This window comes from Colius striatus, chromosome 13 (assembly GCF_028858725.1).
Source record: "Colius striatus isolate bColStr4 chromosome 13, bColStr4.1.hap1, whole genome shotgun sequence".
Lineage (NCBI taxonomy): Eukaryota > Metazoa > Chordata > Aves > Coliiformes > Coliidae > Colius > Colius striatus.
The window spans coordinates 1,255,271-1,321,434 of NC_084771.1; the positions used below are offsets into that span (position 1 = coordinate 1,255,271).

Genomic DNA, 66,164 nt, shown 5'->3' on the forward strand with positions numbered 1-66,164 from the left:
GTGTGTGCAATGTATGTGCTGTTTGTGTGCCTATAAGCTCTGTGTGTGTGTGCAATGTATGTGCTCTGTGTGTGTGCAATGTATGTGCTGTGTGCGTGCCTATAAGCTCTGTGTGTGTGTGCAATGTATGTGCTGTGTGTGTGTGCAATGTATGTGCTGTTTGTGTGCCTATAAGCTCTGTGTGTGTGTGCAATGTATGTGCTCTGTGTGTGTGCAATGTATGTGCTGTGTGCGTGCCTATAAGCTCTGTGTGTGTGTGCAATGTATGTGCTCTGTGTGTGTGCAATGTATGTGCTGTTTGTGTGCCTATAAGCTCTGTGTGTGTGTGCAATGTATGTGCTCTGTGTGTGCCTTTAAGCTCTGTTTGTATGTGCAATGTATGTGCTCTGTGTGTGTGCAATGTATGAGCTGTGTGTGTGCCTATAAGCTCTGTGTGTGTGTGCAATGTATGTGCTGTGTGTGTGTGCAATGTATGTGCTGTGTGCGTGCCTATAAGCTCTGTGTGTGTGTGCAATGTATGTGCTCTGTGTGTGTGCAATGTATGTGCTGTGTGCGTGCCTATAAGCTCTGTTTGTATGGGCAATGTATGTGCTCTGTGTGTGTGCAATGTATGTGCTGTGTGCGTGCCTATAAGCTCTGTTTGTATGGGCAATGTATGTGCTCTGTGTGTGTGCAATGTATGTGCTCTGTGTGTGTGTGCAATGTATGTGCTGTGTGTGTGTGCAATGTATGTGCTCTGTGTGTGTGCCTATAAGCTCTGTGTGTGTGTGCAATGTATGTGCTGTGTGTGTGTGCAATGTATGTGCTGTGTGTGTGCCTATAAGCTCTGTGTGTGTGTGCAATGTATGTGCTGTGTGTGTGTGCAATGTATGTGCTGTTTGTGTGCCTATAAGCTCTGTGTGTGTGTGCAATGTATGTGCTCTGTGTGTGTGCAATGTATGTGCTGTTTGTGTGCCTATAAGCTCTGTGTGTGTGCAATGTATGTGCTCTGTGTGTGCCTTTAAGCTCTGTTTGTATATGCAATGTATGTGCTCTGTGTGTGTGCAATGTATGAGCTGTGTGTGTGCCTTTAAGCTCTGTGTGTGTGTGCAATGTATGTGCTCTGTGTGTGTGCAATGTATGTGCTGTGTGCGTGCCTATAAGCTCTGTGTGTGTGCGCAATGTATGTGCTGTGTGTGTGTGCAATGTATGTGCTGTGTGCGTGCCTATAAGCTCTGTGTGTGTGTGCAATGTATGTGCTGTGTGTGTGTGCAATGTATGTGCTGTGTGCGTGCCTATAAGCTCTGTGTGTGTGTGCAATGTATGTGCTCTGTGTGTGTGCAATGTATGTGCTGTTTGTGTGCCTATAAGCTCTGTGTGTGTGTGCAATGTATGTGCTCTGTGTGTGTGCAATGTATGTGCTGTGTGTGTGCGCAATGTATGTGCTCTGTGTGTGTGCAATGTATGTGCTGTGTGTGTGCCTATAAGCTCTGTGTGTGTGTGCAATGTATGTGCTCTGTGTGTGTGCAATGTATGTGCTGTGTGTGTGCCTATAAGCTCTGTGTGTGTGTGCAATGTATGTGCTGTGTGTGTGCGCAATGTATGTGCTCTGTGTGTGTGCAATGTATGTGCTGTGTGCGTGCCTATAAGCTCTGTTTGTATGGGCAATGTATGTGCTCTGTGTGTGTGCAATGTATGTGCTGTGTGCGTGCCTATAAGCTCTGTTTGTATGGGCAATGTATGTGCTCTGTGTGTGTGCAATGTATGTGCTCTGTGTGTGTGTGCAATGTATGTGCTGTGTGTGTGTGCAATGTATGTGCTGTGTCCGTGCCTATAAGCTCTGTGTGTGTGTGCAATGTATGTGCTCTGTGTGTGTGCAATGTATGTGCTGTGTGCGTGCCTATAAGCTCTGTGTGTGTGTGCAATGTATGTGCTGTGTGCGTGCCTATAAGCTCTGTGTGTGTGCAATGTATGTGCTCTGTGTGTGTGCAATGTATGTGCTGTGTGCGTGCCTATAAGCTCTGTGTGTGTGTGCAATGTATGTGCTGTGTGTGTGTGCAATGTATGTGCTGTGTGTGTGCCTATAAGCTCTGTGTGTGTGTGCAATGTATGTGCTGTGTGTGTGTGCAATGTATGTGCTGTTTGTGTGCCTATAAGCTCTGTTTGTGTGTGCAATGTATGTGCTCTGTGTGTGTGCAATGTATGTGCTGTGTGTGTGCCTGTATGTGCTGTATGTGCCACGTGTGCGTGTTTCTGTCCGTGCCGTGGGAATGTGTATATCTGTGCACCTGTCTGTGCCGTGTGTGTGTGTGTGTGTGTGTGTGTGTGTGTGTGTGTGTGCACGCTGGGTAGTTTGCACGTGGAAGTACAAGAGCACGTCCTGCACAGGCGCGCACACCCGTGTACGCGTGCAGGCAGGTGTGTGCGTGTGTGCACGCCGCGTGCGTGTCCGTCCCTCCGGGTGCGCGTGGCTGAGCGCCCGTCCTCGACAGCGCGTGTGTCCGTGTGTCCGTCCGTGTGCACGCGCGTCAGTGCCTCTGCACCGTCCCCCCGCGCGTCCGCGGCTCGTGTCCGCCCACGGCGCCGCGCGGCCTCCGCCCGGCAGGGGGCGCTCACACACACACACGCGCCACCCCCGTGAGGCCGCGGCGGCGGCTCCTGGCCGCGGGGAGGGGGCGTGGCCAGAGACGGGCGGAGCAGCGGCCAGCTGCGGTGGGGGCGTGGCCAGACTCGAGGGGGCGTGGCCAACCTCGGAGGCGTGTTCCGACTCGGGGCGTGGTCAGGGATGGGGCGTGGCCAGACCCGGGGGCGTGGCCAGCCGCGATCGGTGCCCGCAGTGCCGGGTCGTTCCGCGCCCGCCGGGTCCCGCCGCTGCCGTTGCCGCCGCCGCCGCCGCCATGCGCAGCCGGAGCAACTCGGGCGTGCGGCTGGACGGCTACGCGCGCCTGGTGCAGCAGACCATCCTCCAGCACCAGGTGCGGGGCCTGCGCGGCGAACGGGCCGGAACCCTCGCTGGCCGCGGGCCCCGGTGCGCCCGTCCGGTCGCCGAGCCCCGGGGAGCCGCCTGGGCCTGTCGTTGAGGTAACTGGGATAGGGGGCCGCGGCCCCTCCGCCTGTCCCCCCCTCCGCAGGACGCGGTCACCGGCCTGCTCCCCGCCAGCGCCGACCACCGCGACGCCTGGGTCCGGGACAACGTCTACAGCATCCTGGCCGTCTGGGGGCTGGGCCTGGCCTACCGCAAGAACGCTGACCGCGATGAGGACAAGGCCAAGGCCTACGAGCTGGAGCAGGTAGGAGGGAGCGCCCGCGGCAGCCGTCCCGGCCTGGCCTGGGGCGCCCGGCAGCCGGTGCCGCCGCCGGCCCGTTCGCTCTCGGCGCGGCACAGCTCCGGCGCTGCAAGCCCCGGGAGGACGGGGCGGTCCGGGGGGGTGTCAGAGCTGCTGTTCCCGGGCCGTGCTGGAGCCCAGCCGGAGCGCCCCGTGCTGTGGCCGCGGGGTGATGCGAGGACACAGCCGCTCCTCCCGGGGCTGCGGAGCTGCGTGACCTCCCTCCCGCCCTCCCCCTGCGCAGCACAGCGCGGCAGCTTGGCCTCGGCGGCCGGCAGCGAAAGCTCTCGTCCCTCTGCCATCCCCCCCGGGGAGCAGGGCCGTGGAAATGTGAGCAGGGGCTCCGGTTACAGCCTCTGGAGCCCCGCAAAGGTCAGCAGCCAGCTGCTCCTGAGTCAGGGCTTCTCCTGGCTGCAGGGGGATTAACGGGGCTGTTTTCCTTGCTCCTGCAGAGCGTGGTGAAGCTGATGCGAGGGCTGCTCCAGTGCATGATGAGACAGGTAAGGGCTGGAGGGTGCTGCTGCCGGTCACAGTGGTCTCCTCAAAGCCCATCTCTGTCACAAAAGCTGTTGGTCCCAGCTGTGCCAGCTCTCCTCAGACTTTCCTGATGAGCAGAGGGGAGGCTCTGGCTCAGTGTTTGTCCCTGGTGACCTCTGGCAGACCCATGTGTTCACACACACACACACACACACACACGTGTGTGCTCCTGTGCATGTAATACTCTTGCAGGTCCGTGTCTCCACAGCGCACACACACACACACACACACACGTGGCACATACACCCAGGAAGTCCCAGTGCTGCAGGCTGGTGGCCAGCAGAGCCTTTGCCAGCCGCTCCCTGTCTTGTGGCCTTGGCTGTTGCTGGGACTCTGCAGCTTTACTCCCTCAGGGCATCTGGGGCAATCCTTTTCTCTCTACACAGTGCCTCTGGGACTGGGGGCCCTTCATGGCTGCAGCCCTGTGCTAGGTGGTATGTGAGTTTGTACTTGCTGCCTTGCTGCATGGAGGATCTCAACCCAGGGGCTCAAGGGTTTCTGACTTACCAGGCACAGCTGCAGGGACTGGGCTGATGGCATGGGACAGCCAGACCTCTCTGGAGACAGGGTTTGATGAACCTTCTTGCCCTTCTCAAGGTGGACAAGGTGGAGGCATTCAAGTACAGCCAGAGCACCAGGGACTGCCTCCATGCCAAGTACAACACCCACACCTGTGCCACTGTGGTGGGGGACCACGAATGGGGTCACCTACAGATGGATGCCACCTCCCTCTACCTGCTCATGCTGGCACAGATGACAGCTTCAGGTGACGCTGTTGGGGGGTTGCCATTGCAGCTCTGAGCATCCTGGGGCTCTCTATGGTCTCAGCCTGGATGCAGCTTACTCCATGCCAAGCTGCTGCAGTGGCCTCTCTCACCTCACTGTTCTCTTACACTCGCAGCACACCTGAGGTGTGTTTGGGCCCCTCAGTGTCTGTCTAAGAGCATCTGTCCACAGCCTCAGAGCTGCTGTAGTGGGGTGAGAGTGGGCATCAGAGCCAGCCAGGACATGGCTCCCGTGGGGCAGGGATGCAGTGAGGAGGAGGAGGGGTCTGGCCTGGCTTATTGCAGCCCCTTTCCTAGGAATGCACGTGGGCCTAGAGCAACTCATGAGTTCCTCCCCCTGCTTCAGGCCTCCACATAATTCACAGCCTGGATGAAGTCAACTTTGTCCAGAACCTCGTGTTCTACATTGAGGCAGCCTACAAAACAGCGGTGGGTATCCCATGCTGGGGAAAGGGGGCGTGCCCTGGGGGTGCAGGGGCTGGGCTGCAGCCTAGCAGCAGCTGTGCTTTCCTCCTGAGGCCTCGTGGGCAGAGTCCCACAGCACCTGCTGGGAACAGCAGCAGTGAGGGGAACCTGCAGGCTCTCTGTGCTGTGCTCCCTGCTCCCAACGTGCTGCTGTGTCTGTGCAGGACTTCGGGATCTGGGAACGCGGGGACAAGACGAACCAGGGCATCACCGAGCTGAATGCCAGCTCTGTTGGCATGGCCAAGGTGAGCTGGGGCAGGTGCTGGCTGCGTGCTGAGGAGCACAAGTGGCCTGTGCTGCTCTTCTACAGGGAAGGCTGGGTGTATTGAACTACTGAGGCTCAATGCCCCCTGCAGGGAGAGGTTCCTGGGGAGGAAGACCTTTCTCCTTCTGTGCTGGGATAAAGCTGTGCCACTCTTGCCTGAGTTTTGCCAGAAATTGTGTGTGGGGGGGGGGTGTGTGGCAGAAATGCCCAGGGCCCTCTGGATGTCTGCCTGCCTGTGGCTGTGTGCTCACATCCTGGCCAGGGGTGCCCTGCAGCCACAGAAGGGTTTACATCTGTTTACATTTGGGCAGTGCCTTACACAGAGGGAGTGGCACGGGGTGAGAGCTCTTACAGATGGGCAGCATGGTGGAGGACTTGCTGCTTTGCTGCCCGTAGGCTGCCCTGGAGGCACTGGATGAGCTGGATCTGTTTGGAGCAAAGGGGGGCCCGCAGTCGGTGATACGGGTGCTGTCGGATGAGGTGCAGCACTGCCAGGTGAGACCCTCACCTGCTGGGGCTGTGGTGGGAGTCAGGCCTGGCCTGGCAACTCACCCATTCCTGCTTCCTCTTTGCCCAGTCCATCCTGCACTCCATGCTGCCCAGGGCCTCCTCGTCCAAGGAGGTGGATGCCAGCGTGCTCTCTGTCATCTCCTACCCGGCGTTCGCTGTGGAGGACAACGAGCTGGTGGAAATCACCAAGCAGGAGATAATCACAAAGCTGCAGGTGAGCAGCTCTGCCCTGCTCTCACCCTTCCTGGGACACAGGGGCAGTCCAACAGTGTTGTAGCCCTTTTCTCCCCAAGTACCTGCTCAGGGAGGGGATGCTGGGGCTCGTCCTCTCCTAGTCTTCATCAGCTGTGGCAGAACTGTGCAGTTAAAGAGTGCAGACACTGTGCTGTGGCCCTGGGCTGCCATTGGGGTGGAATATTTTGCTGGAGGAGACCTGTCACACTTCTAAAGGTACAAATCACCTCGTGCTGCAGCTCAGCACCTCTGTCCCTCCCTTCCAGGGGCGCTACGGCTGCTGCCGCTTCCTCCGGGATGGATACAGGACCCCCAAGGAGGTGAGAGCTCCCCAGCCCTGCCCCCTGACAGAGCTCGAGTGCCAAGCAGCAGCTGCCCTGGGCTGCATTTGCAGCCCCCCCGAGGGGGTGGTAGGGAGCACTGGGAAGATGAGAGCCCTGAATAGTCCCAGGCAGTGCCATGGGTCTGGGCAAGGCTTCCCAAAAGGCCAGAGCCTATGGCAGAGGGGCTGGATCCCACCCACACCCATGGCAAATGGGCAAGGGTTGGCTCTGCCTGCATCTTAAGACCTGGTGCTGCTGTATACCTCTTTGGCTGGGGGAAGATGGCAGCACTGCCCATCAGCAGCGTGTGGCTGCGTCTCCAGAGCCAGGGAGGAGCAGCAGCATCTCCTGTCTGACTTTCTCAGCGCTCCTGAGCTTTGCTGGGATGCAAAGCCAAGTATTGCTTCAGGGGAGCTGTGAAGCGTGGGAAGAGCAGCATTGCTTGCAAAGGCACTGCAGCTAGATGCAGTCAAGGGGGAGTCTGGGAGCTTGTGGCTGGTGTGCAGGCACTACAGCTGCTCCCTCTGCCCCTGCTGTCTTGTCTGCCAAGGCCAGCTCTCTCCCTTCTCTGTAGCAGAGTTACTGCAGTTAGCAAGGGAGGGTCAAGCATAGGTCTGTTGGGGCACTCCACCACACACGTGGGGTGGGAGGATTCACAAAGGCAGCTCTCCATCCTGGCCTCTTCCCTCGAGGAGGGTCCCTGTGCTCTGTCCCTGTGTGACCAGCCCAAGCCTTTGCACCTGGCTGGGCAAGGCACTGAGGGACTGGGGCAGAGCAGGCAAGGCAAAGGGGATGCAGGTGTCCCCAGTGCAGCAAGGGAGATGTGCTGTTGTAAGAAGCTCTGAGATGCTCTCCCAGTGACTGAGTAGACTCCCTTTGCCCAGGAAGGGTGAGTCCCTTTGGCATCAGTGCAGGGGACTTGAGAGGGGATGTCACAGAATCACAGAGTGGTTTCAGGTGGAAGGGATCTTTCAGCCCATGGGGTGCAGCCTCTGTCCCAGCCCCATCACCCACCAGCCCATTGCCCTCAGTGCAACACCCACCCAGCTCTGAAACCCCTCCAGGGACGGTGACTCCAGCAGCTCCCTGGGCAGCCCCTTCCAATGCCTGACAGCCCTGGTAGCCAAGAGATTCCTCCTCAGATGCTGGTGCAACTTGAGGCCTTTTCCTCTTCTTCTATTGCTTGTTAGCAGGGAGAAGCCCGACCCCACCTCAGTGCAGCTGCCTTTCAGGTAGCTGTAGAGAGTGAGGAGGTCTCCCCCGAGCCTCTCTTCTCCAGGCTCAGCAGCCCCAGATCCCTCAGCCCTTCCTCACCTGAGACACAGCTTGGAGGCAAAACTGCTTTCCAGCTCTGCCTCTGCCATCATCTCCAGGGGAGGACTGGGAGGGCGTTTGGGGCTGGGGTCTCGAGGGGAGTAAGAGCCCCCTCAGTTTGGGGGATCCTGCCTTGCTGTCACACCCTCCTTGCAGGACCCCAACCGCCCCTACTATGAACCTGCTGAGCTGAAGCTGTTTGAGAACATTGAGTGTGAGTGGCCTCTCTTCTGGGCCTACCTGATCATCGATGGGATTTTCAGTGGAAACATGGAGCAGGTGAGGGAGGAGAGACCTGCCAGGGCAGTGGAAAGAGCCCCCTGGCAAGAGGGCTGTGCAGGGAAGGGTGCAGGGAGCCACGACCAGGGGCACATCCCCTCTCCTCTCTCCTCAGGTGCAGGAGTACCGGGAAGCCCTTGAGGGGGTTCTCATCAAGGGGAAGAACGGGGTGCGTCTGGTGCCAGAGCTCTACAGTGTCCCTCCAGAGAAGGTGGGTGGTGCTGAGCTGTGCTGGCAGCAGGAATACCTCATTTCCACTGCTTAGAACCCAAATTGGTAGTAAAGCAGCAGCTGTAGCACACAGAAGCCCCATGTGCAGAAGCCTGCCTCTGGAGCTGGTACAAAACCCTGTTGGATATATAAACTGCTTTTTCCTCCCCTCCTCCCCAGAGCATTTCTTGCCCACATACATGAGGCTGCTTTGCTGGCAGTGCCAACCTGCAGTGAGAGCCCTCAGAGTGCAGGATGTGCAGCCCTGGTTGTGCCCAGCTGCTGCTCAGCAGGGAGGGTGTTTGTGTGGGTCTGAGCTGAGAGCAGCAGCCTCCTGGTGTCCAGGGGTAGGGTGGCCCTTCTTGGGCAGAGGCTGAGCAGCTGATCTGTTGTGTGCTGTCAATGGTTGTCTGGGACAGCTGGGAGAAGAGGGGAGGAATGTCACCAGGATGTTTTGGATCCTCTCTGCCAAATGCTTTTGTAGGCTTCTGTTTGGAGCCTTAAACCACCGGACTTCAAAATGAAATGATGGTGCCTCCTTCAGCATCCTGTGTCCCTGGATCACTCCCTGACCTCCTAGCTTGCCTTCCAGGTGGAAGAGGAGTACAGGAACCCCCACACCGTGGACAGGGTACCCATGGGCAAGCTGCCACTCATGTGGGGACAGTCCCTCTACATCCTGGGCTGCCTGATGGCCGAGGTATGGTCAGCTCTGGTGCTGGGGAGGGCTTTGGGGCTCTGAGCTCTGAGAGGGCAAACGCTGCCACCCTGAGCCACCTCCCTTGGGAAAGTTGTCACCTCCATTCCCCAGGACATCCTAAAGGTGGGTTGTCTGTGGCATCACCCATTCTACCCTTCCAAATGAAATGTTCATCTCCTCCTGCCTCTTTTTCCTCAGGGGTTTCTAGCTCCAGGTGAAATAGATCCCCTCAACCGCCGCTTTGCCACAGTCCCGAAGCCCGATGTGGTGGTCCAAGGTGAGGGGAAGGGACTGATGCCAGTGCTCTGTGACTGCCAGGCCTGGGAGCTCTGCCTGTGCAGAATTCACTGGGGGGGCTCTGCTTGCTGGGTGGCTGCTGGTGCAGCTGGATCTCAGCCCTGGCAAGGTGAGTGTAGAATCACAGAGTCGCTTTGGCTGGAAGAGACCTTTAAGATCAATCGACTCCAGCCGTTGTAGGATGGGGTTAAAGTCCTGCTCCACCCTGCATTGCCTCAGCAAAACATCACCTGCTACAGCCTCCTCTGCAGAGAGGCTGAAAACTGTCCTGTCCTGCTGCTCAGTGGGGAAGACTTATGTGTAGAGTGTTAGGAGGGGCAAGACAGACCTCTGTAGTGGGAACTGGTTCCCAAAAGGACCTCAGACAGCTGCCTCTGTGTGCCATGGCACCTTGGATATGACCCCAAAGGCCAGGGGCAGTGCCTTGTGCCCCTGCTGTGCTGAACCTCCCCTCCCCCTGCAGTGTGCATCCTGGCAGAGACCGAGGGGATCAAGGCTGTGCTGAGGAAGGAGGACATCGACGTGGAAACTGTGGCTGATGTCTACCCCATCAGAGTGCAGCCTGCTCGGATCCTCAGCCACATCTATGCCCGTCTGGGTGAGCTGGGCTGTCTGTTCCTGCAGCAAAGGGGGTGCAGAAGGGTCTGTCTTATCCTCTGGCACTCCTGCTTAGAGGTGTTGTTTTCCAACCTGCTGCTCTCTGGCTGATGAGGGCTCTGCCACTCATTCCTGGGCTTGACAAAGCTACTCCTGCCCAAGGGGAACTGGAGTGGCAGGCAGTGCTGCCCAGGGTGATTCTGAAAGGGATAAAGCTTTGGTACTACAGTTGCCCCAGGGACAGGCAAAGGCTCTGATCCATACAGGTGTGGACAGGAGCCAGCTTTTGTTCCTGTACCCACATCTCAATGGGAGAGGCAAACCAGACCCGAGTCCTCTGTCAGTCCCTGGCTGAGGGAGCCTGTAGCTCAGGCAGGACTGTTGGAGGGTTGGAAGGACTGAATATGAGGGGAGGATGTGCTCAGAGCTCTACATGCTCGTTCCATGGTGTTGCAACCGCTCAGGTAACCCCTGGGATCTGCAGACCCAGCGTGGGCCAAAGGAGAAACCTGATCCACCATGGGCTGCACATGCTGGCTAATTTAAGCCACCAAAAGGCCAAATGTGACATGGGCAAAGGCGACAGGGGAGCAGCCTGGCAGCTCTCAGGGCTGACACAACCAAGGGCCAGTGCTGCTGCTGCACCACTCTGGGAGCAATACATGAGCAATGGGGACACTGACAGAGCTGTCAGCTTTGAGGGGGCACCTCTATGCATTGGGGAACCCATGGCCCTGCCCCAGCTTCTGATGTACCCAAAGAGCTGGAAGTGTGTTGTGTTGCAGGGGTCAGGACTGTGTGCTCCTGTTTCAGCAAGAGTCCCTGGGAAAGGCCTGGCTGTCTGTAGTTCCATGGGCAGAGCTGGAGGACAGAGCATCACTGTCCCTTAGAGCTATGCCAGCTTGACACAGGGTTTTGCAGTCTTCCAACCACAAAACAGCCTTCTCCTGATGGCTGGTAGCACAGAGGCCTGGCTGCTTGCCCCTGCATCTGCTGTGGTGGGGAGGTTTGCACTAACCCCCCTGTTCCTGCCCCCTCCAGGCCGCAACAAGCAGATGTGCCTGACAGGACGGCCCTACCGGCACATGGGCGTCCTGGGGACCTCCAAGCTCTACAAAATCAGGAAGAACATCTTTTCCTTTACCCCACAGGTGGGTGCCATTGTGGGTAGTTCCCACCTATCACACCATCTGGTACTGGGCAGGAGCTTTCTCCTCTGACTGAATGCTTAAGTCCTTCCCAGGGGTGTCCTTGCAGCCTCTGAACGGCCTGAGAGCGTGGAGCATCCCCAGCTCTGTGCCATGAAGCAGCAGAGCTAGTGGCCTGGCTGTGTGTGTGTTTCTGATGGTCAGTGCTGGGTGAAAGATCCAGGGTCACCCTGGGTCACTGTGACAAGGAGGCTGATGGCAGGACAAGGATTCCTGTGAGCCCTGTGTCCAGCATGGTGCAGGCATGAGCAGGATTGCAGGCATGGTACTGTGGGAAGTGTGTGTTCACTCAGGCTGGGCACAGCACTACTAGCTGGATGGGGCATGAGTGATGCTGCTGCTGCTGAGCTGTGGTGTTGCCTCCTCATAGCTGTTAGTGGCTGGTAGCTGCCCCAGGGGTTGAGAGTCTCTTGCCAGGCTGTACTGGCACCTACTGGGTAAGGTGGGATGAGCTGTTGGTGCAAAGGAGCATCTCCCTGGGTGCACTGTGTGGCTGGCCTGGCTGACTGCCGGTTGAGGACACCTGAGTAGCATTAAAGGGGCTTGGTGGCTGCAGAAAGGGCTGCTCACATCTGCTGTCCTCACAGTTCATAGACCAGCAGCAGTTCTACCTGGCTCTTGACAACAAGATGATTGTGGAGATGCTGAGGACAGACCTCTCGTACCTGTGCAGCCGCTGGCGGATGACGGGGCGGCCGACCATCACCTTCCCCGTGTCCCACACCATGCTGGGTACAGATCTGGGCTCCTGAGGCCTTTGGGCTGCAGCAGCGCTGGGGAGCAGCCTCTGAAGGAGGGAGGGAGTGGGCAGACATGGCACTGTGTCGGGACAGTGGGGCTGGAACAGCCAGGGGCATCCCATGCCTGCAGCTGCCCTGGCAGCCAGGGAGGCCGCGTGCCAAGCAGCACTCCTGCAGCTCAGGGCATGGTTGCTGGCACGTTGGTGTTCAGTCTCTGGGCAGCCAGGCTTGTTGGGAGACCTTTTGGGACCAAGAGCAAGAGAAAAACAATATAATCCCCCTGTGAAAGTGTTCTGGGGGCTCTCCCTGCACCGGGACCCCTCACCAGGACTAACCACCTGCTCGGGGCTTTCCTGGGCAATGGGGAGGGAAAAGCAGCAAACCAGAAGGAGCAAAGAGCTGTGCATCAGTGCAGAGCAAAACTGGCTTCTCTGGGAGCAGCTACAGCTTTCCCGTGAGCCTGGTGCAGCAGAAGGGACTGTGTTGTTGCTTTCAGGCCTATTTGGTACCTTGTGCACCTGACACACCCTCAGTGTCTTGAGCGTGCCCTTCGTTACGGTGTGTTCTGCCTGTGACAGCAGCACCCCTTCCACTGCCTCCCGTGAGAGCCAGGGGCAGAGCAAGGGGCTGCTTGGGTACTGCTGGCTGGTACCATTGGCTTCAGCCCAAGGTGACATCCCAGGAGGCTGGAGCGTGTCTTGGCCTGACTTTCCTGGAGCCCAGCCTGGACAGCCCTGAGTTTCCCTTTCTGAGTGGTGCTTTTGGTGCCACAGCCTGGCTGTGCACCCCAGAGCAGGGCTCTGGATGCTGCCCCTGTGCTTTGCTGTCTGAATGTCCACCTGGCCCCGTGTTGCCTTCTGGGAGCCTGTCTGAGCAAGAGAAGCCTGACTGCCCGTGTCTGTGTCCCCCAACAGATGAGACTGGCAGCAACGTGCACCCCACGGTGCTGGCAACGCTGCGGAAGCTGCAGGACGGCTACTTCGGCGGTGCAAGGTGGGCACAGCTTCCTGGGCATGGGAGGGGAGGGGGCTGGGGGCCTCCCAGAGCCTGGGCACAGGGGGGCACCTGCTGGACCCCAGCTTGGGCTGCTGGGGAACAAGCTGTGGAGGATACATGGGGGTGTGCTGGGCTGGAAGTGCACCCTGGGGCTACAATCCCAACGGAGGAGATGCAAGAGAGGACTCGTCTCCTTGTGCCACTAAACCCACGGCTGCAGGATCCCTGTGGTAGCTTTTGGGCAGCCCTTCCACACCTGCCTGTGGCTGGAGGGGTTGCAGGCAGCTGAAGCAGGCACCGAGGCACGTGTATGTGCCTGGGCAAGTGTGTCTCTACCTGCTGAAGGACCCTGCCCTGGATTCAGGGGGCAAAGCCAAGGGTGTTGGCTCCCCTTGCCTGTGTGTGACCTCCCTTCCTCTCGCCCAGGATCCAGACGGGTAAGTTGTCGGAGTTCCTGACAACGTCGTGCAGAACACACCTCAGCTTTATGGACCCTGGGCCAGAGGGTAAGGTCTTTGCCAGGAGCTACGAGCTCAGCATGGGCAGCTGTGAGGAGCTGCACGCCGAGGAGTGGCTGCATGGCTTGCAGGTAGCAGAGGATGGTAAGGGCCAACGGGCCAGTTGCTGCTGCCAGGTGGCAAATGCCAGACTCATGTAGACCCCAAATGGCCAGACTCCTGCCAGCCTCTGCCATGGTGTTCCTCACACACTTGTGTTTCCTCTGTGTTTCTGTTCCTGTCTGACCCTCCATCCATTAACCTTGTCTGGGTGACACTCTTGGTGACACCAGTGGGATGGGACTGGGTGACTCGATGTTGTAGCCCCCTCACTGGAGGGGTTTCCCTGCCAGATGGGGCTGTGGCTGGTGGGAGGGGATGTGGAGAATGACAAAGGACTCTGCAGTGAAGCTGCTCTGACATTTGTAGGCTGTTGTGTGGGGAAAAGAGGAAGGGTTATCAACCTGTCTGCTTGGGAGCTGGGGCTGAGGGCCTTCAGCACACAGGTGACAGTGCAGAAGGTGATGATAACCATGCCTGAGGCAGGGGGGAGGAGCCACCACGTCCCCAAGCAATCTCTTGAGTTTTTCCAAAGCCTTTGACTCTCCCTTGGCATAGCTGTTTCAGTGGGTGCAAGGTTGAGGCCTTGCTGCTGTGGACAGGGTGCCTGACACAATGGCAGGTTGCAAGTTTTGCTGCTCCCCTTCCAAGCAGGCCTAAGTTCATCCTCCTCTAGTGTTGGTCATCTTCCCAGCCTTCCCATCAGTCTGCTCTGCCTCTGCTGCTCCTGGAGCCAGTCTTTGCTCTGCTGTTGCTCTGAGGACTTCTTTCTCTTGCCCTCTCACTTTGCCTGCAGTCTTCTTGCAGGCTGCACCGGGGCTTCTCCAGGGTGTCTGGGGGAACAGACAGCAATGGGAGGCAGGATCTGCCTGGTGTCTCTACAGCAGCTAGGAGATGCTCAGTGTTAAGTCTTTCCTGTGGGTAGATGCTGGAGGCAGGCAGGTTGCTCTTCTGGAGCCTGATGTCTGGGGGCCTCCTCCAGCCGAGCCATGGGGGCATCCACAGCAGGCCTGGGAAGGGGAAGCTGTGCTCTGGGGCTTGGGTGCCGCCTGCAGCATCCCTCCCGGGGCAGACACACCACAGAGCTCATCTGCCAGCTGCAGTCTCAAGCCTTTGCTCTGGCCCACTGGCTGGAAGTGCATCAACAGCTCTGGGTTGGGTTGTGTTGTGTTACATCACCGTGGCATGGGGTATCCCCACCCCATCTCCCAGCTGCACGCAGCAGTTAGTGAGCTGTGGCTCTGGCGCTCCTCCTGTAGCATTGGGAGCTGCTGCAGGCTGGGTAAAGAGCAAGGCAAGGTGCTGTAACTCATCCTCTAACTCCTGACTAGGAATAAGCAGCAATTTCTAATGAGAAATGGCTGTTGCAACCCCCTGCTGCCTTGCTCCTGTGCTGCAGTCCTGCTTGGGTGAGGCCTGTGCTGCGCTGGGGCGCTCTGAAGCGGTTTCTGCTTGGACAGGCTGCCCCTGGCTGTGCCTGCCTTTCTTCCCTGGAGGGAAAGAGCACGAGGCTTTCATGGTGGGCTTTGAGCAGACTCTGCTGCCCTTGCACAGGCTTGGACCAGACGCCTGCTGCAGCCCCATCGCTTCCTTAGTGCAGGAGGGACTTGGGGAGCGTTGCTTTGGCCCCGGCTGGCAGCAGAGCAGTGCAACAACGGGGCTGCTGTGCCTTGGGAGCCTGGACACTGGCACCATCCATCTGACTACCAGCACTAGCTCCATGTTGGTGCTTTGTGCAGCCAGGGAAGCTTTGCCCTCATTGAGGCACGACTGGGGAGCTCTTGGGGGTTGGGGGCAGCCCCGTTGCAAAGCGACTGAGCCCTTTCCCCTCCTTCTGCCCTTCTCCATCCCCCCTTCTGCCCCCTCTTTCCAGCAGACACGTATGACGAGGTTGCTCAGTACCTGGACCACCTCCTGCAGCGCACGGTTCCTCAGTCCAACCTGCCTCCCACAGCCCAGCCCGGGGGGCTGAGCCGCTTCCGCGCTGCCGTCCACACCACCCGCGACCTCATTTCCCTGGCGACCAAGGCCAAGGACCTTCATGTGCAGAGTGAGTAACTCCAGCTCCTGCACCTTTGCTCAAGCCCAGAGGCGAGGCTGAGGTGCTTTTGGGAGCTGTACCAGCTGAGCCATGCTGGGCACTGCAGAGCAACCCAGGCAAAAGCACATTGTGCCCATCGTGTCAGTCCAGGCCTTGGAGTATCTGGAGTCCTGCGAGCCCTGGGGCTGTTTAGTCTGGAGGAGACTGAGGGGGGAGCTGATTAATAGCTACAAATATCTCACTGGTTGTTGTCTGGAGGTTGGGGCAGCATTTTGTTGTATCCTGTGACAGGACAAGGGGTGATGGGATGAAGCTGCAACACAAACAGTTCCATTGAAACACAAGGAGAAACTGTTGGAGTGTTTGAGTGAGGGAGCCCTGGCCCAGGCTGCCCAGGGAGGGTGTGGAGGCTCCTGCTCCGGAGGTTTCCAAACCCACCTGGACACGTTCCTGGATGACCTGATGTAGATGGGAGCTGCTTTGGCAGGGGGGTTGGACTGGATGAGCTCTAAAGGACCCTTCCAGCCCCCACCATGCTGTTTGATTCAGTGACCTCGGAGCTGGTGCCTGTGCAGTCCTCATGGAAACTGCTGAATGCAAAGGGAAGGCAGCACCCCTTGGCATTCTTCTAACAGGGTGGGCACAGGCTGCTTCTCCCACAGTGGACTTTCCTGCAGGAAGGGAGGAGGAGTGTCAGGTGTGAGGTGGTTTGGGGCACAGCACTGGTGTCTGGAGGTGAGGTGTGTCTGTACCAACCTTGGCTTTATTTCAGATGTCGGGATGTATGTCCCCAGCAAGATCTTCCAGGCGTCCCAGCAGTCAGTTAAGCTGCTGAGTTCACCTCACCAGCACGACGTGGAAGGCAAGGTGAGCCCTGTCCCTCCTTGACTGGCCAAGCAGCGCCCTCCTTTCAGCTGGAGCCAGAGGGCCCCTGCAGGGCTTGGCAAGGGGGAATACTCATGGGTCAATGGCCTTGGCTCCATAACCAGACCACGCTTGTGGGGTGCTGGCGGTGCTAACCAGGAGCGTGGGTCCCATCCTTTCCCTTCCCCAGAGCCACGCTCTCTATGCAGAGATGAACCTGCCCCACGATCAGGACGGCAACGTGGACTGCAAGGCGCTGGTGGACCAGCTGCGTGTCTGCCCCACGCTGCAGGAGCAGGCAGACATCCTCTACATGCTGCACATCCTCAAGTAGGCCAGGCTGCCCCTGCTGCTCCCAGAGCTGGCCCAGCCACAGGGCGAGCTGCTGGCTGTGACCCGGCGTGTGCTCGGCTGCAGGGGCCCGGAGTGGCACACGGGGCTGGACAGCGAGCCCGGCCCCACGGTGAAGGAGCTGCTGACCGAGCTGTACGTGCGCGTGGGCGACACGCGCCAGTGGGCCCTGATCCGCTACATCTCCGGCATCCTCAAGAAGAAGGTGGAAGCTCTGGATGAGGTGAGGGCTGTGGCTCCGTGCTCGGGCGGGCCGAGGTCTGCCCAGGGCTAGGCAAACCGTGGCTGCGTCAGCTCCGTCTCCCTCTGCTTCGTGCTGAGCCCGGAGCTGCCGCTAAAGCCTGAGTGACTCTTTGTCCCCAGGCCTGCACTGACCTCCTGTCTCACCAGAAGCACTTGACAGTGGGGCTGCCCCCGGAGCCCCGGGAGAAGACGATCTCTGCGTGAGTCGCGGCCCCTGTCTCTCCCCACGCCGCTGGGCCAGGCTGTGAGCCCGCTCTGCGCTCGAGTCCGGAGGCAGAAGCAGCCGTGGGGGGCTGTTCCCAGCTGCATCTCTCCTCTCTGGGCCGTACAGACCAGGAGGGGTGCGGGACTCGCTCTGCTGTTCGTTCCCTCCCCAGCCCGATCCCCTACGAGGAGCTCGTTCGCCTCATCGACGAAGCCAGCGAGAAGAACCTCAGCGTGGCCATCCTCACCCAGGTGAGGGGCCGGGGCGGCAGCGCCACCCCCGGGCCGGGTGCCTGCCCCGGCGAGCGGCGGTGGGGTGATGTGCCCCTTCCCCTCCAGGAGATCATGGTGTACTTGGCCATGTACATGCGGACGCAGCCCGCGCTCTTCGCTGAGATGTTCCGCATCCGCATCGGGCTCATCATCCAGGTGATGGCCACGGAGCTGGCGCACTCCCTGCGCTGCTCAGGTGTGTGTGTGGCGGGGACAGCAGCCCCCCTGCACTGGGTGCTGCACTGCTCAGGGTCCTGGCTGACAGGAGGGAGGCTGGGGTCTGCACCTGGGACTGTCCTCAGGCTGCACAGGCAGGTGATTGCAGCCTCTGCTCAGGCATGTGCTGGGCTGGCGTGGGGAACAGTCCTTGTAGGCAACACCTGGAGATGGTGTACGTGCTTGCAGGGTGAGTTCACAGAATCTCTAGGGCTGGAAGGGACCTGCAGAGCTCACCCAGTGCAACCCCCCTGCCAGAGCAGCACCTCCTAGAGCAGGGCACACAGGAACCAGCTGGCTTGGAATGTCTCCAGAGAAGGAGCCTCCACAGCCCATCTGGGCAGCCCCTGCCAGTGCTCCCTCACCTCAACAGGGAGCAAGTTTGTCCTTGTGTTGCTCTGGAACCTCTTCAGTTCCAGCTTGTTGCCCCTTGTCCTGTCACTGGCCATCCCTGAGCACAGCCTGGCTCCAGCCTCCTCACACCCACCCTTGATGCATCTGGAACCATTCCTGAGCTCACCCCTCAGGCTCCTCTTCTCCAAGCTGCAGAGCCCCAGCTCCCTCAGCCTTTCAGCACAAGGCAGATGCTCCACTCCAGCATCTCTGTGCCCTGTGCTGAACTCTCTCCCTGTCCTTCTGCAACTGAGGGACCCAGAGCTGGACACACTATTCCAGATGAGGCCTCTTGAGGGCAGAGCAGAGGAGGAGCAGAACCTCTCTGACCTGCTGCCCACAGCCCTTCTAACCCACCCCAGTGTGCCATGCCTTGCTAACTTAATGGGGGGTAGGATGGAAATGTCCCAGGAGGGCTGTGAAGCAAAGTACATCTCTTCTCTCCAGCTGGAGAAGCCACTGAGAACCTGATGAATCTCAGCCCGTCAGACATGAAGAGCCTCCTCTACCACATCCTCTCTGGCAAGGAGTTTGGAGTGGAAAAGAGTGGTGAGTGTCGGTGGGGTGGTGGGAATGTGTCTGGGCGATGCTGGGCCCTGGTGCAGAGCGTGGCCAGCTCTGGGTGTTCCCTCCTGTGGGGGCTGTTGCTGTGTTCCCACACATTCAGCACAGCTGCCTCTGCGCTGCTGGGATCCAGCCAGAAGCTGGGCTCTTCTGCAGGACAGTGCTGAGCCTGTTTCCAGGGATTAAGCCCAAATCCTGTGGTTACTGGAGCTTTGCTTAGTTAATGACTAGGCCCAGGCAGGCCTGAATGGAAGCAGTTCACAGAATCACTGGATAGTAGGGTTGGAAGGGACCTTCAGAGATCATCCAGCCCAACCCCATTGCAGAAGCAGCTCACACCTGATCAGCTCACACAGGAACGTGTCCAGGAGGGTCTTGAAGCCCTCCAGAGCAGGAGCCTCCACACCCTCCCTGGGCAGCCTGGGCCAGGGCTCCCTCACTCAAACACTCAAACAGTTTCTCCTTGTGTTTCAATGGAACTTTTGTGTTCCAGCTTCATCCCATCACCCCTTGTCCTGGCACTGAATACAACAGAAAGAAAGTGCTGCCCCAAGCTCCTGACACCCACCAGTGAGAGATTTGGAGCTATGAATGAGCTGCCCCCTCAGTCTCCTCTTCTCCAGCCTGAACAGCCCCAGGGCCCGCAGCCTTTCCTCACAAGGAAGATGCTCCAGTCCCCTGAGCATCTGGGTGGGCCTGCACTGGCCTCTCTGCAGCAGTTCCCTGTCCCTCTGCAGCTGGGGAGCCCACAACTGGGCACAGGACTCCAGCTGAGGCCTCAGCAGATGTGGCAGAGCAGAGGGGGAGCAGAAGCTCCCTGGCCCTGCTGCCCACACTCTGCTGGATGCCCCCAGGCTGCCATTGGCTTCTTGCCCACGAGGCCACGTTGCTGCTCATGGGCAGTTTCTTATCACCCAGCACTCCCAGGTCTGTCTCCTGGAGCTGCTCTCCAGCAGGTCACCCCCAGCTGTGCTGGATCTGTGTGGTGCTCCTGGATCCCTGGCACTGGTTGGGGTGGAGGGCAAGGCTGTGCAGAGGTACCAGTGCACGAGCAGTGATGAGGAACATCCAAGCTCTGAGCCATGGTACCAGTCCTGCCCTCTCTCCGTTCCCTGCAGTGCGATCGGTCGACTCGTCCGTCACCACCGCGATCTCCATCCGTGAGGTGGGGGCTGTCGGGGCCACCAAGCCCGAGCGAGCTGGCATTGTCAGTCTGAAGAGTGAGATCCAACAGGTGAGGGCTTCTGCACTGACAAACAGCTACAGGACCTGCAGGACTGATGGGGGAGCAAGAGAGAGGTTGCTCCTGGGCTTCAGAGAGCTTACAGCTGCTCCTCTTGCCCCCTCCTGCCCTGAGGGGAGAATTGGGGTAAATCTGTTAGAGTTGGGATGGGGGTTGCTCTGGCAGTGCAGTATGGGGGGAGCACAGGGGTGCTGGAGAAGGTGCAGGGGTTGGGGAGGGAGCACCACACCGTGGCCCAGGTGTGGCTGGTGTGCCAGGGGACTTCTTCCAGCAGCAGAAAGTCCATTTCCTCCTTCTCTTGCAGCAACTGGATAAACGTAGGCGGTCTCTGTCTGGGAGTAAGGTGAAGCCACCCTGGTGTTCCTGCAGCCTCAGCTTCTGTCCCTCGTGTCCCGGGGCAGCTTCTGAGCGTGCATGAGCTTCCTAAGCAGACATGCTGAGTGAGCTGCTGCAGCAATCAGCTTGGCTTCCCCTCTGGGCAGGCTCAGGGTTGCTCTGGTCAGGACAGGTGAAAGAGTCTGGCTCCCTGGGAAGAGGCTGGGCACGCTGTGGGGGCCCAGGTCTGGTACTGCCCCACAGCCTCTGGGGAGCTCCCCTTTCAGGGAGACCTGCTATGTGCCCAGTGGCAGGGAGCAAGGCTTCCCTAAGCCCTGGGTGTACTTCATCTGGGAGCCTCTATAGGTGCTGTGACCAAATAGTCCATTATACCCACAAAACCTTGCTGATGTGTGTCTGGGGGAATCCTGAGCTCCAGTGGGGGTCCTGTCCTCAAAGAGACAGGGCTGGCAGGGAGCAGCCTTATGCAGCAGCTTTATGGCCAACCTGCTGCAGCGTGAAGCCTGGCATTGCAGAGCGGTCGTGTATGTGGCAAGGAGGGTCATCCACAGGCACTGACCTTGCTGCTGGCCCTCCAGTCTGCCTGAGACTAAATCCTGGCCTAGGCCAACCAGCAAACAGAGCACTAGCAGCCCTGTTCCTGTGTGCCAGCCGGCACGAGCCCGCTGCCGCCACAGCGCTGGCACGCGGGGCCCCGCAGCCGCTCCTGGCACAGCCCTTCCCCTCTGATGCTAACGAGAGGCTTCCTGCAGCTCTCCTTTCAAAACCACCTCTTAGTCTCCAGCTAACTGCAGCCCCTGGCCCTGTGATCTGAGCTTGGCCCGTGCTGCTGCTGCTCTGCTTGCCCTGAGGGCCACCCTGCTCGGGCATCGCCTGACTTTAGTCTCTCCCTTCTCCCTTCAGCCCCTCAGTCTGCAGTCTGAGGACACCGACCTGAAGGCCTCTCTGGTAACCTGTGTTTGTTGGCTGCACACATGGGGTGTGTCCTGTTTGTGGCTGCAGAGAGGAGCTGTGCCCCGGGGGGGGGGGTGCTTCAGGGTGGGCTTTGCTGGGGTCGGTGGAGGGGGTGGCAGCTGTGCCCCAGGAACCAGGCTGGGTGAGCCTTGGACAGCTGCTGGCTGAGCTCTCACGGGGTTTGTAACTTCATGGCAGTCCCTGAGGTGCCTGTTTTGTCTGCTCAGTCCGCTGGGCACTCGGAGCAGCTGGACAAGGGCTCCTTTTGTGGAGGAGCAATGCTGGAAGAGCAGGGCAGTAAGGACAGCCGGCAGGGCCAGTGGCAGCGGAGACGGCGGCTGGACGGGGCCCTCAACCGTGTCCCTGTGGGCTTCTATCAGAAGGTCTGGAAGGTCCTGCAGAAGGTGAGCTGGATGTGCAGTGGCTCCTCTCCATGCATGACAGCCTGTGGTCCCAGCCATCAGCCTTTGCAGGGCCCTGATGTTGTGTAGACACGTGCTATGTGGATAAGGGCCTGCAAGTGGCCCTGAAAAGCTGGGGAAGGCCTGGACCTGCCTGTAAGCATGCAGGACCTACCTTGTACTGTGCTGACCCTGGCAGGACAGGGCTAGGTCTGGCTCAGGTGCTGTATGAATTAGCCAAGCAGGGGTGAGGCTGGAGCTGAAGCAGCTCTTTCTTGGCAGGGTAAGCCAGGGAGTGGAGTCCTCTGCTGTGTGTGGAAGGGCTCTGACTGATGGGAAAGAAGTGATGGCTGTGCAAAAGGGTCAGAGTTGAAGCTGGTGTCTTCTGCTCACATTTCCACCCCAGGCACGGGTGTCTAACTGCACACATGCTTTAGAATTGCACACCCAGATCCCCCCTGGGATTTCCTGATAAGAAACAGCAGGTCTGACCTCCCATTTCACATCTCATGATGCTGTGAAGCACCGTGGCTCTGCAGCTTCCCATTTGGTGAGAGTGGTTCTGCCACTGCTTCTGCTGGGAAGCAGTGATTGGAGCTTTGAAGGTAGCCAATACCAATATATATCCCTGCAGCCTGTTTTCAGCTCCAGCAGCTGGTGTACAGCACACAGCAGTGCTCAGGTGGGAGTTGGTGGGATGAAGCTATGTGTCTTAGCTTCTCCAGGCAGTAACTCTGGTCTCTCCTTGCTCTGCAGTGCCATGGCCTCTCCGTGGAGGGCTTCGTTCTCCCCTCTTCAACAACCAGAGAGGTAGGAGGCTTAGGTGAAGGGGAAACAGGGCAGGTGGCCTGGTGTTGGGTGCTGGGCTGCCCCAGGTGAGTGCCCAACATCGCTCAGGTCCTGTGCTGACGATGCAGTACCGTAGGTGTGTTTCTTTCTCCCTCCTCGTAGATGACCCCAGGGGAAATGAAGTTTGCCGTGCACGTGGAGTCAGTCCTCAACCGTGTGCCCCAGCCAGAGTACAGGCAGTTGCTGGTGGAGGCTATCTTAGTGCTCACCATGCTTGTGGACATGGAGGTGCAAACCATCGGCAGCATCATAGCCGTGGAAAAGATCCTGCACATGGCCAATGACCTCTTCTATGAGGAGCAGGTAGGGGCACTGTGCCTGCACCCAGGACTCCTGGCTGCATCCCCTACAGCTGCACAGGGTTCCCTCACCCGGAGGGTCCTACCTGTTGTGTCCGTTGTGCTCACGGGGCACAGCGAAGCCGTAGTGTGCTGCCCCTCCTGCTCACCACCCCCCTGCCACACAGGGTGCCTCGGGGGTGGGAGCTGGCCAAGAGGACGTTTGCCCTTATTCCTAACTCTGCCTTTCTCCTCCCTGTCCTACCTGCAGAAAGCCCTGGGCGCTGGGGACTGCATGCTGGAGAGGGACCCTGCGACGGGCGTCTGCAGCCTGCTGTACGACAGCGCGCCCAGCGGCCGCTTCGGCACCATGACCTACCTGTGCAAGGCCGTGGCCATGTACGTGTACGACTTCCTGCCCCCCGACGGCTGCTCCATGCAGTAGCCTCGCAGCAGCTCCGGCTGCAGCTCTCACGGGAGGGTTGTTTTGTAGAGCTTCTGAAGATGAGCAGTAGGGTAGTTTGCAGTCAGCACACGTGTGGCCAGCGGCCCCTCGAGCCCTGGCCTCAAGCTGGGGGAGCAAGCTCCCCGAGGAGCTGCAGAGGAGGCACACACAGCACAGCAGGCTGACCTGCACAGCACAGCAGGCTGACCTGCACAGCACAGCAGCTGACCTGCACAGCACAGCAGGCTGACCTGCACAGCACAGCAGGCTGACCTGCACAGCACAGCAACTGTCCTGCACAGCAGGCTGACCTGAACAGCACAGCAACTGTCCTGCACAGCACAGCAGGCTGACCTGCACAGCACAGCAGGCTGACCTGCACAGCACAGCAGGCTGACCTGCACAGCACAGCAGGCTGACCTGCACAGCAGGTGAGGGCAGGCAGGGAAAGGCTGAGCTTTGAAGCCTGCTTGGACTAGATGCTTCTGCCTGCACAGCTCCTCCTGGGCCTCACCCCCTGGAGAGGTCTGTGTTTGAGGGAGATGGGAAGGGGGCCCCCTCACCAGCCATGTGTGCTTGACACTGCAGCTCTCCCTGCCTCTAGCAGGTTTGAGGTTTTTAACCTGTTCTGTGCTGCTTTTTATTCCACATCTGCAGGGTTTGTACTAGTGTAGGCTGGAGCTCTTGTTCTCCCTGCTACTGCTGGAAAAGCCTTGTTAGAGGAATATCTCTCCCAGGATATCCAAAATCGCAGCAGCCTACCCCAGGCACAGCTGTGCTGCTTGGAAGCAGGCAGCTCATCATGCCCCACACAGGGATCTTGTGTGCAGAGCTGGGGAGGCTGTGCAAGCCAGGAGCATCCCAAGGTAACAGATCCTTGTTACAATCAAGCTGTGAGGACACAGCTTTGGCCTGGCTGGGAGATGCCAGTAGCCCCTCTGTCCTGTCTACTCTATCCCTATGCCCAAGTCACAGGTTCCTGAGTTCATAGGTGTGCCCTGTGAGGCTGCTTGGCTTGGCATTAGCTGTGCTGTCACTGATGTGCTCTTAACACTCATCCCTGCCTCTGTCCCTGCTCCCACTGAAGGGAGGTGGTGACTTGAGAGTGAGTCTCAGCTCTGCTCTGTTCTATAGGGACTGACAGGGATCAGGCACACACACCACAAAGTGGTGGTGGGAGTCGTAGAATAGTTGGAAGGGACCTTTAAAGGTCATTTAGTCAACCCTTCCTGCAATGAACAGGGACATCTTTCAAGTAGATCAGGTTGCTCAGAGCCCCATCCAACCTGACCTTGAATGTTTCCAGGGATGTGGCCTCTACCACCTCTCAGGGCAACCTGTGGCAGTGTCTCACCACCCTCATGGTAAAGAATTTATTCCTTAGACCTAGTTTGAATCTACCCTCTTTTAGTCTAAAGCCATTACCCTTGTCCTATTGCAACAAGCTCTGCTAAACAGTGCATCTTTTCCACAAGCCCCCTTTAAGTATTGAAAGGCTGCAGTACAGTCTCCCTGGAGCCTGCTGTTCTCCAGGCTGCTGACCCTCAACTCTCTCAGCCTTTCCTCCAGGCAGAGGGGTTCCAGCCCTCAGACTGTTCCCGTGGCCTCCTCTGGACATGTTCCAGCAGCTCCCTGTCCTCGCAGTGCTCCAGGGGATCTGACCAGTGTGGAGCAGAAGGGGAGAATCCCCCCAGTGGCCTGTCTGGCTGTGCTGCTGTAGCCCAAGGCAGGGCTGGCTTTTGGGGCTGCCAGTGCACTTTACCTGCTCATGTCCAGCTTTTCACCCACCCTTTATCCCCAAGTCCTCCACGGGGTTGCTCCCAAAACAGCCATCTCCCAGCTTGTAGTGATCCAGGGGGTTGCCATGAGTCAGGTGCAGGACCTGGCACTTGGCCTTGCATGTCATGAGGTTCACATGAGCCTGCTTATCAAGCTTGTCCTGGTCCCACCTGCCATCCCATCCCTAAGGTGTCAACCACGCCAGTCTGCTTGGTGTCACCATCTAACTCGCTCAGGGCACACGTCATGCTGCTCTGTCACTGGTTATATGAAACAGTACTGGTCCAAATACACACCCCTGAGGGACACCACTCGTTGCTGGTCTCCACCCAGACATGAGAGCTGTTGACTGCTACAGTCTGGATGCGACTATCCCCTGTTCACTGAACATCCATCCATCCATCCATCTCTCCACTCCATCCATCCACTTCATCCTTCTCCAATTGAGAGAGGAGGATGTGGGGCCATGACAAGGCCTTACAGAAGTCCAGGTGACAGCTATAGCTCTTTTGTCTCTGGATGTAGTCACTCAATCACAGAAGGCCAGTAGGTTGGTCAGGCAGGATTTGCTCTTGCTGAAGCCATACTGGCTGTCTCGAGTCACCTCCCAGTCCTCCACGGGCCTTAGCATGGCTCCTAGGAGGATCTGTTGCAGATGTTCCCAGGTAGGGAGCTGAGGCTGACCAGTCAGTAGCTCCCAGGGTCCTCCTCTTTCATGTGCCATGTTTCCCTTTTTCCAGTCACCAGGGACTTTGCCTGGCTGCCCTGACTTCTCAAATCTCACGGAGAGGGGCTTGGCAACTCCACCAGCCAGTTCTCAGGTCTCTGGGATACATCTCACCAAGTCCTGCAGACTGATGTATGTTCAGGTTCCTTGGGTGGTCACGAGCCTTATCTCTACAGGGGGAGGGAAGCTGCTCCCCTAGTCCCTGTCTTACAACCCCATCCACTCGAGAGGTATGGGAAGAGAGGTAGCCAGCAAAAACAGGCCGAAAAAGAGAAGAGGAGAACAGCTGTTGTCTCCTTATCTGTTGTTACCAGTTTGCTAGTGTTGTTCTTAGGGCTTGTGGTTTCTCTGACCTTCCTTTTCTGGCTGACGTGTCCATAGAAGCCCTTGCTACTCTGTGCCTCTTGCCAGGTTCAGCCACAACCGTGCCTTAGCCTTCGTGCCTTGGGCAAATTAATTTATTACCAGTCGAATTAGAGTAGGATGATGAGAAATAAAACTAACTATTGAAACACCTCCCCCCAGCCTCCCTTCTTCCCAGGCTTCATGCACAGGTTGTTTCCTTCTTCCCCCTCGCTGTGGGGGAGGTCTCCTCACCCCCTGCCTCAGCCTGGGGTCCCTCCCGTGGGACACCTTCCTCACACCCTTCTCCATCCCAGGCGCTGCGGTTCCTCCCGGGCTGCCCCGGCCGTGGGGTCTGTCTGTGAGCCGCAGTCCCGCAGGTTCAGGGGCTGCCCCGGCCGTGGGGTCTGTCCGTGAGCCGCAGTCCCGCAGGTTCAGGGGCTGCCCCGGCCGTGGGGTCCCTCCATGAGCCGCAGTCCCGTGGGGTCAGGGGCTGCCCCGGCCGTGGGGTCTGTCCGTGAGCCGCAGTCCCTGGGGTCAGGGGCTGCCCCGGCCGTGGGGTCTGTCTGTGAGCCGCAGTCCCTGGGGTCAGGGGCTGCCCCGGCCGTGGGGTCTGTCTGTGAGCCGCAGTCCCTGGGGTCAGGGGCTGCCCCGGCCGTGGGGTCTGTCTGTGAGCCGCAGTCCCTGGGGTCAGGGGCTGCCCCGGCCGTGGGGTCTGTCTGTGAGCCGCAGTCCCTGGGGTCAGGGGCTGCCCCGGCCGTGGGGTCTGTCTGTGAGCCGCAGTCCCGCAGGTTCAGGGGCTGCCCCGGCCGTGGGGTCTGTCTGTGAGCCGCAGTCCCTGGGGTCAGGGGCTGCCCCGGCCGTGGGGTCTGTCTGTGAGCCGCAGTCCCGCAGGTTCAGGGGCTGCCCCGGCCGTGGGGTCTGTCTGTGAGCCGCAGTCCCTGGGGTCAGGGGCTGCCCCGGCCGTGGGGTCTGTCTGTGAGCCGCAGTCCCGCAGGTTCAGGGGCTGCCCCGGCCGTGGGGTCTGTCTGTGAGCCGCAGTCCCGTGGGGTCAGGGGCTGCCCCGGCCGTGGGGTCTGTCCGTGAGCCGCAGTCCCGCGGGGTCCGGGGCTGCCCCGGCCGTGGGGTCTGTCTGTGAGCCGCAGTCCCGCGGGGTCCGGGGCTGCCCCGGGACTCGCGCGTTTAATAACGTGTCGGTCGGTGTATTTTAAGGACCGGCCGGCCGGGGCGAAGCGATCGCAGCGCGCCTGTGCGGCCGCGGCCGTGGCTCCTCCCGCGGCCTGCGCCGGGCCGGGCCTGCAGCTGCCCATGGCGGCGGGGCCCATGGCGGCGGGGCCGCTGCCGGTGTACGTGTACAGCCCGGAGTACGTGGCCCTCTGCGACTCCCTCTGCAAAGTGCCCAAGCGGGTCAGCGCCGGGCCGGGGGCCGGCGGGGCGGGGGCCGGGGGGTTGCGGGCTCGGCGGGACCCTGCCCCGCGTGGGGGGGGCGGCGGGGCCGCAGCGGCCGGGCCCGCGGGAGGCCGCGGGGAGCCCCGCGGAACGGGCCGGCCCTGGGCCGGGGCCGGGGCCGGGCGGGAGCAGCGCGGGGGCCCAGGCACGGCCCGGCCCGGCGGGGAGCGAGCGGGGCCGCGGACGTGGCGCTGTGCCCGGCCCGGCCCCGCCGGCCGCTCGACACCCGGCTCGGCTGTGCCCCAGGGGCTCTCACCCGTCTGCTTCTTTTGTAGGCCAGTATGGTTCATTCGTTGATCGAAGCGTATTCCTTACTTGACCAGATGAAGTAAGTGCTCCCGTTTATCTGTGAAGGGAATACTTTCTTCTCTGCCAAGGTTTGGGAGATACCGGCTAACCGCAGGTCTTACCCCGTCCCTGCGGCAGCAGCATTAAAGGAGCCCACACAGTGTGTATTTCTAGGATCTAGGCAATGCCTGGTAATTACGGTGGGTGTAATTTACGGGTCCCCTTCCCGGCCCAGGGCAGTGTCAGTTGCCTTGAGCATCCTCCGCAGAGTCCTCTGTCCCCCGCAGCTCTCGTGCCTCTGAGCAGAAGGGATGGTGTAGAAACCATCCTCCTTGGTTCTGCTCCGAGTCCACCGGCCGGGGCTGATGCTGAGAGGGGCTGTGTTGCTCTGTTCTGGTTGATATGGGAGACTTTTTGTGGGGCCTTAGGTGCCCCACAAAGGTGAGGTCTGAAATGGAAGAGTCCCCCCCCCCAACACGGGGGGATATGAAGGGGGAAAAATACCCCAAGCTTAGCTCAGCCTCTCTTATGTTGCAAGAAACTGCCCAAAGAAGGCTTCTGGTCTGAGGAGCCTAAAGCGATGTGTTCAGCTGAACCCTGGAGCCCCTTGTCCTGATCCTGATCTTGTCCCTTCCTCTTCTCTGCCCAGGATAGTCAAGCCCAAAGTGGCCTCCATGGAGGAGCTGGCGAGCTTCCACACGGATGCTTACCTGCAGCACCTGCAGAAGGTCAGCGAGGAGGGCGATGATGACCACCCCGAGTCTGTGGAGTATGGACTGGGTAAGGACATGGGCCTTCAGCAAGAGATCCACTGGCTGTCAGGTCCAGAACTGTCTTTCCTGGGGCTGAGGGCTGAGCTCAGGTGGGCTGCTGGGCTGTTTGGGGAGGGAAACACTCTTGGATGGGGTGTTGCTGAACCCCTCCAGCCAGCGGTTGCCTGTCAGGTTGGCGTTTGCCCCGTTGCTAGCAGAGGGTGCTGCCAGCCTCATGCTGCTGCTCCGTGTGCTCTGTCCCTGACATAGCATGAGCCTTTTGCTGCTCCTTTGAGGATCTCAGGCAGGACAGAAGGCTCTGACGTGCTGCTCAGCACAGGCTGCAGGGCAGGCTCTGCTCCAACACCACGAGCACCTCCTTCATTGACCTTGGTGTCTACAGGACTGTCGCTCTCTCATATCCTCACTGCCCTGCCCGGCTGCTCTGTAGTGTGCTTACCATCCTTTACCCTCTTTTAATACATTATCACAGAGACACCACCAGTCTTGGCCAGTGACAGGTCTGCCTTGGAGTGGTCTCTGTCTGACATGGGTCTGTCTGATGGTGTCTTCATAGAACCACTGAATGGTGGGGCTTGGAAGGGACCTTTACAGCTCATCCACTCAAACCCTCTGCCAAAGCAGCTCTCACCTAGATCAGGTCACACAGGAACATGTCCAGGTGGGTCTTGAAGACCTCCAAGGAAGGAGCCTCCACACCCTCCCTGGGCAGCCTGGGCCAGGGCTCACTGAAAACTGAAACAGTTTCCCCTTGTGTTTCAACGGAACTGTTTGGGTTCGAGCTTCATCCCATCACCCCTTGTCCTGGCACTGAATACAACAGAAGGTGCTGCCCCAAGCTCCTGACACCCACCAGTGAGAGATTTGGAACTATGAATGAGCTGCCCCCTCAGTCTCCTCTTCTCCAGCCTGAACAGCCCCAGGGCCCACAGCCTTTCCTCAGAAGGAAGATGCTCCAGTCCACTCACAGAAGCCACCCCTGCAGCATCCCTCTCTACAAAAAGCTTGCCATGCAAGCCAAGTACAATTCCTTTTCCTGCTTACAGCCCCTAAATCTGCCCTGTGTGTGTCCAAACGTGATACCCATTGGGAGGGGTTTGTGCCCTGTCTTTTTCATTGTGCCTGGAGCAGGAAGTTAGAGAGGCAGTTAAGTAACTGAAAAGAAAGAGAATGTGCTCTTCCTCCCCCAGAGGAAGAGTGACAGGTGGATTTTTGCCCCCAGGTTACGACTGTCCGGCCACTGAAGGAGTGTTTGAGTACGCGGCAGCCGTGGGAGGAGCCACCATCACCGCAGCCCAGTGCCTGCTGGAGGGCAAGTGCAAGGTAGCAATTAACTGGCCTGGAGGGTGGCATCATGCAAAGAAGTAAGGAAACAATCTCTTCCCTTGTGTTTTCTCACCTGGTGTCTGAACCGTGCCTCCTCCTAGCTCCCAGCTTCCCTGAGAACCCGCAGGGTTAGGCAGTCCAGCTGCTAAAAAGAGCGAGGTGTGAGAGGGGTGAGGGAAGGCAGGGAGTGGACAGGAAAGAAGCAGAGCACAGGGCAAAGGCCTCAGGGTAGTCCGGTTGCTTCCTGACCCTGGGGCTGTCATGGGCTGCAGCATGGGCCTGGGGCAGGTGTAATCAGAGGTCCTACCATCTCTGGGAGCTCTAGTGAGAGCTGACTGCAAAGTGGAGCATCTTCCTTCTGAGGAAAGGCTGCGGGCCCTGGGGCTGCACAGTCTGGAGAAGAGGAGACTGAGGGGGGAGCTCATTCGTAGTTCCAAATATCTCTGCTTTGCCACAGCTGCTGAGGCCTCAGCTGGAGTCCTGTGCCCAGTTGTGGGCTCCCCAGCTGCAGAGGGACAGGGAACTGCTACAGAGAGGCCAGTGCAGGGCCACCCAGATGCTCAGGGGACTGGAGCATCTTCCTTGTGAGGAAAGGCTGCGGGCCCTGGGGCTGTTCAGGCTGGAGAAGAGGAGACTGAGGGGCAGCTCATTCATAGCTCCAAACATATCACTGGTGGGTGTCAGGAGCTTGGGGCAGCACTTTCTCTCTGTTGTATCCAGTGGCAGGACAAGGGGTGATGGGATGAAGCTGCAACACAAACAGTTCCATTGAAACACAAGGAGAAACTGTTGGAGTGTTTGAGTGAGGGAGCCCTGGCCCAGGCTGCCCAGGGAGGGTGTGGAGGCTCCTGCTCTAGAGGTCTCCAAACCCACCTGGACACGTTCCTGTGGGAGCTGTTTTGGCAGGGGGTTGGACTAGATGATCTCTAAAGGTCTCTTCCAACCCCACCATGCTGTGATTCTCTGAAAGTCCGTAGTGAAGGGCTGTGGAGAAGCAGATGGTTGTGTAGCACCCAGCTTGGGAGAGAATGGGAATGTGGTTTGAAGAGTGCAGGACTTATGGTTGGTGGGTGGCTTAGAGCTGTGATGATCTCCCAGAACAACAGGAGAGGAAGTAAAAATGTCCCTGAATCCTGTGATTCTGTAGTGGTAAAATACTTTGCTTCCCTGTTTTCCTTCTATTTCAGCTTGTGTACCCCATCTCCCACAGCATGAGGCCTGTCTGCAAATGCAAACAGAGCAGCAGCCTTCCTTGTCCCCAGCTCTCTGGCCTTTGCAGGGCCCTTCTGTTTCCCTTGGGAACCCCAGAAATTAGCAGAAACCATGTATCTAACCCCAACAACTTGCACATGAGTGCAGAGGTTTCTCTTCTTGCTCCAGTGACTTTTCTGACCTGACAGAGGATTTCCCCTCTCCTGGTCAGAGCTGTGCTGAATGTGGGCTCAGCTATGGCTTGCTGAGAAAGGAGAGTCTAGCTTGGCTGAGCTGAGTCCTTTTGCTCTTCACAGGAGGGATGGCTTTGGAAAAGTTGTCTGTTCTCTTTTATGTGGTTTGCATGGTTTATAACGTGCCTGTAACAGAGTGAATCTTAGCAGCGTGGCTGCTGTGGAGCCGTGCTGTTAACACTCTTCTGGGAAGAAAGCAGTTTTAAAAAGGTATTAAGTACTCAATGATTCCAAAGGAGCCTTCAGAGTCACCTCAGTGAGATGACATGGGGTGCTGCAGGGCTGGCAGCAGCTGTGGTGGATGCCAGCCCAGCGTGAAAGTCCAGCCAGGCTGACACACAGCTGCAGGTGCCTGGTGCTAGGACCCGTGTCCTGGCAAAATACCTCTGCTTTTGTCAAACAAATCTTGCTGCCTGATGGCTTAGTTAGTTTCCAAGGTCATAAAGGTAGGAATGGTGACCACACTTGGGGCTTTTGAAGCTTGGGATGCCTTTGGGCAGAGAGTGAGATGCCAAGTTCCTGCCTTTTCTTGACCCAGCCCTGCCCTCCCTTCTGGCAGTGACAGTCTGAGCTCTGCTTTGTGGATCTGTGGCACAGGGAATGCCAAGTGCTGGCCCTGAGCTGCATCTCTGGTGCTGGCCAGCCTATGTCTGAGCTGGCCTCGTGCTCTGCTTGGCCTTCAGTTTGAAAGAGATGATGTGTTACAGCACAGAGGGAGTGGCTGAGACATGACATGGTTTGCTTTGCTTCCTTGTGGGCTGGGAAGGAGGGAGGAGTGTGGCATGTGATCACAGCTAAGGAAGATTCTGCTAACATTCCAGTTCTCAGCATCACTGTAAACAGAGTCACTGGGAAGCAGCTGTGCTCCATGACATCTGCAGGGAGTGAGAACAAGGGCACTTGTGCCACCCTGTGCTTGCTCTTCCCCGTTTCCAGCTGTTTGCTGAGCAGGGGAGTGTCAGGGGAGACGAGCTGAGTGCTGTGTCTGAAAGTCAAGAAGTGTGTTCAAGAGGCACATCTTAGACCCTGGAGTCTGTTGAGCCTGGGAAAGAGGAGTTTGGACTCTCCTGCTGCAAAGGATAAAGCTTTGGCTTAAATCAGCTGTCCAGGGCTGGCCTAAGAGTGCATGTGGACCTGTGCCAAGTGGTGATGCCCACTCAATCTTGAAGTGAGTCTGGAATGCAGGTTAAGGCACTTGGTTGTTCCTTTGATGCCATCAATAAGGAAGCTGCCCCCGATGTATGTGAGGGATAAATCCATGCCACATCTGTCCTCTGGCTGCTGAGGCTGGCTGAGTCTGAGCACAGGAGCTGTGTTGGGAGGGACTGTGTGTGGGACGTCCTGTTTGCATCTTCCTTGGGGAAGAATGGAAAATGCTGCTTTGGAGAGAGATTTAACCTTCACACCGTGAGACTCTGGGACAAAGCAGCAGTGTTGCAACTGCCTTGGACCTGCCTTTCACTGCTAGGACCCTCCTGAGAGCTGAGACCTAGATGGCAGGGATGGGGTAGCTGCCTGCAGTGGCCAAGCCGGAGGCCTGTCCTCTGGCTGCAGAAGGAGAGGAGTTAAAGCCAGGTGAGGGTTGGAGTCAAGTGGCTCCAAATCTCTTCAAAGTATGTCAGGTGTGGAAAGCCAATGTTGTGTTGGTGCAGCAGTGACATGGTCAGGGGGAGCTTGCCAGGCCCCCCGTGGGTCAGGGTCTCTCTGCAGGAGAGGCAGATGATGCTTTACCAGCTGCCAGCGAGCTCAGGGTTGAGGAGTGATCAGCACAGGCTCCCTGTGCTTCCCAGCCACGCTTTCAAATGCTCCTGACCCATCTCTTGGTCACTGCTGGGCCTTGGGCAGAGGCTCTTCATCCTCCTCCATGCCCCTGCGAGGCAGAGTGTCACAGAGACCATGCTGAGGTGAGTGGTGGCCGTGCTGCTGATGTTCAAGCTCAGGGGCCTTGTTTTCACAGAGATGAGGCTTCTGGCTTCTGTTACCTCAACGATGCTGTCCTGGGGATCCTGCGTCTGCGCCAGAGGTTTGACCGTGTCCTCTACATTGACTTGGATTTGCACCACGGGGATGGTAAGGCCCAGCACAGGCTGCAGACAGCCACATGAGCTCAGGGGAAGGAATGACAGGAGTCAGGGCAGTAGGGCTTTGCCTTCTGTGACAGCTGTGGCTTTGCCTCCTTTCACTACAGTCATGTTCCCTCGACCTGTTTCTGCTTCGTTCTGCTTTATGGGTTTGCCATTTGCAGCTCCTCAGACCTCTCTGGAGGTTCTGGGCAGCTGTAAAGCAACAACCAGCTTGTTCCCATCCCAGCCATCCCCTCTGCCATGGCTCTTCAGCACGGTCTTCGCCCAGACCCCTGGCTCCCATCCTGGCAGAACAGCTGCTGACAGCATTTAATTGTTTTGTGGCACCACTGCAAGAGGGCAGCTGTCAGTAACAAATGCTGCTGTTCAAAAAAGGCTTGGCACTACAAAACTACAGCCAGAGCTGGCCTTGCTGGAAGTGCTCTGCCTTTCAGGGATGTCATTTCAGCACCGTTGCATGTTTCCTGCTCTCCCGAATCCTATGGTGTGTTTCATTTTGCTCTGTTTTCCTTCCACGTTCTGTTTTGTGTTACTCCTCTTTCCCTGCCCACCCTGACTGTTTTAATGTGTCTTTAAGGAAAAGGCACATTGAGAAAAAGCAAGAGGGCTCAGTAGCTCTGATTCTGATCAGAGCCAAACTCTGGCCAAGGCCTCCCTTGCAGGCCAAGCAGTGCAGGCAAGTGCTACTAACGTGGGCACTCACCTGGGTCATTGGGATCCAAGTCAGGACTAATGAGTGTGAGACCTGTCAGTTGTGACCTTTGCTGCAGTTGAACCTGGGTCTCTGTGGGTGAAGGATGGATTTATTGAGCCACTCCTGGTTTGCTGTGGTGTTCATTCTTTCCCTGCTCTGCTTGCAGTTGTGTTTGTGTGGCTTGGTTGTGTGTTCGCTTCTGTGAATGGTAATGGAAAGCTGTTTTCCCTTTTTGGACAGGAGTTGAAGATGCTTTTAGTTTCACCTCCAAAGTCATGACTGTTTCTCTGCACAAGTTTTCACCAGGATTTTTCCCAGGCAAGTTGAACTGCTGAGATTTCTGCTACTTTGGTTTGTGCATCACCGATGAGGCCCCAGCAAAGACAAGTGCCATCCCTTCTGGCTGGCAGAGATGTCCTGCTGCCTCTCCTGTTCACCCAAGAGGAGGAAAAAGGGGGAAAGCACATGTTTGGAATTTACCCCTTTCTGGTTGTGGCTGAGCTCTGGGCAGAGCCACTGCTGCCTGACAGAACAGGGCAGAGGGCAAGAACCAGTTTCATCCAAGCCCTCCTCTATGGGTGATGGCAAGTGTACTTCTCCATAAGCATGCCAAAAGCCCTGGCTCTCTGCTCTCCTCTGAGACATCCTACATTTCTCTTGCTGCTGATTCCCTTTCCCTCACAATCATCACAGAATCCCAGAATCTCATGGGCTGGAAGGGACTTGGAAAGCTCATCCAGTGCAACCCCCCTGCCAGAGCAGCACCACCTAGAGCAGGGCACACAGGAACCAGCTGGGTTGGAATGTCTCCAGAGAAGGAGCCTCCACAGCCCATCTGGGCAGCCCCTGACAGTGCTCCCTCACCTCAACAGGGAGCAAGTTTGTCCTTGTGTCTCTCTGGAACCTCTTCAGTTCCAGCTTGTTGCCCCTTGTCCTGTCACTGGCCATCCCTGAGCACAGCCTGGCTCCAGCCTCCTCACACCCACCCTTGATGCATCTGGAACCATTCCTGAGCTCACCCCTCAGGCTCCTCTTCTCCAAGCTGCAGAGCCCCAGCTCCCTCAGCCTTTCAGCACAAGGCAGATGCTCCACTCCATCATCTCTGTGCCCTGTGCTGAACTCTCTCCAGCAGTTCCCTGTTCTGCATCTGAGGGGCTCAGAACTGGACACACTATTCCGGATGAGGCCTCTCGAGGGCAGAGCAGAGGAGGAGCAGAACCTCTCTGACCTGCTGCCCACAGCCCTTCTAACCCAGCCCAGGATGCCATTGGCTTCTTGCCCACGAGGGCACGCTGCTGGCCACCAGCACCCCCAGCTCCCTTTCCCCTGTCCTCCTCTCTACCAGGCTGTGCTGGTTCCTGGGGTGTTCCACGGGGTGTTTGTGTTTTGCAGGCACCGGGGATGTGACGGATGTTGGCCTGGGGAAGGGTCGCTATTACAGCGTCAATGTGCCCATTCAGGATGGCATTCAGGATGAGAAGTATTACCACATCTGTGAGAAGTAAGCCCTGCCTGCTGTGATACAGGTTACTTGGGTGGAATGGCAGAGAAGAGAGAGACTGCACAGATTTTGTTTGTTCACTGCTTCTAATTCCATTTTACCCTTAAGGCTTGTCCCTTCCCCTGCTACAGGTTTTGATTACAGTGAACATGGGTCTTCAGAGGTCTCAGAGTTCTCTTCCAAATCCTTAGGCCAACTGAATGTTTAGAGTAGAGTCTGAATACAGAACATCTGAATGCAGTTATTTGTGGTGGCTGGAGGATCTCTCTGCCATGGGTCAGCCTTGTCTGTTTAAGGAGAGACCTCCTTACTCTAAGGGGTAGTACAAAGTGGGCCTTGGGCAGGAGTGGCTACTTCCAGCTTTTGCCTCCTTTTCAATCCACATCAGCAAGAAAAGTGAGATTTCCTTGTGGGGTGAACTGCACACCTATAAACACACAGGCTGCAAAGAGTCTGGCAGCTCCCACCGAGAACAGGTCACACAGGAACATGTCTAGGAGGGTTTGAAGACCTCCAGAGCAGGAGCCTCCACACCCTCCCTGGGCAGCCTGGGCCAGGGCTCCCTCACCTCAGCACTGACAGAGATTTCCCTTGTGTTTCAATGGAACTGTGTGTGTTGCAGCTTCTTTCCATCACCCCTTGTCCTCTCACTGGATACAACAGAAAGTGCTGCCCCAAGCTCCTGACAGCCACCAGTGAGATATCTGTACCTATGAATGAGCTCCCTGATGCTCACGTTCTCTTGACAAAGGCAAAAACGTTTATGTCAGGGATCACTCCTGTTTCTAGCTCAGCTTTTCACACTGTTGTGGAAAGAACATGTTTGTCTCCATTATTTGCCTTGTATTTTGGGCTTTGGAGCGCAGTGCTGGGAAGAGGATTGTTCCCTTTGTGGTGGTCATTACGCAAACACTCTCCTGGAGCAGTGGCAGGTGTCTGCCATGCCCACTTGCATTTGCAAGAGAGAACACTTGCAATGAGCTATCTCCAGGCCACTGTTCCTCCTGCACCCCAGCATCTGCTGGAGCCAGGGGAAATGTATTTCAGGCTCAAGAGCCAGAGGAGAGAGCAGAGAACCCAGACAGAGCCTTTCTCTGTTGGTCCTGTTCTGGTGAGAGGTGAGGATTGTTTCGCCAGACCTTGCTCTCCACCCTGACTGCCTCTGGTCTGGCTTGCAGCTCTTCTCTTCAGGACAGCCAGTGTAAACATGGGGTTTGGTGCTACCACTAAGCTCATGAGGACTGACTAGATCCCTCTCCCTGTTTTCTCAGTACTGCTTTTGCCTCCATCATCCTTGTGAGGAGCACTTTGAGAACTAAACTTACTGCTGGAGAGCAGTGGAGGCAGAAGGCTAACTGGGAGCAGAGGGAGCATAACTGGTATGAGTGGGGTGGGAGCAGAGAATGCAGAAAGCTTTAGAGGCATCAGTGGATCTGAGGGACCAGGGCTGTACCAGCAGCATCCCTGTGAACCGTGTGTGTGGTAAGCCCTGCTGCTTTTCCCCTCTGCAGCGTGCTGAAGGAGGTGTATGCTGCCTTCAAGCCCGACGCGGTTGTGCTGCAGCTCGGGGCAGACACCATCGCTGGAGATCCCATGTGCTCCTTCAACATGACTCCTGAGGGAGTGGGCAAGTGCCTCAAGTATGTCCTGCAGTGGCAGCTAGCAACTCTCATCCTGGGAGGAGGTGAGTGTGCACACATCCTGCTGTTCATAAGGGATTGGGTTTGTCCTGTGACCCTTCCTCGAGCGTGTGCCCTTGGGCTTGGCAGTGACTGGCGTGTGCAGGGTGAGGGCTGGGCAGTGGCAGGAGGGCACCCCAGTGCTATTGTCACACAGACTTTCCCAGTTTGTCCTCTCAAATTTGCCAGTGCTGAGGAGTTCATCAGCAAATGAACTCCTGTGTGACCTGATCTAGGTGGGAGCTGCTTTGGCAGAGGGGTTGGACTGGATGAGCTCTAAAGGTCCCTTCCAACCCCCTCTAACCATGCTGTGAGTCTGTGAATGGCTGGGCCTCTGTGTTATACTTTATGGATCAAAGGAATCCCATCATTTCCACTGCTGCCCTTGCTCTTCTCTCACTGTTACCTTTGAATACCTTCTTGCTGCCAGGAGAGAGAGCAGTGCATGGGGCTGGGGGATTCATGCTGGGTCAGAGATGGTCGCTGCAGAGGCCTGGCCTGTGTGACACCAGGTTCAGTTTAGGAGGTGTGATCTTGCATATGGTGTCGTTCAGACCTGGCCTTGTGTAACCAGTAAGTGCAAAATGAGCACAGCTTCAGTGGATGAAATAAGCTGTAAACTGGGCATGTTGCCTCTGTGATTTGTTCCTTCCACTAAAATCTCTCCCTCTCTTCCCTTTCCCCACTCTGCCCCCTCCAAAATCATACTTTTTGCTGGAAACAGGAGGCTACAACCTTGCCAACACAGCTCGCTGCTGGACCTACTTGACTGGGGTAATCCTTGGGAGAACACTGTCCTCTGAGATTCCTGACCATGAGGTAAAGCTCAGACAGACCCTCCCTTCTCCTTGTGTGAGAGCTGAGGTGTTCCCCCCAATCCAAACAGCATCCTCTCTGCTCAGTACTGTTCTGTTGAGACACTCCTGTAACAATAATGCACTGTCCCAGCCACATGGTGGGTGCTTGTTCCCAAAGCTTGAGGCTGGCTGCATCTTTTTGCAAGGCATCTGAAGTGCCAACAAACTCCAGCCTCAGGTAATTGCAGAGAGCAAGGGGAGGGGGAGTCACCCCCAAAGGAGTCATTAGAATGTGCATGTGGTTTTGCCAGGAAAGAGCTAGGCCCTTCTCAAGGCTTTACATTTTATCCCTGCTGTCCTTGAGTTTACCTTGAGAGTACCAGCTGCAACTGAAGCTTTTCTGACCATCAGTCCTGCAGTGGGCCGTGGGGCTTGAGTGGGCTGAATGGCTGGTGGAGGGACACAATGAAGCATCAGTAAACCAGTGCGAAACAGTTCCATAAATGATGTTGAGGTCTTTCTGTAAGGTGTGGTTCCTGTGGGGTTAATAAGTGAGGAAGGCCGAGGGAGCAGAGCATCCTCGTGTGTGATGCGGCTGAGGTGGCTCCTCCAGGCAGAGCCCTGTGCTCTCAGCCCCAGCCAGGAGGGCTGCTTGTCCTCCTCAAGCTTCTGCACTGGGGAGCAGTTAAATGGTGCTCTGCTTTGCACCCAGCTGGGGAGTTTTTGCCCCTGTGTGGCCACGTGCTCTGTGCTTGGAGGACTGAGTGTTTTTCCTGGGGCACCAACTGCATCTCCCCAGGCAGCAGCGGGGCAGGGTCAGGGCCCCCGGGCAGTGTGTGCAGGGCACTTTGTGAGCTGGGGGTGTTGGGAAGGGAGGTGTTGGCAGCTAAATGAAAGGCCAGTAACCAGCACAGGGAATGGTGATGATACAAGGCACTGCTACTGTCTTTGACTCTCTTCAGTGGAATCTTCTGTTGGCCCACAGAGCAGCCTGACAGGCAGGATGTTGCCTGCCCTGAGCCAGCTGCTATGGCCATTCTGTGTGAATAGCTGATGGACTTGCAGAGAGGGCAGCTCCTTCACCCTGCCATTCAGAGGCTGGTAAACACAGAGTGGTTTGAGGTTTGCTGTAACCTGCAGCATTCAGGAGCTGCTTCACTTTCCTTGCCAGTGCTGGCACGTTGAGGGCTGCTTGGAGAAGCCCTTGTTGCCCGTGCCAATGCAGAGATGTTGGTCTTAGGTTGCCAGATACGCCACCTTCAATCTCACCCTTAAAGAAAACATCAGCCCTGTGCATCATGAATCACTTGGGAGGTTCTGATGTTCTGAATTTCCCTGTCTTTGGCACAACAGCTTTAATCTGGACTAGCTCTCCATGGAGTGAAGCTTTCCAAGGGCAGCAAGAGGACCAATTGCAACTTCACCACTGAGTGTTTAACCCTGTTGTGTCCTGCTGCTTTGATCAGTGCTGAGTGCTTGTGAGACAAAACTACTGGCAGTCATTTTGTGATGCCTCATTCCTGTGTAGAGCTCACACGCTGCAGTTTCTCATTCAGGCTCAGCTGCATGCTACTGGAGCTCTCAACCACAGTAGCACATTATTGTCAGCAAGAGCAGGGAGCTGATCATTGCCCTGGACTCGGCTTTGCTGAGGCTGCACCTCCAATACTGTGCCCAGTTCTGGGCCCCTCTCTACAAGGACATGGAGGTGCTGGAAAGGATCCAGAGGCAGGTTACCAAGCTGGGAAAAGATTTGGAGCATGTCTCAGGTGAGGAAGGGCTGAGGGATCTGGGGCTTTTTGGACTGGAGAAAAAAGGGCTGAGGGAAGGTCTTCCAGCTCTCTACAACTACCTGAAAGGAAACTGCAGCGAGGTGGGGTCGGTCTGTTCTCCCTGGAACAAGAGGAAACAGCTTCAAGTTGCACCAGGGGAGGTTCAGGCTGGGTGTGAGGAGGAATCTCTTGGCTGCCAGGGCTGTCAGGCATTGGAAGGGGCTGCCCAGGGAGCTGCTGGAGTCACCGTCCCTGGAGGGGTTTCAGAGCTGGGTGGCTGTTGCACTGAGGGCAATGGGCTGGTGGGTGATGGGGCTGGGACAGAGGCTGCACCCCATGGGCTGAAAGATCCCTTCCAGCTGAAACCACTCTGTGTTTAACCTTGAAGCACATGTGGTTTTTCTCTTTGCAGGTGTTTTACAGTCAGGGCAGTCCAGCACTCCGCAGGGTGCAGCAGGGAGATGAGAGGAAGGGTGTCTTACAGGCAGCACTTGAATGTTGTTCATGCCAAAAATCGGGTTTGCAGGTTACCTGGTGTGAAAATTAGTGTCAGCAGCTTTCCCAAAGACAGCCTTGTGATAAACATGAGCCTGCTTTTGGCTGCACTGCTTAGTTCTGCATCCCCAGCCCTTGAGTTGACAACAGTTGCAGGTGGGCACAGACACTGCAGGAGCATCTCTTTGATGCTACTGAAGCTACATGTGCCTCTCAGGGAAAATGTTTTTGCCTTTGTACAAATGGATACCCATGGGGACTCCTTCCTCCAGCCTCAGCTAGCCAGAGACTTGTCTGCTGACTCTCCTCTTCCCTGCAGTTCTTCACAGAGTATGGTCCTGACTACGTGCTGGAGATCACCCCGAGCTGCAGGCCAGACCGCAATGAGCCACAGAGGATCCAGGAAATTCTCAACTCTATCAAAGGTGAGTTGTCCCAGCTAACACTCCCTGCTTCAGGCTTCTTAAAGGAGGCATCAGGAAAGCTCACTGGAGCCTTTGTTGGTGACTGGAATGAAGAAGCACATTCACTTGACTGCTCGTGGTGTGCAGCAGCATCCATCTCCTGCTTCCCTTGGGATTCTCAGTGTTAGCAGCCTGTCAGCTCAGAGCTGTGGGTCCCTGTTAGCAAAAGTTGCCATTGCTTTTCCTCTGGCTGGGCAGAGGAGCACAGGGCCTGGTCCCTTTTAGAATCATAGAACAGCCCAGTTTGTAGGACACTTCATCTGGCCCAACATTTTGTGAGAGAGGGAGCCTAGGTGAGATTATCAAGCACCCTGTCCAGTCACATCTGGTAACTCCCTGGGGAGGTTGTTCCAGTCATTGATTCACTGTAAAAAGTTACTTTCTTATAATGAGGTGAATCCTGTCCTGGTGCAGCTCATATCTGTTGCCCCTTGTCCTCTCCATGTGGCTGTAAGTGAAGAGAGTGCCTGTGTCCTCTCTGTAGCTGCCCTTCAGGTACTGTGATGACATCCCTCCGAGCCTTCTCCAGGGAAAAGAGACCCAACTCCATCAGTCTTTCCTCATCAGGCAGGTTCTCCAGCCCTTTGGTTATCTTTGTGGCTCTCCTTTGGATGCTCTCCAGTCTGTCCATGTCTTTGCTGATTTGTGGAGACCAGAACTGCACATGATATACCAGGTGGGACTAAGAAGTGCAGAGTAGAGTGGCATGTGATCCCATCTCTATTGCTGCTAGTAATGCCCCTGTAGGTGCTGCCCTGGATCCAATCTGCCCTGTCCTTGCTGCAGTGGTGCACTGATGGATCACATTCAGCTTGCTGTGCACCTTTCAGCACGACTGCTCCCCAGCCAAGCAGACCTGAGCCTCAGCTGAGCTCACTGCTGATTCTCTCCAAGGTGCAGGACTTACTTTGCTCTTGTCTTTGTTAAAACTTGTTAGACCACCCTTCCAGCTTGTCCAGATCTCTGTAAGATGTCTCTGCCTTCTGATGTGTCCACCTCAACACTCAGTTTGGTGTCACCAGCGAATTTGGTGAGGTTGCTTTCAATCCCATCATCCAGATTGTTCATGAAGATGTTGAACGCTCTGGGGCCCAGCATCACCTCACTGGGACAGGCTTCCAGCCTGAGGAAACACCATTGCTCACCAGCCTCTGTGTGCTGCCTGTGAGCCACTTCCCTCCCTACCCACTTCACAGACCACATGCCCAGCCTGTGTTTTGCCCAGCTGTGGGAAACAGGGGCCAACACTTTCATAGCATGACAGCATGGTGGGGGTTGGAAGGGAGCTTTAGAGCTCATCCAGTCCAACCCCCTGCACAAGCAGCTCCCACCTAGATGAGGTTTTTTGCTGAAATTCAGGTAACCAACATCCACTGCTCTCCCCATGTCCACTGAAGATGTTGTTGTGTTGCAGGAGATGACCACATCAGCCTGGTGGGATCTGCCCTTGCTAAATTCACACTGGCTTTTCCCAGTCACCTGCCTCATTTGGTATCTAATAGTTTCTTAGGAAGACTTGTTCATGACTTTCCCAGGGATTGAAGGAAGACTAATGGGCCTGTAGTTTTCTGGGTCCTCTTTTGAGCCCTCCTTGTTGATGGGTGTGGTAGTTTCCCTCTTCCAGGGTATGTGCAAGGTCTGCCCATGGGTGAGGGCAATCCCTGGTATCAGTACAGGCTGGGGCATGAAGGGGAGATGTCCTGCAGAGATGGGCTTGGAGGATACTGGTGGGTGAAAAGCTGCACCTGAGCTGGCAATGTGGGCCTGCAACCTGATCAGATCCTGGGCTGCATCACCAGCAGCACAGCCAGCTAGGGGAAGGAAAGGATATTCTCCTCTGCTGCTCTCTGGTGAGCACCAGGAGGACAGGGAGCTACTGGAGCAGGTCCAGGGGAGGACACAGAAGATGGTCTGAGGGCTGGAACCCCTGTGCCAGGAAGAAAGGCTGACAGAGCTGGAGATGATCAGCCTGGAGAAGAGCAGGCTCCAGGGAGACCTTGTAGCAACCTTTTGGTATATATGAAAAGGTCTGTTAAAGACACAGATGTTTCACTGAGGTCTGTAGTGACAGGACAAGGGGCAATGGCTTTAAACTGAGCGAGGGCACTATTAAGTTGGACATAAGGAACATGTTTCCCAGTGAGGGTGGTGAGACACTGCAGCAGGTGGCACAGAGAAGCTGTGACTGCCCTGGAAGTGTTCAAGGCCAGGCTGGATGGGGCTTGGAGCAGCCATTGCCCCTTGTCCTGGGGAGGGGATATCCCTCCTGACCTGACCAGGAGGGCAGGAGAAACAGCATCACTCCAGAGATGGGAGGGAGAGATCTGTTCTGTGCAGACCTTGCAGCACATCCACCTTGGAGGAAGGACAAGGCAGCAGGGAGTGAGTGTGTGCCACGAATCCCAAACCAGCCAGCAGCAGGAGAAGCTTGCAGCAGAGGCAGCAGGGCTTGCCTTTGGTAGCTCCTGAAGCCTGGCTCAGAGGAGGGCAGCAGCCCCTGCACAGGGAGGGGGGCTGTGTTGGGCCTGGGGTTCCTGTGGGGCTGCCTGGGCCCTGTCACACCTCAAATACCAGTGGAAGTAACCTTTTCTGCCTTTCCCTCACAGGGAACCTGAAGCACGTGGTTTAGTGGAGAAGGAAGGCTCAGGTTTCCCCATTTCCCACGGGGAAGATGCTGTGTTTACGTGAGCAGCTGCTGGAGTGTGTGGCTGCAGGACAGAGCTGGAGGAAATTCCTGTTGGTTGGTTGATTTTGTTCTCTTTAAAGAAGGAAAATGCTGTGCACTGAGCCCCATGGCTGGCCCCAGGCAGGAGCCACGGGCTGCCAGTGCTGGCACAGCCTCTCTTGCTCCGTTCTCGTTCCCTTTTGAACATCACAGAGTTGATTCTCGCAGCTGCTTTTACATGTTTTCCAGGAGGGCGGCTCCTGGGAGCTGTGGCCCCTCCCCAGCTGCAGCCCAGGGCTGTGTCCTTCCCTACAGGAGCTGCCTGGGGCAGGGCCTGGGCTGTGCCTGTGCCCACACACAGACACACACACACACTGTGCTTTTCACTGGGGTTTATACAAAATAAAGTGTTTGAAGTATATCCTGAGTGACAATAAACTGCCCATGAGCAGCAACGTGGCCTCGTGGGCAAGAAGCCAATGGCAGCCTGGGGGCATCCAGCAGAGTGTGGGCAGCAGGGCCAGGGAGCTTCTGCTCCCCCTCTGCTCTGCCACATGTGCTGAGGCCTCAGCTGGAGTCCTGTGCCCAGTTGTGGGCTCCCCAGCTGCAGAGGGACAGGGAACTGCTGCAGAGAGGCCAGAGCAGGGCCACCCAGATGCTCAGGGGACTGGAGCATCTTCCTTGTGAGGCCCTGGGGCTGTTCAGGCTGGAGAAGAGGAGACTGAGGGGGCAGCTCATTCATAGCTCCCAATCTCTCACTGGTGGGTGTCAGGAGCTTGGGGCAGCACTTTCTTTCTGTTGTCTCCAGTGACAGGACAAGGGGTGATGGGATGAAGCTGCAACACAACAAGTTCCATTGAAACACAAGGAGGAACTGTGTCAGTGTTTGAGTGAGGGAGCCCTGGCCCAGGCTGCCCAGGGAGGGTGTGGAGGCTCCTGCTCTGGAGGGCTTCAGACCCCCCTGGACACGTTCCTGTGTGACCTGATGTAGGTGGGAGCTGCTTTGGCAGGGGTGGTGCTGGCTGAGCTCTGAGGGTCCCTCCCAATTCCCCCGTGCTGGGGCTGTGATTCTGAGTACTTGGGCAGCCTTGTCCTGTCTCTGCCCCGTGCCCTCCGTGCCCTGCCCCACAGCCCTTCCTGCATGGGCCCGGCCTGGAGGGGCTCAGCAGCCCCCTGCCCTGGAGGTGCAGGATGTGACCCCCTGAGCCCCTCCCACGGCTCCTGAACCACAAGGGGTCTGGGCACTCTGGATGGGATCTGAGCACTCTGGATGGGGTCTGGGCACCCTGGATGGGATCCTGTCACCCTGGATGGGATCTTTGCACCCTGGATGGGATCTGGGCACTCTGGATGGGATCCTGTCACATTGGATGGGATCCTGTCACACTGGATGGGATCCTGTCACCCTGGGTGGGTTCTTTGCACCCTGGATGGGATCTGGGCACTCTGGGTGGGATCCTGTCACCCTGGATGGGATCCTGTCACCCTGGATGGGATCTTTGCGCCCTGGGTGGGATCTGGGCAGCCTGGATGGGATCCTGTCACCCTGGGTGGGATCCGGTCACTCTGGATGGGGTCTGGGCACCCTGGATGGGATCCTGTCACCCTGGGTGGGATCTTTGCACCCTGGATGGGATCTGGTCACTCTGGATGGGATCCTGTCGCCCTGGGTGGTGTCCGGGCACCCTGGGTGGGATCCTGTCGCCCTGGGTGGTGTCCGGGCACCCTGGGTGGGATCCTGTCGCCCTGGGTGGGTCCGGGCACCCTGCCCGCCGCCGCCGCTGGCCGCAGGAGGGGCCGTGTCGCCGTCCCAGGCGTGTGGGGGCGGCCTCCGGCCGGCAGGGGGCGCCCGCGGCGCGGCGGCAGCGGCGGCGGATATCCGGAGCGGCCCGGAAGCCGCGGCCCTTTCCCGGCGGAGCGCAGCCATGGTGAGAGCGCGGCGCGGCCGCTCCCCGCCGCCATCCGCCGCCATCCGCCGCCCGCGCTGCCGCCAGGCGTGTGGGGCAGAGCCCGGCGGCGGGGCCGGGGCCGGGGGGCGCTGGGGAGGGGCGGCTGGCGGGGGAACGGCCGGGCCCGGCGGCGGCATTAACGCGTCCCGTCTCGTAGGCCCGCGGTCCCAAGAAGCACCTGAAGCGCGTGGCTGCGCCCAAGCACTGGATGCTGGACAAGCTGACCGGCGTCTTCGTGAGTTCAGAGCGCCGCTGGGGACGGGGACGGCGGATGCTCCCGCCCCGCCCGCGGCAGGGGCCATTCCCCCTCGGCGTGGCGGCGGCGGTGGGCCGGGGCGGTCGGGCAGAGCGGAGCAGGAGCCTGCTTGCTCTCAGGGGCTTTGCGAAGCGCCTTTGTTTTGGCCGGTTCGTAAGGGCTCTGGCAGGGGGATGACGAGCTACTCGCTTTGAAGCGTTGCTCGTGTTGTGCTTTCTGTGCGGGGGGGTCAGCAGATGGTGCTGTGTTCAGAGCCGTGTTTGTGAGGCTGGGAAGAGCAAAGGGGGAGAAGACGCTGTGTATAGCGAGGGCGGATAGCTGCAGCCTGTCACCGCCAGCTTGGAGGTTTGGCTCTGAAGCCGTCCTTGGTGGCTGCTGCTGAGGGGGCAGTGGCATCGTGCCTCAGGGGACGGGCAGTGCTGCTGTTGTTCTGGAGCACCCAGCAGAAAGCTTCTGTTTGCAGGCACCTCGTCCATCCACAGGCCCTCACAAGCTGAGGGAGTGCCTTCCACTCATCATCTTCCTGCGGAACAGGCTCAAGTACGCCCTGACAGGAGATGAGGTCAAGAAGATCTGCATGCAGAGGTTCATCAAGATAGATGGCAAAGTGCGCACAGACATCACCTACCCTGCAGGCTTCATGGGTGAGTGAGTGAGGGGACTGGGGCAGGTACCTCAGGCAGCTCTGCTGTGCTGGTAGGGGGGTGTTTTGTGAGGCTGCCACGATCTGGGGGGAAGGATGCTGTCCTGGTGGAGGTGAAGAAAGGTAATATTCACAGTTATCTCACTGGTGGGTGTCAGGAGCTTGGGGCAGCACTTTTTTTCTGTAGAACCCAGTGATAGGACAAGGGGTGATGGGATGAAGCTGGAACACAAACAGTTCCATTGAAACCTAAGGAGAAACTATTTCAGTGAGGGAGCCCTGGCCCAGGCTGCCCAGGGAGGGTGTGGAGGCTCCTTCCTTGGAGGCCTTCAAAACCCACCTGGGCACATTCCTATGTGACCTGATCTAGGTGGTAGCTGCTTTGACAGAGGGGTTGTGCTGGCTGATCTCTGAAGGTCCCTTCCAACCCCCACCATGCTGTGATTCTGTGATCAGCAGTTGCTGTTTGGAGTTGTGTCCTACAATGAGTACCAAAGCCAGATACTTGTAGCCTGCAACTGGTGGCTTATCTGTGCATAAACTGCTGTTCAGGCTTCAGCCTCTGCTGCTTTGCAGCATGTCACAGTAAAAGCTGTGAGCCTGTGGCCTGGGAAGCCACCAGCCTCAGCACTCACGCCTGAAGTCATTTGTGTCACTCAAGTTTAGCAACCTCTAGTTTAGATGTGAGCTGTGTGCTGAGTGTTGTAGCTGATGATGGCTGGGGTTTGATTTCCCTCTCTGGTTCCAGATGTCATTAGCATTGAGAAGACAGGCGAGTATTTCCGCTTGGTCTATGACACCAAGGGCCGCTTTGCTGTTCACCGCATCACAGCTGAAGAGGCAAAGGTGAGGAGCTTCAGCTTGGGCCTGCTTGGGTTTGGTTGGAGTGGGGTTTTCTCTTTGCCATCAATGGGAGCTGTTAGCTCTCTGCCCTGAGAGATGAGCACATAAAGGCTGACGGTGGGACTCTGCAGCTTGGAGAAGAGGAGCCTGGGGGGTGAGCTCAGGAATGGTTACAGATGCATCAAGGGTGGGTGTGAGGAGGCTGGAGCCAGGCTGTGCTCAGGGATGGCCAGTGACAGGACAAGGGGCAACAAGCTGGAACTGAAGAGCTTCCAAAGAGACACAAGGGCAAAGTTGTTCCCTGTTGAGGTGAGGGAGCACTGTCAGGAGCTGCCCAGATGGGCTGTGGAGGCTCCTTCTCTGGAGACATTCCAACCCAGCTGGTTCCTGTGTGCCCTGCTCTAGGTGGTGCTGCTCTGGCAGGGGGGTTGCACTGGATGAGCTTTCCAGAGACTGTAACTCTGATGCTGCCCGTGGTGCAGCAGCCTTGAACTCCTGCCGGGGTCTGTTAAGGAAGTGTTTACCAAGCTGTGCCTGGCTGTGAGGGAGGGTCTCCTGCATGTGTTTCCTCAGCCCAAGCCTGCTGGGATGCCTGAGCCACAAGTCTCTGCTGTCCTTGGCATGACTTTCCCGTGAGCAGGTTGTGCACACACACAGTGGGGGGTAGCTGCCTGTGCTCTGGCCAGCCATGGTGTGGGTTTGGGATCTCTTCAGCACCCCGTGATACGCTGCAGCTGCTGCACTGTGTGGTCCCTTCAGTCCCACAGTGGCTGTGGTGGAGTCTGGTGAGAGGCAGGAGGAAACTCTGTTAGCCCTGGCAAAGAGGGGTGGATGTCTCCTGGGTCCTGAGGAATGGCAGCCTTTGCCTCTGCTGCATGGCTGCAGCCTTCAGGACAGGGTGGAGAAACTGCCTTGGCTTAGGCTTTCCTGGCAAGATGCAGCCAGTGTTTGTGGAGAGGTCAAAGCCCAGCTCGGGCAGCTGCTGCTGAAGCTGTACAGGTGTTGTGTGTTGGGCTGTAGCACAGCCAGAGGCTGTCACTCAACTGGGCAGGTTGCTGTCTGGGCTCCTGGGGTGTCTGGAGTGTTCTGCCCAAGCCGTGCTGTGCCTGGCAGCTCTCTGGAGCACAGGAATCCCCCAGCCTCAGCTGAGCAGTGTTGGGGTTGCTTTGCAGTACAAGCTGTGCAAGGTGAGGAAGATCTTCGTGGGCACCAAAGGAATCCCTCACCTGGTCACCCACGATGCCCGCACCATTCGCTACCCTGACCCTCTCATCAAGGTGAATGATACAGTCCAGATTGACCTGGAGACAGGCAAGATTACAGATTTCATCAAATTTGACACAGGTAGGTCCTGCTTCCCATGTCAAACCTTGTGCTGTTCCCCAGCCTGGGCCTTCAGTACAAATGCCAGACGTTTCTCCTCTAAAGTCTCCTCAGTAGTGGCAGCCTTGGGAAAGGAGTTGTTTCCCCTGGGGCACTTCTGCTTGGACCTGGGGTTCCTGCCATGGGCTGGCAGTGGGAGGCATTTGGCAGAAGCAGTGTGCTGGTGGAGAGGCTTCCTGAAGCCGGCTCTGGCGGGGCTGTGAGCAGAAAGCACTGGCCGGGCACAGGGAGGTTGCTGGTGCCTGGGTGTGAGAGGTGTCAGTTGTCAGTGCTACAGCAACTCCTTGCTTCTGACACAGCCAGGGAGGTGCTGGGGAAGGTGTGGTACAGCCTGGGGGAGCTCTGTGGCTCCTCAGCCTGTGCCGAGGTGATGCTCCTGTGGGACGTGGCTGTCCCCAGGTGCTCCTGGGGCCGCTCCATGGGCCAGTGCAGGTCTGTCCCTGCCTGTGCAGAACAGCTCAGCCTGGCTGCCAGCTCTTCTCACACCCATCCTTCCCCAGGGAACCTGTGCATGGTGACTGGCGGTGCCAACCTGGGCCGGATCGGGGTGATCACCAACCGGGAGAGACACCCCGGCTCGTTTGACGTGGTTCACGTGAAGGACGCCAACGGCAACAGCTTTGCCACCAGGCTCTCCAACATCTTTGTGATTGGCAAGGTGAGGCTGTGTGGGCACCAGGTGGGTGGGCACTGCTGGGGGCTGCTGCCTGAGGCAAGGAGGCACTGCAGCATCTTCCTTCTGAGGAAAGGCTGCGGCCAGGGCTGTTCAGGCTGGAGAAGAGGAGACTGAGGGGGCAGCTCATTCATAGCTCCAAATCTCTCACTGTTGGGTGTCAGGAGCTTGGGGCAGCACTTTCTTTCTGTTGTATCCAGTGACAGGACAAGGAGTGATGGGATGAAGCTGCAACACAAACAGTTCCATTGAGGGAAAGCTGTTTGTGTTTCAATGAGGGACCCAGGCTGCCCAGGGAGGGTGTGGAGGCTCCTGCTCTGGAGGTCCTCAAACCCACCTGGCCACGTTCCTGTGTGACCTGATGTAGGTGGGAGCTGCTTTGGCAGTGGGTTGGGCTGGATGATCTCTAAAGGTCCCTTCCAACCCCAACCATGCTGTGATTCTGTGTCCTCTGTAGGCAGCTGCCTTCCCCACACAGTGCAGCTCCCTGTGGCTTCTGCCTACTCTGGGCTGTTCACTTGGGGAAGGGGAAGCATCTGTACATTTAGGAACGGGGATGTTTTCAAGAAGCAGCCCTGGGAATTTTTTAAGCCTTCTGGGAGCTGAGCAGTGCTCAGATCCTGACCTGGCCGCTGTCTCACCATCCTTGGCAGGCTCTTCTGGCCATGTTGGGAAGGGTTGGGTTTGGGTTTGGTGAAGAGCATCCTTCAGGGATGTGACTGAGAGACAGCTGCTGGCCCGTAACACCTTCATCACCTTCTGAAGAGGCTGCTCCTGGGCCAGTGCCACAGCCCCATGTGCATGGCCCAGCATGGGCGAGGGATGGCCTCTGCTGCTCTTTCCCCTGAGAGTTGTGCCCCTGCCTGTGTTTCCTGATGCCAGCTGGCTGCTTCTTCCTTGCTGCAGGGCAACAAGCCGTGGATCTCGCTGCCCCGTGGGAAGGGCATCCGCCTGACCATTGCTGAAGAGAGGGACAAGAGACTGGCGGCCAAGCAGAGCAGCGGCTGAGCTGCAGCTCGGGGCTGGCAGAGGCCTGGCCCTACAGAAATTAAACCGTTTCCCAAATGGCTGTGTGAGTGGCTGGGGAGCGTCCCAGGGCTGGAGGGAGACGGGCTGGCTGGGCTGAGGCCACACTCTGCTCTCTGGGAGGGTCTGCTCTGCTCGTCAGGGGAGACTTGTGGTGATCTGAGCAACTGCCAGAGCCATCTTCCAGAAGGATGGGGAACCTCCTGCAGCCCTGTCCTTAGGAAGGTGTTTGCATCAGTGCTCCAGGACATCCAGTGCTGCTGGAGGAGCAGGAGACTGGGAAGAGCCAGCTGTGCTCTTCCCTGGGGCCAGTGGTACCAGACAGGCTTGAGGCCCTGGCCCTGGGATGGAGCAGAGAGGGGAGGGAGGCTCTGTGGCTGGTGGTGAGTGGGTTGGGCTCTGAGGGGGTGACTCTTGGCAGCCTGAGCCCAGCTGGTGGCTGCTCCCAGCACAGGTCCCTCAGGGGATGTTTCCTCTGGCAGCTGCACAGGTGAGGCTCCAGGGCTGGGAGTGCAGGGACAGCTCTTGGGAGGGATTTGGCCAGGGTGGAGGAATGAATGGCTCAGGACCCCAGGAAGCCCAGCAAAGGCAAGTGCCAAGCACCCTCCCAGGATGGGCTGGTGGCTGTGGGAAAGGCCTTGGGGGCAGGGATGGGCAGCATGGACCTGCCTCTAGTCTGCTGGGCCCAGGGGAGGCTGTGTCAGCACCTGCTGTGGGCTGGGGCTGGCAGACTTGGGCACCAAGAAGGGAGGGCAGCTGCAGATCTGGCTGCTGGGGAGCTGGAGGTACAGGCCTGGAGCAGTGGGGCTGTGCAGCTCTGCTTTCCTGTGTGGGCATTGCCACAGCCAAGATGGACCAGGCACAGACCAGCTCTGGGGGAAGCCTGTGAGCTTTTATAGGCCTCAGGAAGCGTCCCTGGCAGAGCAGAGCCTGGCAGCACCGTGTCCTTGGGACAGCTGTGTCCCTGCACCCGTCCCTTGTGTCAGCTCAGCACCACCCACCAGCTCTGGGAACAGCCTGGTGCTGGCTGTGTGGCTGCTGCTGTGGCTGTCCCACCGTGCAGGAGCAGGAGCAAGCCGTGGGCAGAGCCCCCAGAGGATCAGGAGGGCAGTGAGGAAGAGCTGTGTGCCACGGGCTGGGCGGGCAAGCAGCTGCCTGGGCCCCACAGCCGAGGACTTTCCCCACAGCCCCTGTGTGAGCCAGGACGGGCTGGAGATGGACCTGACTGACGCCCCCGGGGCCGGGCAGCTCCGGTGGGAGTTGGGGGTGGGGAGAGGCAGGGTCGGACCTGATTGAAACCCACCGTGGTTCTGGCTGAAAATGGGTTTCGGATGGACACCAAGGAGCAGTTCAGGTACAGGATGGGGACAGCAGGGCCAGGGCACTGATGGTGGCCTGTACTGAGCCCTGGTGAGGCCACACCTCCAGGACTGTGTCTGCTTTGGGTCTTGCACTACAAGGACATGGAGGGGCTGAAGCGTGGCCAAGAGACGGGCAGCGAAGCTGGGGAAGGGACTGGAGTCTGATGAGGAGCAGCTGAGGCAGCTGGGGGTGTTCAGCCTGGAGAAGAGGAGGCTGGGGGGCGACGGGAGCACTCTGGCAACTCCCTGAAGGGAAGCTGTAGCGAGGGAGGGATCATCTCTAGTAATGAATGAAATGGGTTCAGGTTGCAGCAGGGGAGGTTTAGGTTGGAGCTGAGGAAGAACTTTTTCACTGAGGGTTATTAAGCACTGGCACAGGCTGCACAAGGAGCTGGTGGAGTTCCCATCCCTGGAGGTGTTGGAAAGACACAGGTGAGGTGCTGAGGGACAGGGGTTAGTTCAGTGATGGGCCTGGTGAGTGTGAGCTGAGGGGCTGTGCTGAATCTTAAAGGTGTTGGAAAATGATTGTGTGAAATGCCTCAAAAGCTGCCCCATGCTACTGTTGCTCTGGGGAAACTCGGTGCCCTCTGTTGTGCTGCGGCTGAATTACAGAGAGGGAGAAGGGTCCCAGCAGCAAGTGACTCAGCTGAGAGCTTTGCCCAAAGGAGAGGCAGGAGGGAGTTGGTGATTCAGTGCTGTGCTTGGCAGCAGCTGGCTGAGCCCTGCCTGCAGTGTTTCATCCAGGGCAGTCACCCACTCTGGGTTACCCTGGCAGGATGCTGCTTGGCAGCTCTGTGACCAAAGAGGTTCCCAGAGCAGAGACAGGAGGCCTCCCCCCGCTTCTTATCTCACCGTTTGCCCCACGTCTCTCTTAGGGCAGAGACTGGAAGACATTTCTGTGTATAAACTCATCCCTTCCTCTCATCCTGCCTGGGAATGATTCAAATGGAAAAGCTGCTCCCTGTGCTCCAGGTCTGTGTGCAGAGCTGGTCAGAGCCTGAGTGGAATGAGTTCCACATTATGAACAAGCAGCCTCTGCTTCTCTGCTGCAGACACTGGCGTTCACATGCAGTGTGCCCGAGAAGCACAGCCAGACCGTCCTGCTGCCCAGCCTGAGCAACAAGGCCTGCACTGTGCAACCTGCTGCTGAGGGGAACACTGGAAGGGCCTGCAATTTTCTATCTGCAAGCTAATCAAGAAAAAAAACCCCTGTGAGCTCACTTAAAACCCCCTGACCATGAGCTCTGAGAATAAGAAGCATTGGGCACGTGAGTTGCGCCAGCACAGTGACCCTTGTAGCTCACCCTGCCTTGGGCAGGAGGTTGGACAAGAAGACATTCAGAGGTCCAGGGTAAGCTGAAATTGTCCTGTGATCTAGTTGGAAGCTGGGTTTCTTGGTGGCTAGAGGCCAGGCATAGGGAAACTTCAGGCTGGAAGTCTGACCACTAGATGTGGTGGCCACTAGCCCTTGTGCCTCTGCAGCCTCCCTGCTGAGCGCTGCCTGGCACTGGCCCTTCTGCCCCGGGGCAGGGAGAGGCTGCAGGGGGAGGGTGTGCAGCCTGGGGGGGCAGGGCAGCAACAGGGGGATGGGGGTAGCACAGTGGTCCTGCTGGGGAGAGTGCCCAGGGCACGGCCTGTCTGTCCCGCCCCAGCTGCTCCATGTTTCAACATGGTGCCAAAAGTCATCCTCTGTGGTGCTAGTGCAAGCTTTTGTGCCTTCACTGAAGATAAGCTAAAAGTCCTTTTTGAGACTGAGATTTTGAGGTGTCTGCATCCAACTTACTGATAGAAGTACAAAGAAAAAGGAGAAATCCAGTGCTGCAATGACCAGGAACTAAACCCAGGCCTCTCAGCGTGCCAGGGGAGAATCCCACCACCGAGCCACCAGTGCTCCAGCTGCGCACAGCTGCGTGTGCAGCCGCCTCCTGCGCTGGCCAAGGGCTCTGCCCGGGGAGAGCTGGGGCAAGAAGGGCCACTGGGACTTGGAAGCGTAGCCTGCAGTGTGGCTACAGCTCTCTTCCTTCGAGCAGGGCTGAGGTATTTCAATATCTCTGGGTAATGAGCTGCAAGACTCCGGGGAGGAGGAGGCGTCACGTGTGGGAACCTCGTGTGCTTTTTGTTAAGGCTTGTGCTGTTTAAAGAGTATGATTAAATATGTCAGTAGTAGTGTATTGAAATACATGGACTTATCAGCTGAAGCGACGTGTAGGTGGCTGGAAACGACCCAAATGCTGCTGCCAGGTGTGGGTCTGGTGGGCAACACTTTCCCCACTGAGGCACCAGCGCTCCTGCTGTGCTGAGTCCTGCTCTGCTGCCGTGTCGGGGGAAAGGACCCTCCTGACCTGCGCTGTTAGAGACCGTGTTGGGAGAGCTGGTGACTTCTCTGCCAACACTCCGCTGCAGCGAGGTGCTGTCACCATCCCCTGTGGGGTTTAACTTGGCAGCAGTTAAACCCTGTTGCTTTCCAGCTGACCTGGGTGGCTGGGGGTGGTTGGGCTTGACTCCTGAGTGACGCTCCATCAAGCGGTGTCCTGATCAGGTTTTGTGCTTCTCGGGAACAGAGTTAAGACTCAAAAATGGAGTCAAGTGCAAAACTTTTTTTACAACCAGAAATCAACAGGGAAAAGAAAAGGGAAGAAAAAGAGAGAGAAAGAGGTGCAACAGTCACCACCACGAGTCCACAGCACCCCCGGCAGTCGCTTGTCTGTCTGATGTTCTGTCTGGTCGGGTGAGATGAGGAGGAGGGAGAGCACCCCCAAGCCCCTCTGCTAGTCCTGCTCTTGTACACACTCCTCTAGCTGGTGTATGCCCAGGGCTGTCTCTGAAGGGTCCTGGAAAGCTTCAAGAAGTCCTTGGAAAGTTCTCAAAAATCTGGGAGGGTCAGTGTCCATGGACCTGGGACCTGGGAAGATCACAGCCCATGGACCTGGGAGGATCACAGCCCATGCACCTGGGACCTGGGAGGATCACAGCCCATGCACCTGGGACCTGGGAGGATCACAGCCCATGGACCTGGGAGGATCACAGCCCATGGACCTGGGACCTGGGAGGATCACAGCCCATGGACCTGGGGCCTGGGAGGATCACAGCCCATGCACCTGGGACCTGGGAGGATCACAGCCCATGGACCTGGGAAGATCACAGCCCATGGACCTGGGACCTGGGAGGATCACAGCCCATGCACCTGGGAAGATCACAGCCCATGGACCTGGGACCTGGGAAGATCACAGCCCATGCACCTGGGAAGATCACAGCCCATGGACCTGGGGCCTGGGAGGATCACAGCCCATGCACAGCCATGCTCCTGTTTTATTTCTTCTCTGTGTTTCTTTCCCTGTTGTGGCAGAATTTCCCCCCCTTCTTTGTCTATCTTCTTGTCCTGCTGGTCCCTTCTTCTGACTCCCAACTCCTTGTCTGTCCGTGTTGCTTTCCCTACTCTGGCTGCTCTTTTTTCTCTACAGTGGTGTTCTGTTCCCCATCCCTCTCTTGTTCCCAGGATCCATTTTCTGTCTCTCTGTCTCACATCTCTACACACTTCTGTCCTTCTTCCTGCTTTCCCTTCCCCTTTCCTGCCTCTGCCCCACTGGGTTTGGGCTCTGAGCCTTTCAGCCAACTCACTGTTGGGGTTTCTTACCCGGACTCTTGTGGTTTTGCCTGGGCCATGTGTTTGGTAGCAGGGAGGCTACAGAGGTGGCTTTCTTAAACAAAGATCTGCCAGAATGAAACCTTTTTCTCCCAAGCTGGGTCTATTTTGCCCATGACACTAATTGTGCCCTATCCTTATCTCCACTCACATACCTCTCCTGGCCAGTTGAGGAGGGGGAGAGATAGAACAACTTGGTGGGCACCTGACACCCAGCCAGGGCTACCCCACACTACCTCAGCCCCAGTGCCCCACGAGCAGAGGCACTGCAAAGGCTGCTGTGGAATTGCTGTGCAAACAGAAAGGCTTCTGCTTCCTGCCCCTGCCAGAGCAGCACCAGGCTGGCAGCACAGACACCGACCTCTGGAGAGCTCCTCCTGTGCAGCCCTGGGGAGGCGGCCATGGGGCTGCGGGGTCTGGCCAGGGGCTGGTGTCCCTGCAGGATCAGACAGCAGGAAAGAACCCTCAGACATGGAGCTGTAGCCCTGGGACACTGGCTACCAGGCAGCCATGATGGCTCCTGGGCCATGTGGGAGCTGTAGTCCCTGTGCACAGGCTGCCAGCCGTCCACGATGGCTCCTGGGCACACTGGGAGCTGTTGGTGCCCCCTTGTTATTGAGGAATCAGCCTCTAAAACTTTCTTAACCAAACAGAACTTTATTAAGCCAATTATAGCAAGCGATAAAAGGGCAAACAGCGCTGGGTGACCGGGGGAAGTTCAGCAGTTCCACCACGGCACACCTTTGGTTTATCGGCTCGAGTTTATATCGGTTTTACAAATGTCCATGCTCCCGATATTCCATAACAACGATCTCTGACTGGGCAGTCCCAGGTGTTCACACGTAGATCATGCTCGGGTTTTCCCCTCTGGTTGGTGAGAGGTCTGGCCGGGTTGTTATGCCGAATATGGTGTGTCTGCCACAACTTCCAGCCCTGTAGCATCAGCCGTCTCAATTCAGCTGAGCCACGCCTCGCCAGCATCTCAGGCCCAAAACCACATTTCTAAGACTAACAAACAATTAACTTTCTTTGGACAAACCTTCAATTATTACAACCAATGTCCAATAACATTGTGTTAGCTAACATCCATTTAATTGATCAATAAAGCTTCATCTTCACCCTCAGCTGCCCACAGCCGTGTCGGTGGTGTGAGGCACAGACTCTGCTCCAGCTGTGGCTCCCCACAGGTGCTGGGCCAGAGGCTTCGCAGACACAGCCTGACCGGGAGCTCGCCATCCTGGCTGTGCTGCTGCTTTGGCAGCCGCCGCGGGGTAGGAGGGGACAAAAGCTCTGCCTTGCTGGCTGCAGACGGGCAAGTTCACAGACCGACATGGGGACTCTCACTCCAGCATCCTGCAGGAGTGAACAACACCGTGTAGTTTTCTGGGGATGTTGTTGTTGTATCTCTGGGATTCACGTGAGCTTTAATGGGCAGTTGTTGGGCTTTCAGCAGACGTTTCCAGTTCAGCCCGTGCTGCCTGAGGTGCTGCTGGAACCCACTGCTGAGCTCCTCTGCCCACCACGCTAGAGAAAGGACGGATTTATTTGGTGATGAAAGCAGCACAGGGGACGGTTTTGTCTGGGTTTGGTTCCCTCAGTCAAATCCATCCCTTCAGGTGCCTTCAGTTGCCTGAGTCACGTCAGTGACTGACCCCTGCAGCCCTGTGACACTCCTGTGTGGCGTGTGGAATCCAACTGTACATGTGTGGAAGGGAGATGGGAGACACATGCCCTTGTAATCACAGTAATAATAGGCACAAGAAGCTTATTCTAAGAAGTGATCTCTACAACTTTCCTGTTGGTCTTTGTTGCATCTTCTTCTCGTGATCAGTTGACCTGCTGGAGAGCAGCTCCAGGAGACAGACCTGGGAGTGCTGGGTGATAAGAAACTGCCCATGAGCAGCAACGTGGCCTCGTGGGCAAGAAGCCAACGGCAGCCTGGGGGCATCCAGCAGAGTGTGGGCAGCAGGGCCAGGGAGCTTCTGCTCCCCCTCTGCTCTGCCACAGCTGCTGAGGCCTCAGCTGGAGTCCTGTGCCCAGTTGTGGGCTCCCCAGCTGCAGAGGGACAGGGAACCGCTGCAGAGAGGCCAGTGCAGGGCCACCCAGATGCTCAGGGGACTGGAGCATCTTCCTTCTGAGGACAGGCTGCGGGCCCTGGGGCTGTTCAGGCTGGAGGAGACTGAGGGGGGAGCTCATTCATAGCTCCAAATCTCTCACTGGTGGGTGAGTGCTTGGGGCAGCACTTTCTTTCTGTTGTACCCAGTGGCCGGACAAGACGTGACCCCCAGAATTGATCTCTGAAGTGCATTTGAATCTCTCCACCACAGCCCAGTGAGAGGAAGGAGAGGAGCAGACACAGGAGGGGCAAAACCCACAAATGCCACAGTGCTGGTTTTGATGGAGGCAGGACAGGGACAGACAGCAGAGTATTTGATCATTTCTCTGCTGGGGTGAGGTCGCTGAGAAGGTGGCTGAGTTCCCACGGCTGCAAGGGCAGGGGCTGTGCTGGGTAGGAGGGAAGTCCAAGGGTTTTCTTCAGCAGCCCTGACCCACACAGCACCATCTTGACAGCAGAAGAACCCTCCTCCTGCTCTGGAGCACCCCCTCCTGCTCTACAGTACAGAAACTAAGAGAGTCCTCCCAGCAGAGCCCATAAACCGTCAGATGTGCCAGTGTTATGAGATCCCCCCGAGAACTGAACTGCATTACCCTGCCCCCAGACACTTACCACGTAGAGGACTGTGCAGATTTCTTCCTCGATCAGCTCTCAGCATTGTCCCACTCCCATCTGCCTTTAAGCTGTGTCAGCCTCACGCATCTTGCCCACTCCTGGCTGTCTCGCTGCAGCTCTCACCACTTGGTAGGAGCCTTCTTCTTCCAGGAGCCCAGCCCAGCTCAGCAGCAGAGGACCAGCCCATGGCATTTCGTGCACAGGATGTGCTGCACAGCTCGCTCTTTCTCTTCTTGATCACATCCATTTTATCCTCACTGTCATGACAAGTGCTCACACACCTGCCTCGGGGAAGCTGGACTTCACGTGCTCAGTGGCTGTTTGGCTTTTGAGCGTTCAGTGTTGCTTGTCACATCCTATGGTCAGATCCCGAGGGCTGTGCTGAGGATCCCCTCTGAGCAGGGACAGCACAAAGCCTTTTCCACCTGCCTCCCTCACCTGGCCGTGGCCTCCCTGTATCTCAGCATGGACACATCTGCCTGCCTGAGGCGCCCGCGAGGGAACAGCAGCAGTGTCTGATTCATACTGCATGCCCACACAGGGTGAGGACTTGCACCAGGGCCCAGCCAGGCCTGTGTCTCTGCTCTGCTGCTGGACCCAGCTGCCGCGGCCCCGCTCGCTGCCTCTGCCCGGGGCTGCTGCGGACACCCCCCGGATCGTGAGGTAACGAGAATCACTGGGCTCTGCGCACTTCACCCGGGGCGCTGTGGCTGTTCCTGCGGCCTGCCTGTGCCAGCTCACGCAAGGAGAGAGCTCAGAACAAAGGCTGTGACTGCACAGCTCCTGCACACAGCAGGGCTGGATCCCTCCCAGCACTCAGATGCTCCCAACCTGTCGGCTCCCCAGCTGCAGCCCAACCCAGCGCCACCTCCACGGGACACTGCGGGGTCAAAATGCTTCTGAAAAGTTCCTTTGGCTGCCAGGGTTTTGCTTGTACAGTACTAACTTTATTTTGCAGTCTATTTACAGAGCTGGAACAGACAAACCACAACAGGGACGGGCAGCAATGGGCAATTGCTCTTCTCTCTCTTGCAGAGAGCAGCCGACGCATCTGGGAAACTATGGACAGACTGTGCAACTACGACAGACTGCACAACTATGGACAGACAGACGGCACAACTACGGACAGATAGACTGCACAACTATGGACAGAACGACGTGCCAGTGGCGCAGGGGCATGCAGAGGGCAGGTGTCAGCGACTCAGCCATTTGTACCTCCTGCCAATCAGCCTCAGCACTCTGTCCACTACACGTAGGGAGCCTGGAAGACAAAATCCCACAGAGAGAAAGTCAGCAGCACGGGCAGGCTGAGGACACCTCCACCCCTGCCACGGGAAGCAATCCAGCCGCCAGAAGCCTCCTGTGCTCCATCAACCAGTTCAGTTGGAACAGATTGGCCACAGATCCGAAGATCGGACCACTGGGAGCAACTCACACCCCCAGCATCTCTAGAGGAACATTGTAAGAACAGACAGAGCAACAGCGGGAACAATCAATGTCCTGATAAAGACAGTTTAATAAAGAAAAGCAAAGGCTGTGTGTGGCAGCAAAAGGAAACAACAAGATTTCCTTCTCTCCTCCCCCTCAGCCCCCAAGCTGCATCCTAGGCCTAGACCCAAGCTGCATGCCTCTTACCTTCAATGTAACAGACTTTGGAGCCACGGAGATGAGGGAGCGTTGAGATGGAAACTTTGGGCCCAGACTCTGTCCTCAAGGCTTTAGTAAAATTTCCTTTGCCAATCAAGCATCTCACCAAAGCCTTGATGAAAGGGACAAGAAAGCCAGAGTCAGGGAGAGAAATGTTCATCAAACAACACTGTTCTCTGGGGCTCCTTTTTCTAAATGCTGACACCCTTGTTGGTTGGTTGGTTGTTTTGTCCCTGGGATGGCACTGAGATGGTGTCAGACTGGAAGAAGCAGAAGATGGCTCGGTAGGGCAGGGCAGGAGGCACAAGCAGGACAGGGGCTGCTTACCTTCGGCATCTCTGTTTCCCTGACAACGACCTTGGACTGTGTGGATTTTCTTCTTAGGTGAGAGTTCAGGTGAGTCCCTGACTTCCACTCGAGAAACTCGGTGTCCACCGAGTCCACGTCAGGCACCGTTAAATCTGCAAGGCAGGCACCCGTGTCAGCATTCAGACAGCCCACACAATGCAGTCCCCAGACACCAGGCCAGGAGAAGAGATCCTTGTGTCGAGAGCTGACAGGGAGCACTTGCTACGCATCGCGTTGGGATGTTCCCGGATCGGGTCGCCCAGGATGTCAGAAAGGGTCAAGTCCCACCACACAGAGCCCACCGAAAGCTCCCTTTGCTCCCTGGGGAAAAAGCAGCCCAGCTCTGGGAATGCAAGAGCAGGAGGCCCGAGTTCAGCAGGCGTCCTTCACACACAGTGAGCCCTCGCCCAGCAGCAGAGACCAGACACTGCAACAAGTGCGAGCTGCCGGCTGAGCGAGAGCTCCGCCGATTCCCTGCCTCATCCAGCAGCACCTCAGCAACCTGCCTTACAGCCTCCTGCAAGCAGCAGCCCAGCAGCCCAGAGCAGCCCCCGGCGCCGACCAAAAGCCGCCCCGACGGAAGCGGCGGCCGTTCGTGTCGGTGCCCCAGCCCGGCCAGGTGCCGAGCGGCCCGGCACGGCCCCTACCTGCGGCGGCATCCGCGTCGCTGCCCGCCGCCGGCGGCCCCCGCTCAGGGGCAGCAGCGCCGGCCGCCTCCGGAGGGGCATCGGCCGGGGCGGCCGCAGCCGGGCAGAGCGCGGCGGGCACGTCCCGCGGGGCCCCCGGCAGCGCTTCCTCGCTGCGCACGCGGCGCTGCGCCCCACGGCGTCTGGCGCGGCCGGGAGCGGCCCCGCTCACAGCCCGGGGCTCTGCCCGCGGCGGCGGCGGCAGCGCGGCGGCGCTCTGGGCCCCGCTCGGCTCCGGCGGGGTCCCGCAACCGCTGCCGGCGGCGGCCGCTGCTCTGGCCGCTGCTCCGGGCGCTGCTCCGGCCGCCGCTCCGGCCGCCGCTCCGGGCGCCGCTCTGGGCGCTGCTCTGGCCGCTGCTCCGGGCGCTGCTCCGGCCGCTGCTCCGGCCGCTGCTCCGGGCGCCGCTCTGGGCGCTGATCCGGGCGCTGCTCTGGCCGCTGCTCCGGGTGCTGCTCCGGCCGCTGCTCCGGCCGCTGCTCCGGGCGCCGCTCTGGGCGCTGATCCGGGCGCTGCTCTGGCCGCTGCTCCGGGTGCTGCTCCGGCCGCTGCTCTGGCCGCTGCTCCGGGCGCCGCTCTGGGCGCTGATCCGGGCGCTGCTCTGGGCCGGCGCCTCAGCGGCAGCCCTGGCTGGGGCTCTGGGCGCGCGGCGAGCACAACGGACAAACCGGCAGGGCCGCGGGCTTCTGCTCTGGGCCGCGGTTCCTTCTCCGGCCCTGCTTTCTGCCGCGCTTCCTCAGCGGCTGTTGCTGGTTCGGCACCGTCCCTGGCCTGCGATTTTCGGGAACAGAGCCACCACCAGCCCAGCAGTGCCAGCGCTCCGGGCACGGCGTATGCCATCACCTTGCCGAAGCGCAGCGACATTGTGCACAGCTAGCAGGAGAAACAGGAGAAACAGAAAGCGTGTTCCAAGAGTCACGGGTAAAGGAACAGGAAGGCAAAAGCGTCAGAAATGCCTTGAGGTATTTCTAGGAGCAGTTTTGCAGCTGCTCCTGAACCTCACAGCTCTGCCCCACCACCTCTAGCCTCCACGCCCTCCTGTTTGGGCCCAAACCCTCCTTTGTAGCTGCCGGTGCCTCCTGTGGCCTCCTGTTTGGGCCACTATCACAATGAGCACAGTGCAGCACTAGCCACAGCCCCGGCCAGGCGAGACAGCGGCGAGAGCTCAGCCTAGAGATGGATCGTTACCTTTGGACAAGGCTGGAAGTTGAGGAGAAGTGGGCAGCAAACGAGAATCAGTTGGAAAGAAGCACAAATACAAGGAGCAAGAGAAGCAGCTGAGTCCTGCCGAGGGCAGCTCAGCCCAACTAGCTCTGGCTGTCGCGCTGTGGGGGTCTACAGCCCCTGGCCAGGTGAGGTCACAAACGCCGGGTGGGGTCTGGAACAGCCCCTTGTGACATCAGCAGCGCCCAACGTTCTCACGCTCCCCTGGTGACCACACGCAACACTCCCCCTCTTTGCCATGGCCTCTGGAATCATGACTGGCACTAATTCAGAAACTCAGCTTATCTTCACGGTAGAGCCTTGTTCACATGGCCAGGAACGGTCTGACCCTGAGCAGGGCTGCAGGGAGGAGGCAGCTGGGGTGCGAGGGTTCCGCTCCACAGTGGCTCCCTGGGCATCCAGCACGGAGGCTGGGACAGAGTGGGGACTCTGTGGGCACCTCCCGTGAGCTCCTGCAGAAGAAAGGAGCTGCATGGTACTGTGGAACGGATCAGCTGCGTGTTTGACACCCTGGGCCAGCAGCCTGTCATTGTGTGAAAAAATGCTGGGTTTGGGGTGAACTTTGCTCACGAGAATCTCATTCTAATACCAACCACAGCTCCATCCCAAAGCCACCCACCTCCCAGGTGCCACCAGCCCTCACTGAGCGTGTGCCCTGCAGCTTCTTGAAGAGCTCCAAGGAAGGAGCCTCCACACCCTCCCTGGGGAGCCTGGGCCAGGGCTCCCTCACTGAAACAAACAGTTTTCCCTTATGTTTCAATGGAACTGTTTGTATTCCAGCTTCATCCCATCACCCCTTGTCCTGGCACTGGAGACAACAGAAAGAAAGTGCTGCCCCAAGCTCCTGACACCCACCAGTGAGAGATTTGGAGCTATCAATGAGCTCCCCCCTCAGTCTCCTCTTCCCCAGCCTGAACAGCCCCAGGGCCCGCAGCCTTTCCTCACAAGGAAGATGCTCCAGTCCCCTGAGCATCTGGGTGGCCCTGCACTGGCCTCTCTGCAGCAGTTCCCTGTCCCTCTGCAGCTGGGGAGCCCACAACTGGGCACAGGACTCCAGCTGAGGCCTCAGCACATGTGGCAGAGCAGAGGGGGAGCAGAAGCTCCCTGGCTCTGCTGCCCACACTCTGCTGGATGCCCCCAGGCTGCCATTGGCTTCTTGCCCACGAGGCCACGTTGCTGCTCATGGGCAGTTTCTTATCACCCAGCACTCCCAGGTCTGTCTCCTGCTCTCCAGCAGGTCACCCCCAGCCTGGCCTGGTGCAGGGGGTTGTTCCTCCATGGCTGCAGGACTCTGCCCTTGGCATTGGCTCTGTCATTCAGCCAGCTCTCCATCCACCTCACTGTCCACTCATGCAAGCCTCACTGCCTGAGCTTTCTGATGAGGATGTTGTGGGAGACAGTGTCCAAAGCCTTGCTGAACTCAAGGCAGATGCTGCTCCCCTTTAACTAACCAGCCGATTTTATCCTCATAGAAGGCATCAGGTTGGTCAAATGGGATTTCCCCTTGGTGATCCATGTTGATGCCCCCTGGCAATCATTTGTTCCTTCATATGTTTAGTGGTGACATTCAGGATGAGTTGTTCCATCACCTTTCCAGGGATAGAGGTGAGGCTGACCAGCCTGTAATGCTTAAAGATCAACCAGCTCTCTCGGCACTTCTACCATCCAGGATCCTATCCCATGAGATCCCTCCAAGCAGGTCTTTGAAGAGAACAAAGTGGGCTCACCTGAAGTCCAGGGTCACAGTCCTTGTTGGTCCCTCGATCACCTGTGACAGGAAGTCATCACAAACAAACTGCAGGAACCTCCTGGACTGCGTGTGCTTGGCTGAGTGGCTTTGCCAGCAAATATCAGGGAGGGTGAAGTCCCCCATGAGGACCAGGGACTGTGATCGTGAGGCAGCTCTCAGCTGTTCGTAGAAGGCCTCATCCACTTCCCTCTCCTGATCAGGTGGCCTGTAGCAAAATATCAGCTGCCTTGCCCTGACCATTAATTTTCAGCCATATTGCACCCAATTCTCACCCAAACGCCTCAAGGGAATTAGGCTGTGTTCCTCTGAAAAGGGGTCACAGCCAACAGTCCATCTGAAGGGCCTCTGCAAGCAGAGGGCAAGGAGCAGCAGCAGCTGGAAGCCACTGTGCAGCTAAAGAGCAGCAACTTAATCACTGTCACGACTGGAGAGCACACACTACTGTACCCGTGGCCTGAACACGGGCTGGGGGTAGCTGACTGGCAGTCATTTCTAGCTGAGGCAATTTGCAGCCCAGGGCAGCTTCCTTCTGATCTCTCTGTGTTCCTCTTCTCTCTGGCAGACTAATCCTGCCTCCTCCCCATGCAGCCCCCTCAGGCCTCAGGCTGGTGCTGCTCGGCAGAGTGAGGGAGCTGTGAGGCTCTGGGCTGAGGGCTGAGCCTGCGCTGGCCATGCTGGCCAGGCCTGGAGCAGAGACTCCCCTGGAGACCAGGGCAGAGAGAAGGGTGAAACAGCTATTTCCCTGCAGCCCGTGCACAGCAACGTGTTGGAGCAGCTCTCCCCACTGCAGCCTGTGGAGAGCCCACGTTGGAGCACGTTCTCCTGAAGGTGGCTGTGGCCTGTGAGGCGAATCCAGGAAGGAGCAGGTTTCTCCTGAAGGCCTGCAGGCCATGGAGAGGGCTGGTGCTGGAGCAGAAGGGGGAGGAGAGAAGGGCAGCAGATGGGTGACTCCTAAATCTAGTCCTCGGTCTCTAACAGGGGACGCTGTGACCCTGAGCACAGGCAGGGAGAGCAACTTTCAGGATGCTCTTCCTCAGGCCTGTTCTCAACACCAGCTTTGGAGGGAGGGCTCAGAGCACAGGCTCTCTCCTGGGTAGATGCCATTTCAAGAGACAGAGGCTGTGAGCGAGCCAGCTCTGAGGAAGCCTTGGACACACTTCTCACCGGGCTCCAGCTGGGACAGAGCAGGTTCAGGCCTGAGCTGCAGGGAGAGGAATCCAAACGTCTCTAGAGGAACATTGTAAGCACAGACAGAGCAACAGCAGGAATGATCAATGTCCTGATAAAGACAGTTTAATAAAGAAAAGCAAAGGCTGTGTGTGGCAGCAAAGGGAAACAACGAGATTTCCTCCTCTCCTTCCCCTCAGCTCCTGCTGCCCAGCCGCTCTCTGGGAAGAGGGGCCTCAGATGCCCTGCAGGTGCTTTGGGAGACAAATGACTCCCAAACGCCGTCCCGCAGGCAGCAGCAGAGGCCAGGAATGGAGCAGCTCAGCACACTCAGAGGCCATGGGAAGGACACCTTGTAACTGGGCTGGTTGTTCCTGCTTTAAAGCAAACAGTTTTTCAGGTGGCCACGTTCAAGGCTCAGAAGGGCCAGAAGCGCTGCCACCACCGTCTCTGTCCTGCGGGTAACTTCTCCCGGAGAGACGTCAGGATGTAGATGGTCTGAGTTGCCAGGTGGGCCACTGAGGGTTCCTTGTCTCTTGTCAGGGGCTGGAGGGCTGCCAGAGAAAGAAGCAGAGCAGCCATGAACCCCCCCTGCCTGCAGAGACCCCCAGCAGTGCCCTCCAGGCTGTGCCCACTCACCCACCGCTTTCCCTTGCCAGGAGGAGCGGGTGAGACAAAGGGACCTGCTGGAAGCCGCTGCCCAGCAATGCCCTGTGCCCCTGGCATCCCTCTGCCCCTCCAGTGTTTCCCTGGAGCAGGGCCACGCTCTGTGCCCTGCCCCACCAGCCCCAGCCAGCACAGCACTGGCCCTACTCACCGTTGCAGGCATCCTGCAGCTTCTGGCGTCTCAGGGGCTTTGGGTGCTGCGCGGCAAGACCTGGGGACAGAGCGGCTGTCAGAGCTGCCACGGGCCCTGCACCCTCCTGCCCCTCAGCAGGGACGGCCCCAGGGAAGGGAGGGGAGTAGCTGGGGCTGTGGGACTGAGAGGCTGCCTCCAAGCCAGGCGTGTGGGCAGGGGGAAGGCAGGAAGGCACAGGGCCAGGCTGCCAGGAGAGGGGCCCCAGGGGCTGTGGCTCACCCAGGAACCTGATGGCCTCAGCTCGCACGGATGGTTGAGTGTCCTGTAGGTATGGCACGCTCCAGAGCAGGTACTTCTGTGCCCTGGTGCTGTCCTGCTGCAACTGGAGAGAGCACAAGGACATGGGCTGCTACAGACCCTCCCCAGCCATCTGCACCAATCCCTCCTAGCAGCACCCCCCTGCCCCCTGGCTATTCCCGTCCCCCAGCCAGGAGCCCTGTGGGGCTGAGGTGAGAGACACAGGCAGAGGGGGCCTGGGAGTGCTGAGCCACCTCTGTCCCTTTGCCAGGGCCCACGTGGGTCTCCTTCAGCACCCTGGGCTGGGGCGGGGAGAGAGAAGAGCCCTTGGCAGGTCAGTGCTGGAAGGAGGGCGCAGCTGTGGGCTGTGGGTCCGTGGGGCAGCCCTCCTGCAGCCCCCCGGGGCCGTGGGGGTTGTCCTCACCAAGCACTCTGCAATCTCGTCCGTCCGACTTGTCACAGCCACGTAGCTCAGCTTCCTCC

The 66,164-nt window shown here is 57.9% G+C and overlaps 4 protein-coding genes and 1 long non-coding RNA gene across 15 annotated transcripts; 3 read left to right on the forward strand and 2 right to left on the reverse strand.

Annotated features, from left to right (window-relative positions):
• Positions 1-2,803: 2,803 nt before the first annotated feature.
• On the forward strand, positions 2,804-26,125 carry PHKA1 (phosphorylase kinase regulatory subunit alpha 1). Of its 9 annotated transcripts, none has more exons than XM_062006955.1 (33): positions 2,804-2,954; positions 3,111-3,269; positions 3,758-3,805; positions 4,440-4,608; positions 4,974-5,056; positions 5,257-5,337; positions 5,754-5,852; positions 5,935-6,081; positions 6,368-6,421; positions 7,895-8,017; positions 8,133-8,228; positions 8,820-8,927; positions 9,126-9,204; positions 9,688-9,822; positions 10,863-10,972; positions 11,617-11,761; positions 12,684-12,762; positions 13,192-13,367; positions 15,196-15,372; positions 16,136-16,230; positions 16,418-16,557; positions 16,645-16,801; positions 16,942-17,021; positions 17,199-17,277; positions 17,365-17,494; positions 18,355-18,456; positions 19,590-19,705; positions 20,019-20,057; positions 20,954-20,998; positions 21,232-21,408; positions 22,162-22,215; positions 22,357-22,557; positions 22,804-26,125. In XM_062006955.1, the coding sequence occupies exons 1-33, from the start codon at positions 2,877-2,879 to the stop codon at positions 22,975-22,977; spliced, it is 3,735 nt and encodes a 1,244-aa protein (XP_061862939.1). In that variant the 5' UTR covers positions 2,804-2,876; the 3' UTR covers positions 22,978-26,125. The 9 variants fall into 9 exon arrangements, with proteins under 9 accessions (XP_061862939.1, XP_061862940.1, XP_061862943.1 ...); XM_062006956.1 differs by having other exon boundaries at positions 15,199-15,372; XM_062006959.1 differs by having other exon boundaries at positions 13,192-13,271.
• On the forward strand, positions 22,870-43,678 carry HDAC8 (histone deacetylase 8). Of its 3 annotated transcripts, none has more exons than XM_062006967.1 (11): positions 22,870-22,931; positions 27,550-27,602; positions 28,212-28,342; positions 29,558-29,699; positions 33,064-33,176; positions 34,125-34,202; positions 35,277-35,385; positions 36,897-37,069; positions 37,789-37,883; positions 40,448-40,553; positions 43,199-43,678. In XM_062006967.1, exons 2-11 carry the CDS (start codon positions 27,556-27,558, stop codon positions 43,219-43,221), a joined length of 1,017 nt encoding a protein of 338 aa, XP_061862951.1. In that variant the 5' UTR covers positions 22,870-22,931; positions 27,550-27,555; the 3' UTR covers positions 43,222-43,678. The 3 variants fall into 3 exon arrangements, with proteins under 3 accessions (XP_061862951.1, XP_061862950.1, XP_061862952.1); XM_062006966.1 differs by lacking the exon at positions 22,870-22,931 and adding an exon at positions 27,098-27,232; XM_062006968.1 differs by lacking the exon at positions 22,870-22,931 and adding an exon at positions 27,120-27,189.
• Positions 43,679-45,137: 1,459 nt separating this feature from the next.
• RPS4X (ribosomal protein S4 X-linked) lies at positions 45,138-50,069 on the forward strand. The gene is made up of 7 exons (XM_062006688.1): positions 45,138-45,185; positions 45,364-45,441; positions 45,926-46,106; positions 46,854-46,951; positions 48,121-48,292; positions 48,832-48,989; positions 49,911-50,069. Exons 1-7 carry the CDS (start codon positions 45,183-45,185, stop codon positions 50,010-50,012), a joined length of 792 nt encoding a protein of 263 aa, XP_061862672.1. The 5' UTR covers positions 45,138-45,182; the 3' UTR covers positions 50,013-50,069.
• An 8,870-nt stretch (positions 50,070-58,939) lies between these two features.
• On the reverse strand, positions 58,940-59,775 carry LOC133626570 (uncharacterized). Its single transcript, XR_009819639.1, has 3 exons — positions 59,740-59,775; positions 59,401-59,524; positions 58,940-59,026 (listed from the first exon to the last, which is right to left on the reverse strand). It is a non-coding gene; the product is annotated as an uncharacterized LOC133626570 (long non-coding RNA).
• A 125-nt stretch (positions 59,776-59,900) lies between these two features.
• LOC133626633 (skin secretory protein xP2-like) lies at positions 59,901-61,308 on the reverse strand. The gene is made up of 2 exons (XM_062006976.1): positions 60,408-61,308; positions 59,901-60,103 (listed from the first exon to the last, which is right to left on the reverse strand). The coding sequence occupies exons 1-2, from the start codon at positions 61,306-61,308 to the stop codon at positions 59,901-59,903; spliced, it is 1,104 nt and encodes a 367-aa protein (XP_061862960.1).
• Positions 61,309-66,164: the final 4,856 nt, after the last annotated feature.

What these genes read in the sequence shown, in the direction of transcription:
- PHKA1 (XM_062006955.1), top strand. Translation starts at nt 2,877, where the DNA reads ATGCGCAGCCGGAGCAACTCGGGCGTGCGGCTGGACGGCTACGCGCGC. An exon ending in TACATGCTGCACATCCTCAA is followed by an intron (nt 16,558 to 16,644) that starts GTAGGCCAGGCT and finishes GCTCGGCTGCAG; the next exon opens with GGGCCCGGAGTGGCACACGG. An exon ending in TCTGGAAGGTCCTGCAGAAG is followed by an intron (nt 21,409 to 22,161) that starts GTGAGCTGGATG and finishes CTTGCTCTGCAG; the next exon opens with TGCCATGGCCTCTCCGTGGA.
- HDAC8 (XM_062006966.1), top strand. Translation starts at nt 27,134, where the DNA reads ATGGCGGCGGGGCCCATGGCGGCGGGGCCGCTGCCGGTGTACGTGTAC. An exon ending in CTGAGATTCCTGACCATGAG is followed by an intron (nt 37,884 to 40,447) that starts GTAAAGCTCAGA and finishes TCTTCCCTGCAG; the next exon opens with TTCTTCACAGAGTATGGTCC. An exon ending in AATTCTCAACTCTATCAAAG is followed by an intron (nt 40,554 to 43,198) that starts GTGAGTTGTCCC and finishes TTTCCCTCACAG; the next exon opens with GGAACCTGAAGCACGTGGTT.
- LOC133626633 (XM_062006976.1), bottom strand. Translation starts at nt 61,308, where the DNA reads ATGTCGCTGCGCTTCGGCAAGGTGATGGCATACGCCGTGCCCGGAGCG. An exon ending in CGACGCGGATGCCGCCGCAG is followed by an intron (nt 60,104 to 60,407) that starts GTAGGGGCCGTG and finishes TTGCATTCCCAG; the next exon opens with AGCTGGGCTGCTTTTTCCCC.
- RPS4X (XM_062006688.1), top strand. An exon ending in TCACAGCTGAAGAGGCAAAG is followed by an intron (nt 46,952 to 48,120) that starts GTGAGGAGCTTC and finishes GTTGCTTTGCAG; the next exon opens with TACAAGCTGTGCAAGGTGAG. An exon ending in TTTCATCAAATTTGACACAG is followed by an intron (nt 48,293 to 48,831) that starts GTAGGTCCTGCT and finishes ATCCTTCCCCAG; the next exon opens with GGAACCTGTGCATGGTGACT.